Genomic DNA, 52,500 nt, shown 5'->3' with positions numbered 1-52,500 from the left:
CCCTTGGTATTTCTCGATTTTCTCATGTTCCTTCTTTCTGATGTTTCCATCACTCGGGACCGCTACATCCACGACAACGGCTTTCTTTTTCCCCTTTATCTATGACCACGATATCTGGTTGGTTGGCCATTACCATCTGTCTGTATCTGGAAGTCCCACAAGATCTTTCCTCGGTCATTCTCCACCACCTTGGGAGGTGTTTCCCATTTTGACCTTGGGGTTTCCAGTCCATACTCCGCATAGATGTTTCGGTAGAATATATATATATATATATATATATATATATATATATATATATATATATATATATATATATATATATATATATATATAGTATATAGCTGCGCGATAGATACTGTGGCTAGCTCGATAGATACTGTGGATAGCTAGCTTGCTCGATAGATACTGTGGCTAGCTAGCTCGATAGATACTGTGGCTAGCTAGCACGCGCGATAGATAGATGGACAGATAGGAGTATAGACGGATAGATAGCTAATGGATGGGGTGGAGAACCACCAGCAGAAACATAAAAATACAAAGAAAAATCTTGGTAAACGCCGATCACAGTTTTCCCAATTAAAATAAAATGATTCATTTGGATTCAGCACAAGAATCATCACTCCACTTTTATGTAGCACTATAAAAATCCAGAAATGTACGACTGAGAAGCCGACTCCATTTAGCTAATTTGATATTAGCAGAAAGTGAGAGAGAGATAGAGAAAGAGTGATGTATAATGTATTGGATCATTTCTATCCAATGATTGTCGGGAAAATAAGGACACATTATATGTTATTTGCTCCAACAACTTCAATTGAACCCGCGTCATTCTTACTGTGACCCTCACGACCTTTCCGTTCAGGCGGCCATGCACCGGTACTCTTAATTACAGCGTATGTGTACATGTGTGAGGAGCCAAGAAGACAAATGACAGAGTCCAATGAAGACTTCCTTCCCTTACTCATTGTTTAAGACATCGTCACCCTGATTGTGTCTGCAGCCCCATTGATATTCATGAGCTGTCGGCTGGGGTGAGACGTTGCTTTATTGCTACTCTGCCATTCTGCCCGCAATGACTCGCTGATGAAGGCTGCGTATCCTGTAGTCAAGTTCAAAGAGTCATTTGCCACAGTGTTATTTCAATGCCGGCTAATGGCTTCCCGTCGTGGGTCCTCTCCCGCCCAATCAACCGGGCCGGCGAGTCAATCACGGGGCGCGTGCATACATACCTCAAAGACCCATAACGAACGTACATGGGGATGCACACCCGTACGGAAAATGAAGATCAGTGAATCTAAATGTGCATTGGTGGGTTGGTTGTTTCCTCACAGCGAGGCCTGTCAGTGTGTTTACAAGTCATTCATGTGGTACATGTCAGAATTCATGAATAGAACATTTCTGATTATTAATAAATCATCTGCTGATACGTATCGACCTTTATCATAATACTTGTAAAATAGCGAGTAATTTTTTTCCTTCAGTAGAAAAAGACGCTATAGGCGCAGCAGCAAAATATTGTTTTATAACACTGTTCTTTAAACAATTAAAAAAGAGGTTTTATTTTTTGATTCATTCTGAAGTTTGTACAGTTTTGGATTGTAAAATAAAATTTAAAAAAATCTGACTACATTGTACTTCACGGATTTCACCTATCGCGGGCTACTTTTGGAAAGTATGTGATAAATGAGGGTTCACTGTATACACATTATAAAAAAAAATCAATGTCCTTAAACTAACGAAAGAAAGAGAAAGAAAGAAAGAAAGAAAGAGAAAATAAATGCAAAGATAAATAAACAAATAAATAGAAAGACAATTCGGTAAATAAATAAATAAATACAAGTAGGTAAATAAAAAAATACATGAATAAATAAATAAAAAGATATGTAGGTCAGTAGGTAGGCAAATAAATAAATACATACATACATAAATAAATAAATACATAAATAAATACATCCATAAATGACCAGAAAAATAAGTAAATAAATAAATTGAAATAAACAACCACATAGAGTGAGACCTCAACTTACGAACACCTTATCTTACGAACGTCAAATTTATGAAAATTAAACCTTATAATACACTATTTCCATAATACACACCCACCACGGCTGGTGGAGTAATCTTCGGCGGAAGAATACCAAAGCACACGACCTTCGGATCTTGCGGAAGCACACGACCGAACAGCGCTCCAGCCGGCACTACTTTCCACACCCCCTCTCATTGAATGCACACGTTGATCACCTACTTGGAGCATTTTGATGATAATTTTACTATGATGGGACCGAAAAAAACCCACCACAGGCTCATGTTCAGCCAGAGAAGACATAAAATAAAATCACCGTAGCTGAGAAGAAGGAGATAATTGAAAAACAAGAACGAGGTGTGCGTTTGTGTGATTTAGTGCCCGAGCACGGCTATGCTAAGTCAACCATTGCTACCATTTTCCGGAACAGAGAAGCCATCAAAGGTGCGTCTGTTGCAAAAGGTGTTTCCGTGCTCTCAAAGCGACGGTCTCGGGCAATCGAAGAAGTTGAAAAACTTCTGTTAATTTGGATTAATGAAAAGCAGCTATCCGGCGACAGCGTGAGTAAAGCTATTTCATGTGAGAAAGCACGGCTAATTCACGCCGATATCGTCATGCGCCAACCTGGAAGTTCTGCGCTTATTGAGGATTTTAAAGCCAGCAACGGATGGTTCGAGAACATCTGAGGGCGAGGAGGAGGAGATGGCTGCAGCTTCAAGTGAGCTCATAAAGGCAATGTTGGCAAAGTGGAATGATGTGCAGGCTTTTACCGAACAGTCAACCCAGAAAAGACTGGCTATGATAATCATCAACATGATGAACGATAATCTGATGCCTCAGCTTCGTAGGACCTTATAAGTCAGAAAGCAACAGGTGTCAATTAAGAGGTTTTTAATCAGCAAAAATGATGAGTCTCCAAAGAAAAAAGAAGAGAAGCCACACCAGAGGTTAAGTTATCAACAGTCCTTATGGAAGGTGACTCTCATATTATAAGCCATCAACGACCATCAAAAAGGTAAATAAAACTTTAATTTCTAGCACAGTTTATTTCTTTAATTACAGTCCTCATGTAATGTGCCTCTCTTTCCAAACAGCAATGCCCTTTGACCTTCAAACTCCAACGCCATTCCATCAATCCATCAATGATCATCACAAATGTAAATAAAGTGACTTTATGATACAATGCAGTGTATTTCTTTCATTACAATACAATAGCACATTTATTATACATAGAATAAGGTATATTATGTGTAGTTTTAAGGCTTATTTAGTTGAAAAGTATATTTTATGGAAACCTGTGAACGGATTATTCCCATTCCTATGGGATTTTTTTTTTTTTTTTTTTAGATACACACTTTTCGCCTAACACACTCTGTCTGGTAACCAATTAAGTTCATAATTTGAGGTCTCACTGTACATAGAAATAAATAAAAAAAATAGATAAATGAACGAATACAAAAATACAAAGTCGGTAAGTAGGTAGGTGAATAAATAAATAAACAAACAACAAACAACAAACAAAAGATCAAATAAATAAATAAAAATCAACAAATAAACTAATTCAGCAATACATAAATACATGAATAAATAATAATAATAATACATGTCATCTATAAGCGCCTTTCAAAACTCTCAAGGACATAATATCTGCACATTGCAAAATATTTGTACATTACTCCATTGACATCTCTTAAACGCCTCTTTGTGTCTCCCTATGGATTGCATTTGATATCCATACCACCCTATCCCTATTATTTTTTTGCGTTCATCTTTTGCGTCACAGTTGATCTGGCGGAGTAGAAGTGGAACTGTTGACCCTTTCGGCCAGCCACTCTGCCGAATGTCTAATCGTGTCTGACAGTGTCCAAATGGGCTCCCACTCCACTCCAATGAAGGTCATTTTCACCATTTAACGTTTCTTAATGAGATGAATCATGAATGAATTAGTGCCCTGGTGGGATTGGAGAAGACGTGTTGACTGCGCTGCTACCTTCAGAAATAAGAGCAAGTCAGCAGTTGCTGTGGAGCATTTCTCCAGCTGGAACGTTTTCCTGACATCCTCTAGTGTGTAGCTAATTTCATTACCCGGCATCCAAACTACACGCTTGACCGGTGAAGGGGTTGGGGGGGCGAAAAGAAATCAATGGTTGCCATTACCTCCGCTGAAGTGCATGTGCGTGTCAGTAGTGTGTACTTGCAACTGTGTGTGAAACACATATGGCTCGGGTCCACAGCCAGTTTCTTGCAATCCACCCGTAGCCCGCGGACAGGTCCCGAGTCGATTGTGGAAGGGAAATGGAAAGAAATTGGGGGTCAATTCTTTGGGAATTGAAAAGCATGACGTGGAGTGCCATTTCCAAATTTGTTCGGGTTTGGGATGTTCTTGTGGGGGTGCCAATAAAGCACTGGTAGACCTCTGGTAATCTTTTTCCCTTCCACGACGGGGCAGCATTTGCCTTTTGTCCATGTTAGTGCTTTCTTACAGCATCAGCTGTTGTTAAAAATCAATATGTATGTATTGTGTTGTATTTTGTCCAGCTGCCGCCATTTCAAGTTCAGATAACTCCAGACCCATATAACTTAGGAATTAACTATTTTTTTTTCTGATGAAATAGGACAATTTAAGGTTTCTAACGCTGATTTGGATGTTTATGTCGTCCTAAAACTCAATAATCTGTGGGTCCTGCAATTTGAGTGACAATGACAAAAACCCTGGCACTGAAGTGGACACATTTTTGCACATCATCTGCCAGTCAATGAGTTAAGATGATACTTTATCGACATAGAAGACCTTGAGAAGCTCAAAGAGCTTTGATGTTGACCAATGAATTGAAATCTTGTATCTCAGCAATGTGTGTGTGTTTGTATGTGTGTATTCTTGTTTCTGTATGGTTGTGAGGACACAAACTTGTTTACACAGTCTCGTCATGGGGACCATTTGTGCTGAGCATGACTTGACCATCACAAACACCATCTTCCAACTGAAAAACAAGCACAAAGCATCCTGGATGCACCCATGCTCTAAACAATGGCACCTGATCGATTGCACCATTGAGAGACGCTCAGACATAAAAGACGTCTTGCTCACTCGTGCAATGAGAGGAGCTGAGTGCTGGACTGACCACCGACTCGTGATGACCAGGCTTCGAGTGCAAGTACGCCCTGCTATTCGTCTCCAGAGGTCAGGGAAGTGTCACGGCACTCGAGGCTTGAAGGCAGGACTCGAGTGACAAAGGAAGGTGGTTCGGTTAGGATCCGAAATACACGGTGAGACAGATTTACAGCAAAAGGTCTTTACTGAGACACGCATAGAAAATAACAAACAGTGAAATAGATAATGGTAACTACTAACTGGACAGACCTGACGGCGAGGTAGTAGCGAGGGTAACTTCCGGGAATACTCAGACAGAGATGGTAAGGTGAGAGTGGCTTTTATAGTGAGAAGGCACAATCAAGGGGATAGGACACAGGTGCAGGAGCCCGGGTGAGTGAGGAAGGGAGGGGCCGTCTCCAGGAGCAGCGGAGGAGGTGACAGGAGGGGAGGGGCGCGCTGAGGTCGGCGACGACGATGTGACAGGAAGAAGAGGCTGGACTGCACCCGGCTAACAGAGCCTATGGCTCGGGACAAACTCTGTTTCTCTCTTGCTGAAAACCTGGAAGATATTGAGCCTATCCTGCTGGAAGAGGACTCCATTGATGGAAAATTGTCCACTATCAGCTCCAGGCTCCATGAGGCGGCATCCAAATCCACCGGATAGAAGCGCACAAAGCACCAGGACTGGTTTGATGACAACACAGGCACAATAACCTCGATGCTCAAAAACATACACACAGCACACAGTGCTGTACTCAACAACCCCACATCAACTGCGCTCCGGCGGCAATGGCAGAACCTCAGGCGGAGGTGCAGTCAAAACTACGTGCCCTGCATAATCAGTGGTGGACATCGAAGGCGGCTGAAATACAATCCCATGCCAATAAAAACAATATGCACAACTTTTACGATGCAGTAAAATTCATATATGGCCCAAGAAACTGCGCTGTCTCCCCTCTGAAGTCTAGTGACGGTACAACCCTCATAAAAGACCAGAAGCTCATCATCAAAAGATGGGCAGAACACTTTGAATGTTTACTCAAACAGCCTTCCCCAACAGACCCTTTAGTTCTAGAGGAGCTCCCTGATCACCCGACCATCCAAGACCTTGACCTTCCACCAACCTTTGGAGAGGTTAAGAGTGCTTTAAAATCTCTGAAAAGCAACAAGGGCCCTGGTCCTGGCAGTATCCCGGCCGAGATCCTCAAGCAAGGAAGCAACCTTTGTACCCGTGCTCTCTTCATCTTCATCAGCGATGTGTGGAAGCATGAAACTGTGCCTCAGCAGTGAAAGGATGCAAATATTGTCACCATCTACAAAGGCAATGGGGACAAATCCCTCTGTGGTAACAGCCGTGGCATCTCACTTCTGGCAGTTGCTGGTAAAGTCCTGACTAAAGTGATGCTACATAGATTGATAAACTGCATCACAGAAGACCTGCTGCCAGAATCGCAGTGTTGTTTCTGGAAGAACAGGAGCACCGTAGACATGGTCTTCACGGCTCGGTAGCTTCAGCAGTAGTGTAGGGAACAGCACCAGAACCTCTTTGCTGCTTTTATTGATCTGTCAAAGGCCTTTGACACGGTCAACAGGGACCTTTTTTGGAATATTCTCCTGAAGTTTGGATGCCCACAGAAATTTGTCAACATCCTTCGCCAATTTCACAAGGGAATGACACCACGTGTGACTATCGGTGGCCATGAATCACAACCCTTCAAGGTGCAGACTGGTGTACGCCAGGGATGTGTCCTCGCACCAGTCCTGTTCAACATCTTCCTCCTGTGTGTGACACTGTTGCTCCATGAGAGGATCGAGAAGAACAGCGGGGTTACCATAGATTTCCGGCTTGATGGGAATCTATTCAACATCAGGAGGCTCCAGGCAGTCACGAAAGTAAGATCAGAGCAAGTCGTCGAACTCCAATATGCAGATGACTGTGCAGTTGTGGCCCACTCACCAGAAGCACTACAAGCTAGTCTCTCAGCTCCTGCAGATGTCTATGGTAGACTGGGCCTCTTTGTCAATGTGGAATAGACTGAGGTAATCTGTCAGTGGGCATCTATTCCTCCAGTTCATCCACCAACACATTAACCAACCAACATTCACCATCTCCAATAAGCCAATAGCAATAGTGGACTCTTTCAAATACCTGGGCAGCTTTCTCTCTGACGACTGCAGCATCGACAGAGAGATACAAAACCGGATCAAACAAACATCACCAACTTTTGGCAGACTTAGAAGGAGAGTCTTTCAAAACCAAGATGTCAAACAACACACCAAGACTGCAGTTTATCGGGCTGTTGTTGTGTCAACTCTCCTCTACAGCTGCGAAGCATGGACCCTGTACAGTCGCCACCTCAGGATGCTTGAGGCCTTCCACATCAAGGCTATCCTGGAGAGACAGAGTCCCACACACTGAAATACTCTGCAAAACCAACTACACCAGTGTGGAAGCTATAGTCACCCAGCACCAACTTTGCTGGCTAGGCCATGTGATCAGAATGCCAGAAGAGCGCTTGCCACGTAAGGCACTTTATGGCCAGCTCCATCTCGGCCGTCGCCTGGCAGGAGGCCCCAAAAAAAAAACGCTATAAAGACCAGGTGAAGACTGCCATGAAAAAAATGCGGCCTGAACCCGACCGACCCAGCTGGAGGACATTGCAGATCAACGCTCCATCTGGCGTCAGCTCCTCCAACAAGGCATATAAAAACTTGAGGAAGACCGAGGTGACCGACGGACCAGGAAACGTCAAAGGAGACATCATGCCAGTGCCATACCCACAACCCCAGTCAATGCCTTCACGTGCTCTGCCTGTGGCAAGCAGTGTGGATCATGGATTGGGCTATACCAGGGGTGGGCAAACTTTTTGACTCACGGGCCGCAATGGGTTCTAAAATTTGACAGAGGGGCCGGGCCAGGAGCATTTGGAGGGAGTGTTTGGGCCAGAAATACTAAACCTAAAGAATTAAAGGACAACCGATGCCTCCGAACAAGTTATGTTCATAATTTATAAAATCACTTCAAATGACTTCGACTGGGCGTATTTTACAAATATTCCACAGCATATAGCTATAGTTTACGTTTTAACACTCGCGCTGAACATTCATGAAGTCTTGTTTTCCAGTTGATGACGATCCCCATGTGACGTCACATTTGGACCGCCCCTGACAGAGAAAGCGACACACATGCAATTTGCGGTACTTTGTTTGGTCTGAAAACTTCATGTTGGTCCGTGTTGATGGCAAAATTAGAAGGAAAACACAATGTGATGGTGAATCGTTGTGTGTTGCACCAAGACTACTATTTGATACTAGTTGACACAAATTCCCAGCAGACAAATCAGCCCATTTCCAACGGAGCTTGGGCGCCATCTTCTGCATTTTCTGGATGCTACATTGCTGTCATTGACGGCTCGAATTGACATGGGAGGACTCCTTGAATCAATCCGAATCTGAAGCCATTGTTTTGATTGTCGAGCAAGGCAAGACATCTTGGTGTGACGTCACGAACAAAGGGGACGGGACCTTCTGAAACTGGCCATTTCCGGATTCATTTTGGAGTCATTTTTATTGGTGTTTTTCATTTGACTAAAAATATCAGCCTGCGTGTTTTGGGTATTTTAGATGCTATAAAACGTTTTTCTGATGTCAGTAGGAAACAAAAAAAATGGTGCCGGTTGTCCTTTAAACGTAGTGTGTACAAACCTCATAGCACAGTAAGAACACTACAACCTAATTTATTAACTGTCTTTCAAATTAGAAACATATCCCTGATCAATTAATAAATTTGTCTCAAGGAATATGCAAGATATGGCATTTACAGACTATTTCGCAGATACTGGGAGGAAGAAATGGAAATAGATTACAATAACATATGCACTGTGATTTATCAAGATTGCGTCTGTTTTTAATAAGTTTCAATCGACGGTGCAAAGTTAAGAAATCAACATTTATTGAAAAATTGAATCACTTTCAACGTTCAAAACATATTATTCCACAATGAAATATTCAAGCTCAATAATACCTACTTGTGTTAAACTCCGCTAAATCATGGATGGATTGTTCTGACCGCACGCTCTACAAACTCGCCACGGACGCCCTCGCCTTCACGCGCAAACAGTGGACGTGTACCGTCTCCAAGCACACAAACATAGGCAGTTGAAATTTGCATACTCGGCACGGCAGCCAATCAGAAGTCTGCTTCTTTCTTCCGGACTTTCGCAAGCGTTATAAGGTTGTGCATTTGCATATCATTTTCCAAAATAGATGCACAGAACCTCAGCCCAGAAGAAAGATTCAAAAGAAGCTAACAACATGTGTGACGCTAAAAAAACATACATTTATATCAAACCGTGACTGTAAAGTGTACGTGAGAGTTATGAAAGGGGCTTAGTGGCTTGTAGCTATCAATGCAAACATTGCATTGTGCACCATGGTGACAAATGACTACTGCAGCGCAATCTGCAGCCTTGGACATTTGCCATAAATTAAGCAAGGTAACATTTGTGGTAGGTACAGCCTTAGTTAATATAAAAAAACGTAATACTTTGTGACGATGTTTTTTTGTGATTGCTGGTTTTATCGTGTTTCAAGTTGTGAAAAACTGGGCAGGCAACTTTTCAGAGTTGTCTGCCGTTTTGTCCGCTACCTTTTTGTCACGAGTTTCAGACACTGTTTTTACTATAATTTGGACAAGTTCGGCGGGCTGGATTAAAAAGCCTTACAGGCCGTATGTGGCCCATGGGCCGTAGTTTGCCCATCCCTGTCCTAGGCCATGATATCAGAGTCCACCGTCAATATTATCGGCTGCCGGAGGGGACATTGCAGCTTGCTAAAATGAGCAATGTACTCATCGCTCTGGAAACGGGAAGTTTGTCCCAGTTTAAGGGCAAGAATTTTGATGAAATCAACATTGATCCGTATGGTAAGAACACATCTGCATATTTTAGGAAATAATTGCACTCATGTTTTCCTCTGCCAGCTGAAGTTTTATCTGTGTTTCCTCTGTTCCTCAGAAAAACTGTGTTGACACTGATATGGCAGGCACTGATGATGAGGACGATAAAGATATGACAAAATGTACTCCAACATCAACATCATCGCCACAATCATCTGGTATGTTCATGACTTTAAAATTTTTAGGTCAAAATATGTTTTCTTCAATGCCTTCCCGAAAATATAGACCATTTGTGTCATACATGTCAGTATGTATTCATGTTGACATTTAGAACTTGTGAATTTCTCCACTGTGAGTCAAATAAAGGGCAATGTAATGTAATGTGATCTAATCTAATCTTGCACAAGGAGAGTGGGAGGAGGGTCAAGCAGTCACTGATGCTGAGACAGCAACGTACCCACCCGAAATCCAGTTATGTGTTTGCTGTCGGGTATATTACAGACGATACACATATGTTGTAATAATAATATGTAATAATAATAATGATAATGATGATAATAATAATACATTACATTTTAAGCGCCTTTCAATGCTCGTGAGGACAATTTACAGTCACAGACAAGCATAGGTACTATAATAAATAAAATACAATCATAAATAGAATGCAATAAATAAAATACAATTATAAATAGAAACAAGAGACCTGTTTTTTGTGCAGGTAGCTCAGATGGGAAGATGCTGCTCGTCAAGAAGGTGCCTGTTCCAACACAGCAAACAAAAGGTATTGTTATCCTACAAATGCTCTATATCTCTTCCTCCTCATAACATTCTATGGGATATTTAGCATTAAACAACTTCAAGTTAACGTCGAGGGTGTATAGGAATTGGAATGGAATCTTTAAAATCATGTTTTTTAAATAGATAAGCAATTCTTCATGTAATGTGAACCCTTACAAAATAAATTGATCCCACCAAAAAAAAATCTGAATTGCATTCAGACCTGCACCGTGAACATAGCACTGAAGTACATATTCCTGATTTTGTAGAACTCAATATATTTATTCTGTGTTTACTACTAATAGGTAAATTGGATGGTATTGCGGAGCTGGTGAAGATCTCTGAAGGTAAACTGTTATCTAGTGGCTTGTGAATGTGTTATCATTTGATGTATAAAAACGACAAAACTGTTACAAAACAGACCAAGCACTGGCCTGTGTCTTAACTTTTGGAGGAATATTAATTTACTGTCCCATTTTATATCGGGAAGGAAGAAGTAAAAATGAAAGTAAAGTAAAGTGGACAAAAGAAGAAATCCACGCTGTGGAGAAAACCTTGATGGACTCCATCAGGTCTCTCAAGGTTTCAGACAAAGACGAATGCATGAACTGCATTAAGGCTTCACCAGAAGAATTGAAAGGGAGAACTTGGAAGGGAGTGAAATATTTCGTGAAAAAACGCATTGATACAATTAATGAGAATGTCTGCAAAACGCAGTTAAGATTAGGTCCGAAACTAAGGAAAGGTTAGGTTTGGCAACTGGAACAATGCATTGTTTTTATGTATGTTATATGTGGCATGTGCACTTGTTTCTGGCACATTTCAATACAACACAGAGACAATAGCTTTTATTTCAACATATGGAGTGTTTTTTTTCTTGAATATTTGTCGATTTAACTTCTGGACACACCAATTTTGAACGTTTTACACACAGTTGTTAATATGAAAGCAATTTGTATTTATTTTCTTACCACAATGTCTTGAATCTTGGAAATTTCAGGTTGATGTATTTCAATTATTAAAAAGATCGGAGGATGCCATTGAAATTGGTACGTGAGCAGTGTTAATTTACTTGATTCTCTTCAATCTATTCTATAAGATGGCGTCCCGAGTAGGCAACCGTCAGCAAGTGCTCTCATGAGCCTTATTTTTCTTGTTGTTTCTGTCTTGTTTTTGTGTTTTCTTTTGTCACTTTGTGTTGTTGTGCGTCGTGTGGAACGGATGCGGATTGTTTTGTTGCGCCTTTTCGGCAACATGAATATGCCAGTACTGTTTTTGATTGTGAGGAAAGTCGGTGCCATTTGACTGTCATCGCTGGACAGCTCTTGGGCGATTGTGCCTTTTTGAGCCTATAATGGTCAGCATCTTCACAGCCCCGCTTTGTTCAGCGGAAAGGTCAGTGCTGTTGGACAGTCTGCGGCTGAATAGATACATGGCTTGAGGAGCCCGCGATAACAAGAAAGGAGCGTGAAAGGATGCGTATGTAGAACTGTTGCGGCTTGGAATTGAAGCAGATTTATGTGGGACAGGAGATGTGAGACAATCTCTTTTCGTCAATGGATGCTACAGCTGCGTGTTTGAATTTACATTTAGCTTGTCGTGGACGTGCACATTCCACCATGATGTCACTGATCCACTGGTGAAGAGACACTTTGATCCTCTTCTCTTTCATCTGGAACTGCTTTATGTAACAAAGAAGGTACAGAAAGTGCTTAAGAATGAATGTCTCTCTGTGTTGTCATGTTATTTGTTATTTAGTTTTTTTGTTCTTTTGACTTCAAGACGGCGCCACGAGAGTGGCTGCCTTTCCAGCAGCTTCTGTATTTTGCTTTTCTACTTTCATTTCTTTCATAACTTTGCTGCTGTGAAATGTAAATTTCTCAACTGCGAGACTAATAAAGGCAAATCCAATCCAATAAATATGCAAGAAAAAGTGTTTGTTCTAGCAACTTAGAATGAAAATTGAGAAAATTAAAACATTATCATTTAGGTCCGATCTGCACAGGTTGTTCGTCAATATGTAATTAAAAGACAAGAGATATTTTCCATAGGTTAAACATACAAATCTAAAAACTACACAAAGAGCACACCAAGTGTTGGAACTCAGCACATTTATGAAACAAAAATTTGCTGGCAGCACCAATGGGAAGTAATTCCCAGATAAATAATAAAGAATAGCACATTACAAAGTCCAATACTGCATGAGGTCAAACTTTTGGTTGTGACAGAACCTGGCAGACCTACATCTGGTGCTTGATTAGGATACCGTGTCAGAAAATGGGAGGGGGCTTGGACCCAGTTGTTCATGTGAACAAAATATTTCACAATTTATGTGTTCAAAATTTAGAATTGTCAAAAAATATCCCATCATGGCTCCTGCAAAACACAATTGCTGACCTTACAGGCTCTAAATATTGTCCCTTGAAAAAAATAAGCGCCACCTGCTCGTAGTTTTGGTTTGACATGATTCGTCCCCACGGAGTTGCGAAAAACCTGGAAAAATTAAATCAATAATTTTGCCTTTTTAAAGTGATTTCTGAGTGAGCACAGGCTAAAAAAAATTGGGTCCTAAAATCAATTTTTTATGAGTTTCATAAATATGTTTTTTTCATGTTTGAAATTGGGTTCCCACAGGTCAAAACTTTCGCACACCATGTCCGCACCATGTAGGAAAAACGTGTGTGTGTGTGTGTGTGTGTGTGTGTGTGTGTGTGTGTGTGTGTGTGCGTGTGCGTGTGCGTGTGCGTGTGCGTGTGTGTGTGTGTGTGTGTGTGTGTGTGTGTGTGTGTGTGTGTGTGTGTGTGTGTGTGTGTGTGTGTGTGTAAAATAAACCCCATTTACTGTTGACTAATGAAGATTTAAGGACCTACTGTTTGTCTTTTTCGGGGAATCTGTCATGGCTCGATTCCATCTTCTCATCTGGGAAGAGTCATGGCTTAAGTGTAACGATGGCGTCTTAAAACGTTTTGCACAGGTCAGTCCCGAGCGGGGCCCCGTGACCCCGATGATTGATAGGGGGTATATCCTTATCGTTGGAGGAGGGGGTGGAGAGGGTGAAGAAGATGGAAATGGCGGTATGATGGGGGAAATGCAGCAACCCATCTGCCGAAGCCACTGCGCCGATCTCTTTGACGATTAAAATTAATTACCGCAAATTTGGTTGTGTCGCAGTCCGCATTTGCTGTGTCAAGAAAATCAATGAAATCAGCAAATTAGCATAAATTGGATTTTTTTTCCTATTGGATGATATCATATTACTCCAAAATATTTGTGATGTTTTGGACATCACATCACCCCCCCCCCCCCCCCCCCCCCCCCCCCCCCCCCCCCCCCGTTCAATCAGCCAGTTTCCACTGAGCTTTGTCGCCATCTTTGTCTGCCTCTTTTTGGTGCTACACCCCCCCCCCCAGAAACCTCAAAATGACACAGAATAAATTATTTAATCGATTGCAAACATGTACGCTTTCATCTTCAGAACTATTTGAATCATATTCATAACTGGATGAGTAACAAGAAAGCATCTTCTCTGAATCTGAAGCCATTGTTTTGATTCTCGAGCAAGGCAAGGCGTCGGCGTGACACCACGAACAAGGGGGCGGGACCTTCTGAAACTGGCCACTTCCGGGTTCAATTTGAAGTAGTTTTTGGACACTTTAAGTCATTTTTATTGGTGTTTTGCATTTCACTAAAAATATCATATTGCGTGTTTTGGGTATTTTAGGTGCTATAAAACGTTTTTCTAATGTCAGTTAGGAAACAAAAAAGTGATGTCGGTTGTCCTTTCAGCATTTAAAAAAAAGACATTAGGTGTGATAGACAAGCACAATATGCACGTTGTGAAAATTACACTGAAGATTTATTTTCATTCTGTCATCATTTGTAATTAACAGGTCACAGTGATTAAAATTCACATTGAAATTGGCAAGATGCGCCGCATGTAAAAAAATTAGTATTACACATTTTCTGTACCTTCAAAATAAAGTGCTCTTTCTTATTTATAATCATTTGCTTTTGGACATCAGACATCAACCAGTTTATTGTCTCCAAAATTACATGTGCAGATCTTTCACTAATTGGGCACTGTGATTGTGTTTATAAGAGTTGATTTTATATTTGTTGGCCACAATCTGAAAGATATTTTAAACGTATGTCAGCTATATCAGGCGATGTGATAAAATGTTTTGCTCAAACTGCTGTTTTATCTCAAATTCATCTTTCATTAGTTCATTAATTAATAGTTAGTTAATTAGTGTGATTAGGATTGTCCAAAAATACGTTATTCTACATTTACTATCCAATTTCATCCAGTTACGTTCCTCCATTTTGTTTGTTTGGGCCATATACCATTCTTTGGCTGCGTCGTCATCTGCAAATAAGAACATTTGGAAGGGGCTCAATTCAAAGGTCTGTTGTCATGTCATATTTCACGAATTTATGATTTTTTTTCCAAGAGTGTGGATATTGCTGCTCTGTCTTAGTCTCCGTTGGCTCCATTTCAAGCTCTCGTTTTGATCTTCCCATGAAATGTCTCTCAATTTTCAGGAAAGGAGGCAAAGCATTCCAACTCTGACCTTTAGCTGTCAGTCAATAAAATTAATCTCCTTCCATGTGTGTGTGTTGAGGGAAGGCCAAAGGGGGTGGATGATAAATTAAAGCATCATTTGCTCCAGCAAATTCTCTCAAAATAACTCAGTGTTGAGAGCTCAATGTCCATCTATCAGGCTTTTCTATGCTGCTTCTGATTTAGGATGAGAGAGCGACTTCCCATCATCAGTCACCCGCAGTCACTGGGAGTTGTCAGGATAACTACAGCATGGGTGATCAACTCTGATCCTTGAGGGCCTCTGTTAAATGTCTCTCTCCTCCAACATACCTGATTAAAGTGATCAGCTCATCAATAAAGGCTACAAAAGCCTGAAAATGAGATGAAAATGCAGATAGAGTACAGCTGTATCCTTTCAAGTCAAGGATTTCAAGTTTATATCTGGCACCATTTAGTGGCAGAAATACAGTACAGCTGTATCCTCAGGGGGAGGATTTCAAGTTTGTATCGGACACCATCAAGTGGCAGAAATTGGAACATGCGCACAACACAATTAAAAACTGTCATAAAATAATAATAATAATTATTATTATTATTGTTATTATTATCATACCCGGGAGAGGCCACCCCATGTATCTATGGCTTGCCAAAAATACATAAATAAGGGTTCCCCCTCAGACCCATTGTTTGGAGCATTGACTCCTCTACATACAATGTAGCCAAATATTTAAAAACTATCTTAGCTCCGTTGGTTGGTAACACAGAATATCACCAAAAATTCTGAAGACCCAAAAAGGAAAGGAGTAGCCGTACCTTACATTGCAGTAGTTTCTGAAAAACTACAAAGAGTCCTTTGGCAACACAAAATTCCTACTTATTTCAAACCGATAAACACTTTAAGGCAAAAATTAGTGCATCCAAAATATAGGTTGCCAAATGAAAAACAATCGAATGTAGTTTATTCAATACATTGTAAGAATGAAAATTGTAAAGAGCAGTACATTGGGGAGACTCAACAAATTCTCAAAAAAAGACGTTATCAACATCGCAGGGATAATACTAGTGGGCCTCAATCGGCAGTACATTTGCACCTAAAAGCTAGCAACCACTCATTTGACGACAATGAGGTTAAAATCTTAGCGAAAGAACATAGATGGAAGAAGCGATTTTCATAAAACAGCTAAATCCTTCATTAAACCGATATGGTGGGGTGAGGTTCAATTTGGATCGTTTGTTCAACAGCCTACTTAGGCAAATAGGATTCGTAATACTGATGAGGTGATACCGGTGGAAGTGGGGCAATCAGGCCAGTCGTTAGTCAGAAAAATAGGAACATTCAGTGGAGCTGAAGGGAGTAGTCCTCTGCTCCCCCCAACCTGAGAGCAGGGACCTATCATAGTAGAGTACCGCCGGCACCGCCATGTCTGGACAGTAGGGATATATATATAGGGCCTAAACTACCAGTAAGACTTTAGTTTGCTGACGAAGTTTCTTGGACAAGAAGCGAAACGTCCGACACCTTCAAAGAAGTACAGATGACGACTGAAGAAACCTTTTCATTAATTGTTTATTGTTTATCGATTATTATTATGCTCATAATAATGATATAATGATGTAATAATATAACATAACAATATAATAATAATAATAATAAGAAGAAGAAGAAGAAGAATATATTTGCTTAACATTTTGAATTAATAGTGTGCTGCAACATTTTTCCTATGTAAAAAATGTGCCCTGGCTCAAAAAAGGTTGAAAAACACTGCTCTGTTTGGGGTTACAGTTCCACTTCACGACAGTAGAGGTCAGTAGATCCTTATGAATCTTCTTCGCTTGCGACAACAAGACAAAACAGCACCTGGGCCTTCCGGAAAAAAAAACAGGCAAGGAAAATTACGTCATGACACATGCGAATCTAACAGCTAAAACCTCCACATCGCTCATTTTGTTGCAATAATGTTGGATGTTGATTTGAAACTTGGCACAAGTGAGAGGCCGTTTGGTGTCTGGAAAATAAACCTTATCAGTACATAGTTTACATTTGCATGGGTGCAAGAATTCATCAGATGATGTACTGGCTTCAACTTTTATGCGTCTTGCTCACAATGACAGATTGTAACTCTCTTCTGAAAAATAGAACATGGAAATGACTATAAAAATACTCATGTCATTTTTCTTTCTTGTCAACTGTTTTCGCCACGTGTCTGTTTGGCTGACCCAAATAATTAAAATGGAAACCAAAACTATGCAGGCGTACAGGAAATCACGGCAGGTAAATTACTGGCCTACATTTTGGTACAGTCAGACATAAACAACCCTCCCTTGACAAAATAATCATAATAACACATTTCATTTACAAGCGCCTTTCAAATCTCTCAAGGTCACTTTACAATCACAGGATCAGTTTTTCTGTGAGTGAGCAGCGGCAGCCACACGCGCTAGCGTTCACTCAACTCGGAAGCAACTCAGGTAGAAAGCTATCTAGCTAGCCAATAGATAGCCAATAGTTAGCTAGCTAGATAGGTAGCCAGCCAGATAGTGATATAGCTAATGATAGCTAGCTCGATAGCCGGCCAGGGAGCTCGATTGCAAATAGCTAGGTAGATATAATAAATAGCTAGCTAGATGCCGGCCAGGGAACCAGACGGCAAATAGCTAGCTAGCGAGATAGCTAGCTAGATAGCTCATAATACATTTGGATTTCACAGGGGTTTTGATCCATTTTTTGGGGGGTTGTTTTGTTGATTGTTGACAAAAAAAAAATTGTGGTGGACGTCGAATCAATGTAATTTTGCAGGTTATTCTGTTGTTGTCTTGTTGTTCTATGTAATTCAGCGTCATACCAGCTGCAACATACTAAATTCAATCTCTTCTGTTACCCTCATCGGCCATGTCTTTTCGTTTGGAGCTCATGAGAGTGTGCGTGTACGTCGAGGCCAGGCTAACTGGGAGCTATTGGATAAATTCCTCACAACAATCCATCTCAAACATTTTTCAATTTACCAAATCTCTCAGCGTGTCACTCAGCACCATCATCACTCCCAGGGTGTAACAAATAAAGAATTTAGCCAGTGAAGCAAACTGCTGCAGCCCGCTAACAACTTCGCCCGATAAGAAGCGTACATGTACATCCCACCTCGATACTTTCGTCTGTCCCAGTCGTTTTGTATGTTCCTCCCTTTTAGATTCACACGAGCTCCTTTATCTCATTTAATGGTGCATTTAATGGAACTCACTTCCTCCCAACATTCGTAACATTGATTCTCTTCCCACATTCAAGTCCCTCCTCAAAACCTACCTATTTAAAATTGCATTTTCTGTGTGGCTCTCTCTCTTGTTTCTATTTATAATTGTATTTTATTTATTGCACTCTATTTGTGATTCGTCTGTGTCTGTGACTATAGTGTCCTTGTGAGCTTTGAAAGGCGCTTAAAATGTTATGTGTTATTATTATTATTATTATTATTATTATTATTATTATTATTATTATTATTATTATTATTATTATTATTATTATTATTATTATATATCACAACGAGCAGTGACGTGCGGTGAGGTTCATGGCTGGTGAGGCACTGACGTCATCACAGTCAGATTTACAAACATATGAACTCCACAGTAGTAGCTTATTCACCATTTGATTGGCAACAGTTAACGTGTTTTGTTTAAAATGTCATGTCAGCATCCTTTATATACTGTATACAAACTGTAGCATAAAAAAGAAATTAGATTAATTAATTAACAATTAATAGAAATTTAGTTCAAATACTAAAAGCTTTTGAACACTTTAATAGCGATATGCAGAGGGACAGCAATGTGGTCTCACTGCAGAGCAAGCCGGCGCGTTAAGTTAAGTGGAAAAGAACGTTAAAGTACAAATCACTTAATAAATATAACTGTTTAATTTATTTTGTCATTTGATCTTTCCATGATGACAGGTGAGGCACAGCCTCACCTGACTGCACGTCACTCACAACGAGTGAGCAAGGAGGCCTGTTTAGATTAGATTAAATTAGATCAGATGAAATAAAATTATATTATATTAATAATCATAATCATAATAACAAATAATAATAATACATTTTATTTGTATGCGCCTTTCAAAACTCTCAAGGTCACTTTATAACAGGGGTGTCAAAGTCATTTTTTGCCACGGGCCACATAGTAGTTATGGTTTCCTCTCGAGGGCCGTTATGAATTTGAGGAACCCATTAGAATGTTTAAATCCCTTCAAATATTACTTATAGAGCACACAGCAAATTAATGAATAACTCGTTTTCAAATCTGAAGTCAAGAATAATGACTTTTATTGTGGTTGACATCCAAAAATATGAAATTTTGGCTCAGGTTTTAGCTATCATCATGGAATTTAACAAGTTTGATTTGCTTTCGCGGGCCGAAAAAAATGATGTGGCGGGCCGGATTTGGCCCGCGGGCCTTGACTTTGACACCTGTGCTTTACAACTTAACCTGTGACTGGATAAGTTGTTCTGTGGGTGAACAGCGACAGCCACACGCACCAGTGTTCACTCAATATTATTATTATTATTATTATTATTATTATTATTATTATTATTATTATTATTATTATTAAGGAAAGAGATGCCCATTTCACGGTAAGATCAGAGCATTGTCATCAAATGGTGAGTATAGTTTTTGGTTTTTTGAATGTTGCTTTGCCGATTACCATTTTGTGTTTGGGAGACTTTTCCTGAGCGAGTTGCTTGTTCTGTAGCCACAAAGGGACATAAGTCTTCTTGTGCCAGTCCCAAGCCCGGATAAATACAGAGGGTTGTGTCAGGAAGGGCATCCGACGTAAAAGCTTGGCCAAAACAAACATGCGGATCAAACCTCTAATAATGGAGGACACTGATTTGCTGTGGTGACCCCCTGAAGAGAAAAGCCGAAATGAAAAGATTATTATTATTATTATTATTATTATTATTATTATTATTATTATTATTATTATTATTATATTGGTCATGCAATGTGATCACATCAATGTATTATTGTTTGATATGCCAATCCAGTACCAATTCAGTATATTAATGCAAACTGAACTGAAACTTATGTCATGATCTGGTTGGCGACCAATGGGGGGCGCTGTCGGCCCCGCCTGCACCTGCACAGGTGCTGGTCGTCCCGATCAGATTGGCGACCAACGGGTATCGACGTCAGCCCTGCCGGCAGCCTCGCAGGTGCTGGTCGTTATAATCACTGTCACTTAAAATGACACCCGGCACGACCATCCGGTGTCGGTTCATTGTTTGCTGCTTGTTTGTTGCTTGTTTGTTGCTTGTTTGTTGCTTGTTTGTTGCTTGTTTGCTGCTTGTTTGCTGCATGCTGTGCATGTGTTTGTTTTTCTACCACGGATTTTAACCAATCACGGGCGGCTTTATGGCTCATATAAGCGTCTTCATATACTGGACAGAAACGCTGCTTGTGCGCCATCTTCTGCATTTTCTGGGCGCTACATCGGAGTTCAGATATTCACCGGTTTCATCGCTTGCAGACGGCTCGAATTGCTACGGAAGGACTTCTTTAATCGATTGGAAACATTTATGCTTTCCTCTTCAGAACTATTTGAATCATATTCTTAACTGGATGAGTAACAAGAAAGCATCTTCTCCGAATCTGAACTCGCTGAAGGCATTGGTTTGATTCTGGAGCAAGGCAGTTTGTGAAGGAGTACCCTGACGAGTAGTGACAAACTGGGGGCGGGACTTTCTGAATCTCTCCAGTTTTGAGCTCAGTAGTGGCAATTTTGGACAACTTTAAGTCATTTTTATTGGTGTTTTGCATTTGACTAAAAATATCAGCCTGCGTGTTTTGGGTATATTCGATGCTATAAAACACAGTCGTCAAAGTCAAGGCCCGGGGGCCAAATCCGGCCCGCCACATCATTTTTTTTCGGCCTGCGATAGCAAATCAAACTTCCATGATGCTTACTAAAATCCTAACCAAAATTTCATATTTTTGGACGTAAACCACAATCAGTCATTATTCTTGACTTCAGATTTGAAAACCAGTTATTCATTCATTTGTTGTGCACCCTATATGTAATATGTGGAGGGGATGAAACATTCTAATGGCTTGCCCAAATTCATAATGGCCCTCGAGAGGAAACCATAACTACAATGTGGCCCGCGGCAAAAAATGACTTTGACACCCCTGCTATAAAACCTTTTTCTGATGTCAGTTAGGAAACAAAAAAATGGTGTAGGTTGTCCTTTAATTGTGTGTTTAGATTCATCTGTGTGTGTGTGTGTGTGTCAGATTCCTCCCACATTCCAAAGGAACATGTTTGTTGGGCTCATTAAAGACTAATTGCTTGTACGAGGGAAGGTGAGTTGGATCGCGGCTCTGTCCCGGCGCGCCGAATCCAAATGGCGCTCCGCCGAAGAAGGATGGAAAAGCAAAACGAGGAGCTTGAGAGAAAGCCGTGATATCTCCGCGCTTTTTCTGACACCTCTTCCGGCCCATCAAGTGCAAAGTACAACAGGTACAGTAGGTGGTGAAAGACAAAAGAGAGAGAGAGAGAAAGAAGGAAGTCATGAGAAAGTTTCTGCTGCACTTTGTCTTGTCGCCAAAAAGGGCCTACCGCAGTTTCCTGGTCTTACCTGCAACTGACTTTCTTTGTGAAACTGTGCCTCTGGAGGTAAGCCAGCATTCAGAAGCGCTTTTAAATTCATGACAACAGCGACGAGGCGTTTTTAACTTAAAGGACAACCGACGTCTCCGGACAAGTTGTGTCCATAATTGGTAAAATGGCTTCAAATGACTTCTACTGAGCAAATTTTACAAAGATTCCACCACATATAGCTATATTTTACGTTTTAAGACTCACGCTGAATATTCCGGAAGTCTTGTTTTTTAATTGGTGACGAGTCCTCACCCTACCTCACTGAAAGAATGCCCCTGACCGAAAAAAGGACACATTGTAGCAGTCCTTCCATCACGCCAGTCCTTTCATCACTTTGCTGCTTGGAAATGTAAATTTCTCCATTGTGAGACTAGTAAATCCAATCCAATTCAAACAATATTTTGGGCTGTTAGCCACAGGAAAGATAATTTGACAGTTGTGAGGAAATAAACGACCGACATCACAATGTTATCGTCGTTGCAAAACTTGTCAAGCAAAACATTGACTAACGTCAGTGTATGAAATAACATCTGCCAGGACGCCCGGGGCGCGCAACTTTTACGCCGGGTGTACAATTTACAGCACGTCTCCGCCCGGGTGGGCGACGACTTAAAAAAAAAAAAAAGATTTTTTTTTTTCAAATCAAACATTTGCTTTATTCTTTCTTTCTTTTTTCTGTTTTATTATTATCAAACATCTGCTTTATTTCAAAATCTTTGTTCCATTTGGAAATTTCGGAATTTAAGTTCGTTTGGCAATGTGCATACTCAGCAGCCAATCAGAAGCCTGCAATGAATAACTTCATGCTTCCGGGTGCATTTGCTTATCATTTTCCAAACACCAAGTAAAATGGATATGTGGTTCGGAATCGAGCCAAAACCTCAACCCCAGAAGAAGCTAACAAAATTTAGGACGCTACAAATCACCTGGCTTGTAGCAGACGAGCAACGCAAACATTGCATTGCTCAACATGCTGAACAGTGTATGGACAAACCACAATGAGAGCAAAATCATCAGCAAGGGATATTTACCATAAAGTAAGCTAGGGAGCATTTGTGGTAGGTACATCAATTACAGTAAAGTCTCGTTATATCGGTTATATCGATAGTACTGCTTATTGCAATACTATTTCTATGAACGCCAGGAGAAAATTTACATGCCGCAGGATCGGATATATCGATAGGCCGGTTATATTCATATTTTTTCCGACTCCCGGGAATATTGATATAACGAGACTTTACTGTACTTAATTTTAAAGTGTCGTTCTGTTGGATATTCTGATTATCAAAATTACTTTGCAACAATGTTTGTGTTTTTTTTTTTTTTTTTTTTTTGCGATTAGTCGTCTCGTTGTGTTTCAAGTTGTGAAAAAATGGGACAGGGCCGGCAACCTTTCAGAGATGTCTGCCCTGGTGTCCGCTAACTTTTTGTCATGAGTTTCAGACACTGCTAAAGTACATGAAATAGTGCGTATGCATGTTTATGTATTTCTGGAATTGGAAATTTGTCCATTGTGTGACAAATAGTTTTTTTTTTTTTTTGCTTACTTAAAATTACTTAAATGGAGTCGGTGGCTGCAGGCAGTCGTTGAATAAGAATCAGAAAACCTTTATTCGTTGAGAGACATGTTGTGACTTCACATATAAGGCGCAGGGTCAAATCAAGGCTTTTTTGGTGCGCCTTATACACCGGAAAATAAATAATACATTGTATTCTTTGCTTGATTATTGGGACAGGATCGTGAGTGTTTACATGGGGCAATTTGAAATTTTGCTTCGGACTTTAGCAAGCATAGCATTTGATTTGCTATAGCGGCCCGAATAATATGATGTGGTAGGCCAGATTTGGCCTGCGGGCCTTGATTTTGGCGCCTGTGATGTAAGGGAATAGCTAACTATCTGAATAGAAAGAGCGCTAGCTAGCTCAATCAACTAGATAGCTCGATCGCTGGCTAGCTCGATTTCCAGCTAGCTTGATAGATGAGCATGGAATTTCACAAGTTTGATTTGCTCATGTCGGACGAATAAAATGATGTGACAGGCCAGATTTGGCCCCCGGGCCTTGACTTTGGCAACTGTGATGCAAGGGATTAGCCAGCTATCTGAATAGAGAGCTGGATAGCTAGATTGCAAGCTAGTAATGGGTTTATTTTGATCGTTCGTCCCTGGTTCATTGCTTCTATGGGTGTTGATGGCAGAGGATGGTTCAATCATCAAGAAGCCAAGTGTTGGACAGAAAGTTGGTTTAATCTTGAAGATAGCGAAGACATCGTGGTGTCGGCTGAGAGGAAGCATGAAGGGAGAGAGAGAGATAGACGGAATGGGAGGGCATTTATACGGCGCACAGTGTGCGACGCAATAGGATGTGACGTAATGGTGTGCGACATCATGTAAAGGAAGGTAGGATATGACGTATCAGGAAGTCCAAAACGTAAACAAAGATTAGAAAGCGATGTTTAAATATGTTCGTATAGCAAATTACCCCAACACTAGCTCCATCACTAACTATCTCGATCGCTGGCTAGCTCAATCGCAGGCTAGCTCGATCACTAGCTTGCTCGATCGCCAGATAGCTCGATTTCACGCTTGCTCAATTGCTAGCTAGCTCGATAGATGAGCATGGAATTTCACAAGTTTGATTTGCTTTCGCGGGCTGAATAAAATGATGTGACAGGCCAGATTTGGCCTCCGGGCCTTGACTTTTGTGGCTGTGATGTAAGGGATTAGCCAGCTATCTGAAGAGAAAGAGAGCTAACTAGCTCAATCGCTGGCTAACTCGATCCCTGGCTATCTCGATTGCAAGCTAGCTCGAGCGCTAGCTTGCTCAATTGCTAGCTAACTCGATTGCCCACTTGCTCCATCGCTAGCTAACTCGATTGCCTGCTTGCTCGATCGCTAGCTTGCTCGATAGATAAGCATGGAATTTCATAAATTTGATTTCGAGGGCCGAAGAAAATTATGTGACGGGCCAGATTTGGCCCCCGGGCCTTGACTGTTGGAATATGACCAAAAAAAGTGATACAATTAAAACGCGTTGTGGTTTGTGGGTTCGGGTGGGGCATCGAAAATAAAAACATCCGTTATGCTCACTCCAGGGCGTCACTATTTGGAGGAATTTTTGCTCTGAATCGTTTGAATTTGAAATCCATGTTTGGAAACAGTGAGCAACTGGAAACAAACCTTGTTAGCGCACGTGTGCAATTTTGTAACCTCCCCGGCGCATTCCTTTCACTGATCCGATTAAAGTCAGACCTGTACTGTAAACCTCCCAGCCACGTTTTTTGAGTGGGGAGGGGGGGACGTTGTTTGAAAACACCCGTTGTTATGTCACTCAATGACAACGTTTTCCAAGAAGAAACCTAAAAAGAATTGTCACAGGACATTGGGATTATTTGTGCTAATCTGCACAAACACTGTTATAACACCCCGCCATTGGCCCACCCAGGTGAAAAAAAATCTCTTGTGTGAGCCCAGTGAAAACTTTTTTTTTCTTCCTTATTTAAAGCACATCGGTGAAAGAAAAGTTCCCACCTTCATGTGTGTATGTGTGTGTTTTTTGTTTCTGTCTTTCATAACATCTTGTTTTTGTTCACTTCTCGTTCACAACTTGCGTGTTCGAGAGCTCAAATATTTGCTATCTAGCTGGCTATGTATTAGCTATGTAGTTCTGCTGGCTTTCCAGCTAGCTATCTGTTAGCAATCTGGCTGGCTGGCTAGCTATGTAGCTGGCTGGTTATCTAGCTGGCTGGTTATCTAGCTAGCTATTTATAATAATGATAATAACAATGATAATGATAATGATAATGATATTGATAATGACAATAATAATAATGATACATTTAATTTGTAGACACCTTTCGAAACTCTCAAGGTCACTTTACAGTCACAGGATAAGTTTTTCTGTGGGTGAGCAGCGGCAGCCGCACGTGCTGGCGTTGACCCAGAAGTGACTCAAATAGATAGAAAGCTAGCTAGTTAATGGGTAGTGAATAGAGCGATTATATAGCTAATAGATAACTCGATAGGTAGCTATATACTTAATAGCTAGCTAGCTGGCGATCTATTAGCTATCTATTAGCTAGCTAGCTCGCTTTCTATCTCTTCGATTCGATATGCCTTTCTTAGTCTCACAGTGGAGAAATTTACATTCCACAGCAGCAAAGTGATGAGAGGAATGAAAGTAGAAAAACAAAATACATGAGCTGCTGGAAAGGCAGCCACTCTCGGGGCGCCGTCTTGAAGTCAAACGAACAAAAAAAAACTAAATAACAAATAATATGACAGCATAGAGACAATATGACAAAACAAAGACACAGAGAGACATTCATTCTTCAGGACTTGCTGTACCCTCTTTGTGATGACATGAAGCAGTTCTAGATGAAAGAGGAGAGGATCAAAGCGTCTTTCCAACAGTGGATCAGGGACATCATGGTGGAATGTGCACGTCGACTACAAGCTAAATGTTGAAAGCAAACACGCAGCTGTAGCATCCATTGACGAAAAGAGATTGTCTCACATCTCCTGTCCCACATAAATCTGCTTCCATTCCAAGCCGCAACAGTTCCACATACGCATCGGCGCTCTGCGCTGACGCTCCTTCCTTCTTATCGCGGGTACCCCAAGCCATGCATCCATCTAGCCGCAGACTGTCCAACAGCACTGACCTTTCCGCTAAACAAAGCGGGGCTGTGAAGATGCTGCCCATTACAGGCGCAAAAAAGCACAATGGCCCCTTTGGTGTCCAGCGATGATAGTCAAATGGCTCCGACATTCCTCCCATTCAAAAACAGTACTGGCATATTCATGCTGCCGAAAAGGTGCAACCGCTCAGCACAGTCTCCTCCTTGATGAATGTCGTGGTCAAAAATGCTGAAAAACAATCTGTATGCATTCCACACGATGCACAACAACACAAAGTGACAAAAGAAAACACAAAACAAGACAAAAACAACCAAAAAAAAGCAAGGGTCATGAGAGCACTTGCTGAGGCTGCCTACTCAGGCGCCATCTTGGACTCTTTGGGTTACTTGCGGGTTGAGTGAACGCTGGCGCGTGTTGCTGCCGCGGCTCACCCGCAGAAAAAAATATCCTATGACTGTAAAGTGACGTTGAGAGTTTTGAAAGGCGCTTATAAATGTATTATTATTATTATAAATAATAAACGAGTTCATCCGCCGCCACCATTTCCTTTTTATCCTTTAAGCTTCAAACATAATTGTGGCAACAATATTTGGTCCAAATTTGGATGACAATGTTTTCAGATGATTATCATTTGAATACATTTTTCTTGTTTTCTGATTGGGTGAATTCTTTAAAAGGGTGAAAAAAAACATTAATTACTACAAAATACATGTGACTTTATGCACCGTATTTTCCGCACTATAAGCCGCACCTAAAAGCTTTCTTTCATACCCGTCAACCTTGGCTAATATGTACAGTGTGTAACACTGTAGTCGCTACGGCACTGGTGTCAAAGTCGAGGCCCAGGGGCCAGATCTGGCCTTCCTCATCATTTTATTCAGCCCGTGAAAACAAATCAAGCATGTCAACTTTCACATACCTGTCAACCTTGGCTAATAGTTGCCCTTATAAGTGATTACATTTCCCGTATAAAAATATTGTAGTACGCCGTGCATTATTTGAAATGATTATAAAAATATACATGGATTTTTTTTCTAAATCTGACCATGCGCCTTATGGATGGGAACATTTTTAGGGAAATATGTCATAGGTTGAAGGTGCGCCTTATAATCCGGAAAATACAGTAATATTTTTCTTAGGGCTATGTTGTGTCCACATTTGCGCCATTTTTTTCTGTAGAGATAAAAGGAAATTGTTGAAGCTGTAAATTGTAACCAAGTCAAATCTTCTGAAGCCTCAATGTCTCCTTCATTCGGCCATTTTATCCAAATCTGTGTTTGTCGTTCTCACGAGGATGCATGAATATATTACCTCTATTCTCAAACATGGTGATTGGGTAAGCATTTTTTTGGCCAATCCTTCTTAACTGGGATCAAGGGTTTTCATGATGGATTTGTCTGCTGAAACACACTCAAACACCGAAGCAGCGTCACAAAGCTGGAGGCTGAACTAAGAGCTCCGGCGCAAATTTATAAGCCATATACGGTACTTTTCAGAGACTATTTGACATCACGTAACTCTCTGGTTTCTCTACAGGAGGGCTTGAGGTGGGAAATGCAGTGCCGGTAATTTGTATTCGAGGTGCGATTGATGGTAAAAGGGGAAACGGCTGCGCCTCTTCCTTCCTTCTGCCTTGTCAAGTTGCGTCTATGTGAAAGATGTCAGCCAGCAGCAGCATTGTTTCGGGGAGAGGAAGCCATGCATCCAAGGTGTCCAAAGATCACAAAAAGGTGAGTGAGTGAGTGAGTGAGTGAGTGAGTGAGTGAGTGAGTGAGTGCATCACGTTGACATTTATTCTGCAGGGTTTTGCGGGGAGTACGTATAGGAAGTTCATTTTTCATCTCATCAAGCTCAATTTGGGAACAAATGAATAGCGGATGTTGTGAGGCGTGGTGAATGCTGTGATGCAAATAAATTAAACCAAGTTTTTTTTTTGTTTAATTCCCAGAAAAAACACACGCACACAAAAAACACAAAAAAAGATTCAATGCCATACAGTGAGACCTCAACTTACAAACTTTTTGTCTTACAAACGTCAAATTTATGAAAATTAAACCTTATAATAAGCACTATTTTCATAATACACACCCACCACGGCTGGCGGAGTGATCTTCGGCGGAAGCACACGACAGAACAGCACCAGAGCTTAAGTTACCAACAGTCCTTATGGAAGGTGACTCTCCTTCCATAAGCCATCAACGCCCATCAAAAAGGTCAATAAAACTTTATTTTACAGCACAGTTTATTTCTTTAATTACAGTCCTCATGTAATGCGCCTCTCTTTCCAAACAGCAATTCCCTTTGACCTTCGACCTCTAATGCCATTCCATCAAGCCATAAATGACCATCACAAATGTAAATAAAGTGACTTTATGATACAATTCAGTGTATTTCTTTCATTACAATACAATAGCACATTTATTATACATAGAATAAGGTATATTGTGTGTAGTTTTTTAGGCTTATTTAGTTGAAAAGTATATTTTATGGAAACCCGGGAACGGATTATTCCCATTTTAATCGTTTCCTATGGGAATTCTTTTTTTTTGAGATACACACTTTTCGCCTTACACACTCTGTCTGGGAACCAATTAAGTTCGTAAGTTGAGGTCTCACTGTATTTTGTTCGGTAAGAAAAATTGGAAATGCTCCTTTTTATTTTTGTTGTATTTTTTTTTTTTTTGAATTTTGTTAGATTATTTTTTTTTAATTTATATATATTTTTGTTGTATTTTGTTTTTGTTTGGATTTGTTGGATTTTTTTTTGTTTTTGTTTTTTTTGTTTTGTTGTTTGTTTTGTTCTTCTTCTTTTCCTTTGGGCTTTTCCCTTCAAGGGGTCCCGACAGCAAATCAGTGTGCTCCATCTTTCAAGGTTTGATCCGCATGTTTGTTTTGGCCAAGCTTTTACGTCTGATGCCCTTCCTGACACAACCCTCTTTGTTATTTTTATTTTGTTTTATTTTTGTTGTATTTATTTTTGTTGGATTTTATTTTTGTTGGATTTATTTATGTTGTATTTATATTTATTTTTAGTTGATTATTTTTCTTTGATTTATTTTTGTTGGATTTATTTTTGTTGAATTGTATTTGTGAGAAAAACAACAGAAATACAAACTCAACCAAATTGGAGTTTTAATATCACTTGATGTCGCGAATTGATATTAATAATTGTAAATTGTAATAGGCTAAAAATAATTTGGACATTCTAATGCGGGAATGCTAACTTTAGTGTGAGATCCAAAACAATACAAATACTTGTGAATGTTTTTTTTTTTTTTTTCTTTCAAATGACAAAATACAGTCATTTAAATGTAAACTAAAATATATCATCCAAGCATGAATGGTTTATTGGATTGGATCTGCCTTTATTAGTTTTGCAGTGGAAAAATTTACATTTCACAGCAGCAAAGTTATGAAAGGAATGAAAGAAGGAAAAAAAATACATGAGCTGCTGGAAAGGCAGCCACTGTCTTGAAGTCAAAAGAACAAAAAAAACTAAATAACATGACAACACAAAGCACTTGCTATACCTTCTTTGTTCCACAAAGCAGTTCCACATGAAAGTGGAGAGGATCAAAGCGTCTCTTCACCAGTGGATCAGGGACATCATGGTGGAATGTGCACGTCGACTACAAGCTAAATGTTGAAAGCAAACACGCAGCTGTAGCATCCATTGACTAAGAAATTGTCTCACATCTCCTGTCCCACATATGACTTTATGATTTTGATGGATTATGATGATGATTATTATTTATTTTAGCCTACAGCAGATACACTGAAAGGAGCCATCCAGCTGGCCATCGGTTACGCTGTGGGCAACCTGAGCTCCAAACCCGACAGAGATGTTCTCATGCAAGATTTCTCCGTGGTGGAGAGCGTTTTCTTGCCAAGGTACTTTTTATTTCAACTACTGCACTCAAACAAGGTATAATTCATCATAATGTGTATATATATATATAATGTAATTTATTTGTTGATTATGTATTGTTTACATTTATTTATTTATCTGTTTGGTTATTAGTATTTATTTATTTATTCATTCATTTGATTTATTTGTGTATTTATGTATTTATTTGAAAATTTATTCGATTTTTTTTTTATTGATTTGATTGTTTATATGTATTTGTTGAGGTATGTATTTGTTTTTTTAATTTGATTATTTATGTATTTGGGTTTTTATTAGTTTATTTATTTAAAATCTTTCATTTATCTATTTTTGTTTGTTTATTTGTTTGATAATTTATTTAGGTATTAGCATTTGTTTATTCATTTCATGTATTCATTTGATTTACTTGTGTATTTATGTATAGATTTGAATTTTTATTTGATTGTTTTATTTATTTTGATTATATATTTGTTTATATATTTATTTGTTTTTTTATTTATTTGATTATTCATGTATTTGAGTTTTTATTAGGTTTATTAAAAAGCTTGATTGATTGATTGGATTTGCCTTTGTTAGTCTCACAGTGGAGAAATTGACATTTCACAGCAGCAAAGTGATGAAAGGAATGAAAGTAAAAAAACAAAATACATGAGCTGCTGGAAAGGCAGCCACCGTCTTGAAGTCAAAAGAACAAAATAAACTAAATAACTGATTGATTGATTGATTTTTATGCAGCGTGGGCAGCAACTTGACTCCGGCACATCATTTTCCCGACTTCCGTCTGAAAACATATGCCCCCTTGGCATTCCGCTACTTTCGGGAACTCTTTGGCATCAAAGCAGATGACTACCTCGTAAGTGACCACATTCATTTTGCTCCATTTTCCCTTTGTTGTTGTTGTTGTTGCAAAATGAAAACATTGAGTCGGCCCAAAGCCTGCTTATCGTTATTCACTAAGTGTTGAGCTCAGTCTCCATTGTGATTGTTTTGCATTTCAGTACTCCATCTGCAACGAGCCTCTCATCGAGCTGTCCAACCCCGGCGCCAGCAGTTCTTGGTTCTACCTTACCAGTGATGATGAGTTCATCATCAAAACTGTGCAACTGAAAGAGGCAGAGTTTCTGCAAAAACTACTTCCTGGTTACTACATGGTCAATCCCATTCCATGACTGTCATTTGATGTTTCTATCCTTCCTCAGATCTGCGACGGATGGAGACTTTTTTTCTTCAGTCCTAATTGAAAATGTTTGTTTGTACATGTGCAGAACCTGAACCAAAACCCCAGGACGTTGCTACCCAAGTTCTACGGGCTTTACTGCATCCGGTGCGGCGGCGTGACTCTCCGCGTGGTGGTGATGAACAACGTGCTGCCCCGCGCCATGAAGATGAACTACAAATACGACTTGAAGGGCTCCTCGTATAAACGCCGGGCTTCACGCAAGGAGCGCACAAAGTCTTTGCCGACGTTCAAAGACTTGGATTTCCAGGAGATGCACAGAGGCTTGTGCTTTGATGCCGAGACCCACGGCGCCCTGATGAGGACTCTGCAGAGAGACTGCCGGGTACGTGTAATGCGATACGATTTATTTTTTCTTTTTTCTTTTTAACCAAAAATAATTGCCAGTCAATTTGCCATTTTTTGGTATAATGTATATTGAACATTAAATAATAATTATTATTGTATATAATATGTTGTATGTATTGTATATAATATTATAAATTATCCCATAATACTAAGAATCATTGTCATCAAATGGTGAGTATAGTTTTTGCTTTTTTTGAATGTTGCTGTGTCAATGACCGTTTTGTGTTTGGGAGCCTTTTACTGAGCGAGTTGCTTGTTCTGTAGCCACAAAGGGACATAAGTCTTCTTGTGCCGGTCCCAAGCCCAGATAAATGCAGAGGGCTGTGTCAGGAAGGGCATCCGACGTAAAAGCTTGGCTAAAACAAACGTGGATCAAACGTCTAAAGATGGAGGACACTGATTTGCTGTGGTGACCCCTCGAAGGGAAAAGCCCAAAGGAAAAGAATTACTATTATTATTAGTAGTAGTAGTAGTATTGTCATTATCATTATTATTATTATTATTATTCTAAGTTTGGATAGAGCTCAAGTACTGCTGTGTCAGATGAGCAGCCTGGACTGCGCAGTGAAAAGTGTCTTATCCGACCTCAACGTACGTATGAGGTAACGTAAGGCTTCTGGACTCAAAGAAGTCTTTGTTTTCTAGCTTGTGACATGAATTAGGAGGTGCCCCGACGGATGGAGGCTTGTTGTCCAAATGGTTGCATCATAAGTTTCATTCATGTGGACCTGTTCTTGGAGCAGAACAGTTTAAGGATTAGCTTCAAGGTCTGCTAGTCATGCATTTTATTCTGACTAAGAATTGGATTAAAACAAAAAAATACAATGATGTCATCTCATCAGCAGATTGATCCCATGATTTTCTTATTGGAATCTATTCTGGGTGACTTTGGACGAGATTCAGGGTACACACTGAGCTGCTTGCCCGTCAAATGCCTGACACTTGACGCAATTTTATCTTCACTGAGAGACAAATGGATGTGAAAAAAAAAACTATTCAATGTTCTTTTTAGGTTCTGGAGAGCTTCAAGATCATGGACTACAGCCTCCTGCTCGGAATCCATGTTTTAGACCACAAAGTGTCAAGAACTGAGAGCAGACGCGACAGCAGGAGGCAGAAAGTTCTCTACTCCACCGCCCTGGAATCCATCCGGGGGACCGTGAAGGACCCAGAACCCGTCGCAGATGACGACACGTGAGGCAAACTAGTCACATTCCGTTTTTAAATCGAGGTCATGAAAAGTTGATTCATTCAATTAATTAGTTATTGATTAATGATTAACTCATTCACTGCCATTTTTTAAAATTTCAAGTTTATTCAGGAATTGAACGCATTTTTTCATTTTTTTAACTTTATTTTTTTCATTTTTATTTTTTTACTTTATTTTTTAAATGTTACTTCCGGATTGAGTGAACGCTGGCGCGTGTGGCTGCCGCTGCTCACCCGCAGAAAAAAATATCCTGTGACTGGAAAGTGTCCTTGAGAGTTTTGAAAGGCGCTTATAAATCAAATGTATTATTATTATTATTATTATTACATCATTGAATATATATATGTAGTCCTAAAAGTCAATATTCTGTGTGTAACTGGCGGGTATCTTGTCATTGGTTGCTACGACAACAAATTATAAATTATATTTTTGTTGTCGTGGCAACCAATGACAAGATACCCGCCAGTTACACTGTGAGTCCTGCAATTTGAGTGAAAATGAGGAAAAAAAAAAAACCTGGCACTGGAGTCAACCAACACCTTTTTGCACATTGTCTGGCAGTGAATGAGTTAATATGACATGATTCATTTTCTCTCGTATTTTATTTTTACAACTGTTTTCATTTCAGGTTGGGGGGAATTCCAGCCAAGCACAAAGATGATAACCTGCTCATCTTTTTGGGAATTATTGACATCCTTCAGTCCTACAGGTTCACAGTCGCTTTCTTGAACACGCTGTCAAAATGGCGTCGGGTGTGTATTCTATGATGTCATACACGTACGTTTACATTTCATTTTCAGGTTCATTAAGAAGGTGGAACATTCGTGGAAATCACTTTTGCATGACGGGGTAGGTGCCCTTTCGTATTTTATATTTTGTTTGTGTGGAGGAGTTGCGGAATGTTGGGGGGGGGGAGGGGTATTAATCGCCAAACAGTAGTGATGGGAATTCCGGCTTCTTTCAGAGAGCCGGTTCTTTTGGCTCGTCTCATTAAAAAGATCCTCCTCTTTTGGCTCCCAAATGGCTCCTCTTTTTTTTTTTTTTTTGTCGCTTAAATTAACTCCCAAAAATCATGTAAAATTATGTGAAAAACTAATTACTCATGTAAAAGAAATACACTATATCAAATATTTTGATTTGTATGGCTTTATTTATATGTGCACAGAGAACATCCACTAACTTTCACTTTCCCTGTGGTTACTCTGGTCTGATGATCAGAATCAGAATCATCTTTATTGCCAAGTATGGAGAACACACAAGGAATTTGTTTCCGGTCGTCAAAAAAACTGCTAAGTGGCACTATACAGTTCCATTTTGGCTACTGTTGAAAGAGTTCAAAGAGTTAATGGCTTGAGGGAATAAGCTGTTTAAATGTCTGCTGGATTTGGTGCGCTGTCACAGCTGTCACTAATTTGCTTTTCATATTAATAATGCTATAATACCAACTAGTAAAATTGATAATAATTGAATAATAACAGCATAATGTGGTTACACTGATCTCCGGTGACCTGCTCAAATGGCTCCAAAACAGTGCGTGCGTCCTGCAGTACCTCCACAGCTCCTCTGCTCAGTTCTCAGAAATGTGTCTTTCATTGAACTCAAAACAATCCAGCAGACATGTCCTCACTTTGAAATTTTCAATAAAGTGGCATGTAACTGACACTTAGGATGTCATGATTCGGGATGTCCAGCAATCAGTTGTTAGACAAACATCTATGGCTTTTTTGACCCGTTGTTGGACTGCAGCACGTTATTTGTCATACATGATTCTGGTATGATTCTTTGAGACTGCTGCGGGTCTGTAATTCTCCCCTCCCTCCTCTACCACGGATCTTGACCAATCACGTGTGGCTTTAACCGAAGACTGGGGGCGGGGAATAGAGGGGAAAAAAGTCGGCTCCCATTTCCAGCTCCTTGTTAGGAGCCGGTGCTCTTCGTTCACTTCAGAGATCCGGCTCTAAGAGCTCGTTTGCGAACGGACGACACATCACTACTAAACAGGCTGACCTGCTTTATTTGCTTTTCAGGACACTGTGTCAGTTCACAGGCCCAATTTCTATGCGGACCGATTTCTGGGCTTCATGGGCTCGGTTGTATTCAGGCGCATCCATCGTAAGTTGTTTCCCACCCGTGTTCCATGTGCAGTCTGGAGAAAGACAGATTTGCTTTTATGAAACAAAATGGCGCTGTTTTTCTGTTGTTGTTTTTTCGCAGCTTTGAGAAAAGCATCTTCCAAGAGGAAGAAGAATTCCTTCAATGCAGTGAAGTCAGCCTCCCAGGAGTTACTTTCTACCCAGAAGAAGAATGGCCAGAAGAAGAAAGCGCAGAGCATGGACAACCTGGATGGTAACGATAAAAATTATTGTAAAAAACATCGATGTCATTTCCGTCATTCGAACTGGAAAAACAGTGGAATGTGAAAATGGCCGCTCTTTACAATAATAATAATAATACATTTTATTTCTAAGCGCCTTTCAAAACTCTCAAGGTCACTTTACAGTCACAGGTTAAGGTTAAGTTTTTTCTGTGGGTGAGCAGCGGCAGCCACACGCACCATCGTTTACTCAACACGGAATAACTCAAATAGATGGAAAGCTAGCTAGCTTGCCAACTAATAGATAGCTAGTTAGAGCACCGAAGACAAAGTCCAGGGTAATACACAGTACAAATGAATTGACAAAAAAACTGACAGTGTCCCGTTTTCGTACCCGCTGCCCTGAAGAAGGAAGCGGGGAGGACTGCCCTCGCCCCCAGCTGTCAATCCAAATGTGACAATATTGAGCAAGTAGGATGTTTGTACTAAGTTCATCCTGTCTACTTGATATCTAATTTTAAACAGATTTGGAAGTAGTCGCCGAAACATGTCAGCTATTTGAAACACCTACACTGTCTGTAAGTAAAGAATCTGCTTAAAATTAAGTAGGATGTTTATTTGCCGGAGCAGCACGGCACAAAACGACGATACAAAATAACTGTTTCGTAACAAATGCTATGACCATTTTCTCCAGCATGACAGCACAGCAATCGGGTGGGATCGCCGCGAACGCCGCGTCGGGCTCACGGTCGGCGCCGCCGCCTCTTTGAGACAAGTGACCTCTTCTAGCTTCTCTGTTAGCAGGGAGAGCCATTTTTGGACAGCTGCTTTTTTGGACAGCTCGCATGCGTGGGAAGCCGTGCGTATATTGGTCAGCAGAAAGCGTGTGCGCCGACACAATCATAAAGATCGATAATATGAAATATAAAATGATTAAAATGACACTAAAAATCATAAGATTTATAAATGAACTGTCAACATTTTGGTATATAATAGTATTCAATAGAAAACGTTGCTTAAAAACAACAGATTGACATCGTATACTATCCTGTCGTATAGGAGATGCCAGCTTGTTGTCGTTTGTTATGATCACGTGATCCTCGCGTCCTTCGATTTACAGCCGTTTGACTTAGGACGGTTTTGTCGGAACGGAACCCAGTCGTAACTCGGATGTTACCTGTATATCTATATATCTTAAAATACGTAACTGAAGATTTGAGAGGGAAAAAATGAAATAAAAACACAGCTGTGTGGTGCAAAATACAAAAAGATGAGAAACACAATTAACTCATTCGGTCTCTTGCTTATCGCCGCCACGTTTGAGTGACATGTTGGCTTCTCCCGTCAGTTTGCAGTTCATCCGAGAAACCGGACCTTCTACCGAAATCCGTTGTTACTTTCAAGTCTACTGAAGAAGAACTCCTTGATGGCAGGTACGTCCCCGCTTCGTTTTTGTAGACTATAAAAGACCAAATGGACATAGTTCTTCTTTGTTTTACAATAATAATAATACATTTCATTTCTAAGCGCCTTTTAAAACTCTCAAGGTCACTTGACAGTCACAGGAAAAGTTTTTCTGTGGGTGAGCAATGACAGCCACATGCACCAGCGTTCACTCAACCCGGAATAACTAGCTAGCTAATGGATAACTAAGAGATAGCTAGTTAGCTAGAGGATAGCAAATAGATAGCTAGCTAGGTAGACAGCTAGCTAGTTAGATAGCAAATAGATAGAAATCGATAGCTATCTAGGTAACCAGCTACATAGCTAGCTAGATAGCAAATAGATAGCCGATAGATAGCTAGGTAGCCAGTTAGCTAGCTAGATAGCGAATAGCTAGCTAGCTAGGTAGCCAGCTAGCTACTAATCTCGCCATCAACACGGATCAACACGAAGTTTTCTGACCAAACAAAGTACCGCAAAATGCATTGTGTGTCCTTTCTCGGTCAGGGGCGTTTCTTCCGTGACATCAGGACTCGTCACCAACTCAAAAACAAGACTTCCTGAATATTCATCGCAAGTCTTAAAACGTAAAGTATAGCAATATGCAGTGTAATCTTTGTAAAAAACACTCAGTAGAAGTCATTTGAAGCTATTTTACAAAGGATGGACACAACTTGTCCAGGGGCGGCGGTTGTCCTTTAAACATACTTATATATATCTTAAACATATAGAGAAAATAGATAGCTAGCTAGGTAGCCAGCTAGATAACTAGTTAGCAAATAGATAGCTGGCAAGGTAGCTGGCTAGATAGCTAATAGATATCCAACTAGGTTATGTAGAATAAAAAACGTTGCAAACATAGTAGACATACTTGATACCTGCTTTAATGTGTATTTCTCGATGCTGCAGTGAGCAAAGATGCGGCTCCAGTTCAACACTTGCGCTGGATGATCCCCTGCCATCCCACAGCGGATTGCTGTCAGACTCGGAACTGGATGTCTACTTGGTATGAACCACCTGCCAACACGGTAACTGCATGCGTGACACTCCAGTGATTTCACGTTATTATTTCACTGGACAACACGCCAGATATCGACCGCCAATGATCTTATTGATAATTCCAGTCACAGCATGGCATTACAGTGAACTAAACTTATCACCCGAAAGTAAATATGAACAAAAAGGCTAATAATAATAATAATAATAATTTATTATTATTCTTTCTTCTTTTCCTTTGGGCTTTTCCCTTCAGGGGTCGCCACAGCGAATCAGTGTCCTCCATCTAACCCGGTTTTGTGCATCCTCTTCTCTCACACCAGCTACCTTCATGTCCTCTTTGACAAAATCCATAAACCTCCTCTTCGGTCTTCCTCTCGGTCTCCTGCCTGACAGTTCACGGCTCAGCATCCTTCTCCCGATATAGTCACTCTCTCTCCTCTGGACATGTCCAAACCATCTCAGTCTGACTTTCTCCCCAAAGCCTCTAATATGAGTTGTCCCTCTAATGTACTCATTCCTGATCCTATCTAACCTGGTCAGTCCCAAAGAAAACCTCCTCTTCATCTCTTCTACAAGCAGCTCTGTGTTCTGTCTTTTCTTCAGTGGCACTGTCTCCAGTCCAAACATCATGGCTGGTCTCACCACTGTTTTATACACTTTTCCTTTCACCCTTTTCCTTTCATCCTAGCTGAAACCCTTCTATCACACATCACACCTGACATTTTTCTCCAGCCTGCCTGGACACGCTTCTTCACCTCTTTCCACACTCTCCATTGCTCTGGACAGTTGACCCCAAGTACTTAAAATATTCCACCTTCTTTATTTATTATTTACACCTTCTTTATTATTATTATTATTATTATAGGCGGCCCAGTAGTTGAGTGGTTAGCACGCCGGCTTCACAGTGCAGAGGTCGCCGGTTCGCGTCCCGCTGTGGCCTCCCTGTGTGGAGTTTGCATGTTCTCCCTGGGTCTGCGTGGGTTTTCTCCGGGTCCTCCGGTTTCTTCCCACATTTAAAAAATATGCATGGTAGGCTGATTGAACACTCCAAATTGTTCCTAGGTATGAGTGTGAGTGTCTTTTTGTGCCCTACGATTGGCTGGCAACCAATTCAGGGTGTCCCCCACCTCGTGCCCGAAGACAGCTGAGGTAGGCTTCAGCACCCCCGTGACCCTGATGAGGAATAAGCGGTACGGATGATAGATGGATAATAATAACAACAATAATAATAATAATAATAATAATAATAATAAATATTATTTACAATCATAATCCATTTCATTTCTAAGCGCCTTTCAAAACTCTCAAGGTCACTTTACAGTCCTGGATCAGTTTTTCTGTGGGTGAGCAGCGGCAGCCACATGCGCCAGCGTTCACTCAACCCGGAATGACTCAAATAAATAAAAAGCTAGCTATCTAGCCATTAGGTAGCTAATACATAGCCAGCGAGCCAACCAATAGATAACCAGCTAACTAGCCAGCTAGCTATTAGATAGCAAAAGGTGCTTATAGCTATCTATTCGCTAGCTATTAGCTATCTATTTGCTATCTACTAGCTATCTATTAGCAAGCTAATAACTAGCTATTTGCTAACTATTAGCTATCTATTCACTAGCTATTAGCTATATAGTCGCAAGCTAGGTAGCTTTGAGTTACTTCTGGTTTAAGTGAAAGCTGCCGCATGTTAAAGTGACCTTGAGAGTTTTGAAAGGCGCTTAGAAATGAAATGTATTATTATTAATAGACAGCCGGCCAGCTAGCTAGCCAGCTAATAGATGGCCAATAGATAGCCTAGCTCGCTGACTGGCTATCTGTTGGCTAACACGAAAAGATATGAACAATATTCCCCTTGTAGCAAGAGTACCCAAGTCAAGGCCTGGGGGCCAAATCTGTGTCCCCACATCATTTTATTTGGCCCGCCAAAGCAAATCAAATGAGTGAAATTCCAGGATGCTTGCTAAAGTCCCAACCAAAATTTCAAATTGTCGTATGTCAACCACAATAGCAGTCACGATTCTTGACTTCAGATTTGAAAACGAGTGATTCATTCATTTGTTTTACGTTCTCTATGTAATATGTGGAGGGGATGAAACATTCTAATGGTTTCCCCAAATTCGTAAGGGCCCCCGAGAGGAAACCATTAATACAATGTGGCCCCCGGCGGCCATAAACTGACTTTGACACCCCTGCCCTAAACACTTCGAGATCTACTTGGGACCACTCTGCGATCGACTCATTGGGAAAAACTCAGCTAAAGGATCTCCAAGAAAATTGTAATCCCTAACTTTGACTCAGTGAATCAGAAAACCTTTATTCGTCCCACAATGGGGACATTTGCAACCAAGTCTGATGTGGTTTTTGGGAACGTCCCTGTTTTCCCTGCGTGTTTTCCATCCTCTTAAATCTCGGCGGATTAACTCCGCTAAACCTGAAACGTCTACCCTGCCTATTTTGAGCGTATGTCAGCTCAACTACCAAGTTGCCCGAATTGAGGTTTTTTTCCTGCCCTCCTCCTCTTACGTAACCACTAAATCCTCATTCAAGCTTATATGAAGCTATCTGTCAGGACGCTTTAACTACCGGTATATAACATGGAAAGCCTGGAGACGTTGGGAGTAATCCGCTCTCAAATACTGAAAATGGTGACATTCAAAGGAAATTAATTAACTTCATTTAGAAACGCTATTTATTGAGAGTAGATGCAAATGTAGGTGAACCATTAGTCAAACACAGTCTTCTTGATTTGAATACCACGGCCCCGACATCCCATGTTCCAAGCACCAACATCCAAACCAAACCTGTCACCCCCCGCACCCCATCCCCCTTTCAATTTGCTGCCGTGTACTGCAAATGTCCCCATTGTGGGACGAATAAAGGTTTTCTCATTCTGATTCTGAGATTAGGCCCCCGGGCCGTGACTTTAACACCTGTGGTTTCGAGCAACAGTACCTTTGCAACCATTTTACACTTGACATGGATGCATTTCTTCTAAAAGGTTCGGGACTGAGTTTGCTTCTCTTTCAAGTCACATCTGAGCCGCCCCCCAAAAAAGTGCAAAAAAAATCTGAACAAAGGTTGTCAGACTCACTGAATAACATCAGAAGGGCACAGACAAAAGCGGCAGGCATTAAATTGCTTGCATGCTTTGATTTTTTTTTTGCCATCCCCAGCCCGTACCTCCCTTATCCCTCCACCTCCACATGATGCCCATAAAACACATGGCAATGTAAGAGACGTGCAGATGACTGCAAGCGTTAGATGGAGGAAAGGGGACATTTTTGGGGGGGTTCAGATGAGCTTACCAAAGCTCTTGGGTGAACTTGCCCTTTTTTGTCATCTTCACCTGTGTCTAGTTTGGCTTGCATTCGTGTTTGAATTCTTTTCCAAATCTCTTTTGCAAGCAGAAATTAATCTTTATTTTTGCCAGTGGGAAAAACACAAAACGGGCATTTTTTTGTGTCGATTGCCAGTGTCTGAAACTCGTGACAAAAAGTTAGCGGACACCAGGGCAGATAGCCCTGAAAAGTTGCCTGCCCAGCCATAAACTTGCCTGCCGCATTTTTCACAACTTAAAACACAATAAGACGATTAATCAAAGAAAAAACATTGTTGTAAAGTATTAAGGATTTTTTTTAATTACGGATGTACTTACCACAAATATTGCCTTGCTTCATTGATGGTAAAGATCCCTTGCTGATGATTTTGCTCCAATTGTCGTTTGTCCATACACTGTTCGTCATGTTGCACAATGCAATGTTTGCGTTGCGTCGTCTGCTACAACCCACTTGAACACCTCCTTCCACAATGCTTTTAATAATGATACATCAATTTCTAAGCGCCTTTTAAAACTCTCAAGGACACTTTACATTCACGGGATAATGTACGTTTACGTTTTGTAGCGTCAGAAATTTTGTTAGCTTCTTTTGAATCTTTCAAATGCAAATGCACGACCTTATAACATTCTGGAAGGTCCGGAACACGAAGCAGGCTTATGATATGCTGCCGTGCCGAGTATGCAAATTGCCAAACGGACCGAAATTCCGAAATTTCGAAACCAAACAAAGAGTTCGAAATCTGAATAATTTATTCCGATTTCACAATATTCGTTCAAACGTTTGCTTTATTAAACAAAGCAAACGTTTGATTTGAAGAAAATATTTCTTTTTTGATTTTTTTTGTTTTTCTTGAAGAAGCCACCCGGGCGCAGAAGTTTTGTAAGTTGTACGCCTGACGTAAAAGTTGCACGCCCCGGACAGATGTTATTTTAGACACTGCTATTGCACAAAATACTGTTGCAATTTTAGATGCATCTTGTGTATTTCCACGTTATTATTCGATGGGAGATTTTTGACAAATCAAAACTTGCTAACTCATTCTCTGCCATTCCCCAATTTTTTGGGGAATTGAAAAGCATGATGTGGAGTGCCATTCCCCAATTTGTGAACACATTTTTGCACGTAGTGTCATAGTCAATGAGTTAAAATCTGAAACTGCAGTGGAGGAAAGATGGAATAATTTTGAACCCAATCAAAATCAGAATCATCTTTATTGCCAAGTATGTAGAACACACAAGGATTGCTTTTGAGAACTGAAAAGGAATGTTGTTTTTGTCAAGAAAATGATCGGTGGTCTTATTTTGTAGTGAGGAGACATAGCTGGCGGATGCTCTCCAGGAAGCCGTCTTGAGAAGACGCCACTGACCTTGCCCACTGTTAATACTGGAAGACCTCACATGGCACGTGTGATGTGAAATGCTGGTATCGGCGTGATCAACACTGTGTATTTCCTGGAGACGTGGCATTCTGGAGGACTTTCGCCACAGCTTTGTTCCTCTGCAATACATCATGTGATGCTGCTCATTTTACAATTACTTTTATTTAAAGCCTCAATGTTTAAATTCTCTCAGCGGCTGGATCCCTGGGCATATATTTTCTCAATATATAATCACCTCTCTCATATCTTAATTTATTTTGCAAATGTTTCAATCCTATTTGCTTACCATTAGATTGTATCCAAACAGAACAGTTTGAGGCAATATTCAAAGCTCTTGATTTTCATTTCAGCTGTTTTTTGCATGTGCCTTCAAATATGTTCAAATTAGAAGTGATTTGTCAGTGTCTGTCTTTGTTGTAGGAATGCTGCTGCTGGCTTTCTTTCTGTGAAATGATGTAAAATGTAAAAAAATGTACAGATTTAGATTTAAAGCGATATTTAATGTGTTGACCTTTTGGATCAGTCCAACAAATAAAAAAATACTAGTTTTGGAGTATTTGCACTGAATCATAAAGTATGGAAGTGTCACGTCCGCTCGAGGAGTGGTGACAGGACTCGAGGGAGGTAGTAAAGGTTGGATCCAAAATACACGGTGCAGACAGAATTCAATAAGAGTCTTTACTGAGACACATGAGGTAAACAAAACAGCAAATCAGGCAATGGAGGAGAGGGCGGGTGTCTGAGCCAGGGGGCTGTTCTCCACAGGCTTGAGGAGGGAGACTTGGAAAACCGGGTGGATCCTCAACGTGGGTGGCAGCCGGAGCTTCACCGAGACCGGGCTGAGGATGGCCTCGATGGGGAAGGGACCAGCGAACCGTGGACCCAGTTTGGCCGATGTCCCGGCCAACCGGAGGTCCCTCGTGGACAGCCACACCTCCTGCCCGACCTGGTAATTAGGTGCCTGGCGGCGACGACAATCCGCAACCCGTTGGTTCCGGGACGCCGTGCGCGACAGGGTGGCTCTGGTTTCCTTCCACACTCGATGGGCCCGTCTCAGGTGGTGTTCGATGGACGGGACCTCCACCTGGCCCTCCTGGGTGGGGAACCGAGGCGGCTGATAACCACAGGTGGACATGAAAGGGGACCGACCTGTGGCTGTGGAGACCAGGGTGTTGTGAGCGTACTCCCCCCATGGAAAGTGGAGGGCCCACGACGCGGGACTGTGGAGGCACACACACCGGAGAGGCGCCTCCAGGTCCTGGTTCTTGCGCTCCGTCTGGCCGTTGGTCTGGGGATGGTAGCCAGACGACAGGCTCGCCGACGCCCCTAGGGACCGACGTTTCCATCCCTTGGACACGAACTGCGGTCCCCGGTCCGACACGATGTCCGCCGGAAACCCGTGGAGACGGACGACGGGGTTAACCAGGAGTTTAGCCGTCTCGATGGCGGACGGCAACCTGGTTAACGGGACGAAGTGGGCTGACTTCGAGAAGCGGTCCACAACGGTCTCCCCCCGTCTTGGCACTGGACGGGGGGAGACCTGTAATGAAGTCGACAGAGATATGGGACCAGGGCCTTCACGAATTCCGTGACGTCCTTCCTGTACTCCGGCCACCAGAACCGCTGGGCGATTAGCTGTATCGTCCTGTTGATCCCCGGGTGACAGGCGGCCCTGGAGGTGTGTCCTCAGAGTAGCACCTCAGTGCGTAGAGTGAGGGCGACGAACAAACGATCCACCAGGCAACCCTTGGGGATAGGGTTACCCCCCCAGGGCCTCCTGAACTTTCCTCTCAACCTCCCACGGCAGGGCGCCCAGGATGTGTTGCGCCGGCAGGATGTTGGCGATGACCTCCTCCTTCTCTGCCGGCTCGTGGATGCGAGATAGGGCGTCAGGCTTGGTGTTCTGCGACCCTGGGCAGCAGGTGAGAGTGAAGTTGAATCCCGTGAGGAACAGTCCCCATCGGGCCTGCCGCGAGTTGAGTCTCTTGGCGGATCGAATCGCGGCCAGGTTCTTGTGGTCCGTGTATACAGTGAAGGGGTGTTTGGCCCACTCCAGCCAGTGTCACCATTCCTGCAGTGCCAGGATGACCGCAAGCAGTTCCCGGTTCCCCACGTCGTAGTTGGCTTCTGCAGGACTGAGCCGGCGGGTGAAGAAAGCGCATGGGTGGAGCTTCTGGTCGACCGGGGAGCGCTGGGATAGGACCGCCCCCACTGCGGACTCCGATGCGTCAACCTCGACCGCGAGGTCCGGCTCAGGGTGACGTAAGACCAGGGGGTTGGAGAAGACGTGACGGAGGCGGTTAAACGTCGCCTCTGCGTCGGGTGTCCACCTGAAGGGGACCTTGGTGGATGTGAGATTAGTAAGGGGGAGTGCCTTCTGACTATAACCGCGGATAAAGCGGCGGTAGAAGTTGGCAAACGCCAAAAATCGCTGGAGTTGTTTGCGCGTCTTCGGGGTTGGCCACTCTACCACCGCTTTGGTTTTGGCGGGATCAGCCCGGAGTATCCCCTGCTCCACGACGAACCCCAGGAGTGACTCTCAACCTCCTACAAGCGTTGAGCCAGAGTGGACATGGTTTGGCGAATCTCCGTGATCGCTTGAGCCAGATGGCTCGAACGCTCTGCCTGATGGGCTAGGGCGGCTAAGAGTTTGTCTCCACCGGCAATATCCATAGGTGGCCGGTGTATTATGTCACGTCCGCTCGAGGAGTGGTGACGGGAGTCGAGGGACGACGGGAGGTAGTAAAGGTTGGATCCAAAATACACGGTGGAGACAGAATTCAATAAGAGTCTTTACTGAGACACAGCAAATCAGGCAATGGAGGATAGCAACGAGAACAAGACCTGCGTGTGGCTGGGTGACGGGGAACTTCCGGGAATACACCGGCGCAGACCGAACTGTAAGTGTGGCTTTTATAGCCAGAAGGCACAATTAAGGAAATGAGGAACAGGTGAGAGAGTCGGGAGAGCAGGGAGGGGAGGGGCCCGCTCAGGAGCAGAGGAGGAAGAGACAGGAGGGGAGGGACACGCTCCTGGCGCTGACGAGGATGTGACAGGAAGAGCATTAGGGCCAGGTTGAAATATATATAATTTTTAGAGACGGGGTATTATTCTGAGAAAAAAAGTTTGAAACTCGCAAATTTGCTCGATTTAAAGTCAAATTTACTAGATTTAAATGACCATCCAATTTTATGCTCTATCATATATTGCAATTAGCTCTACATAGCTGTAGTCTCCAAAACACAGAGGTTAAAGCGCGTAGCACTAGTTCAGAGAGAACATGAACGCGGCCAAAATAATTGACATTTTGTACGTAGCTAGGCCATGAAAACCTTATAAAATAAATGAATTACGATACGTCGTGCAGCCATAACTGCAACTCCACAGGTCCCCACTTCTGTTCTGCAAATTATCTCGTCTCACAAGGCTGCTGACGCTAACCCACCGCACGACCGAATGATGTATCTCAAACTCTGAAAGTTTTTTTTTATGTTTAAATCTAGCAAATTTATGACTTTAAATCTAGCAAATTTGCGAGTTTGAATCTAGCATCTATGTGACTTTAAATGTAGCAAATTTGTGAGTTTGAATCTAGCATATGTGTGACTTTAAATATCGCAAATTTGTGACTTTAAATGTAGAAAATTTGTGACTTTAAATTAGCAAATTTGTGACTCTAAATCTAGCAAATGTGTGACTTTAAATCTAGCAAATTTGCGAGTTTGAAACTTGCAAATTTATGACTTTTTTTTCTCAGAATAATACCCCATCTCTAAAAAAAATATTTCAACCTGGCCCTAATGCTATTCCGTGGCTACCGCTAACCTACCGCACGACCGAATGATGTATCTCAAACTCTGAAAGTTTATTTTTAAACGTTTAAATCTAGCAAATTTATGACTTTAAACCTAGCAAATTTGCGAGTTTGAATCTAGCAAATTTGTGACTTTAAACCTAGCAAATGTGTGACTTTAAATCTAGCAAATTTGCGAGTTTGAAACTTGCAAATTTATGACTTTTTTTTCGCAAAATAATACACCATCTCTAAAAAAATATTTCAACCTGGCCCTAATGCTTTGCAAATTTGCGACTTTTTTTCTCAGAATAATACCCCACCTCAAAAAAAATATATATTTTAATGTTTATATTTAAATATAGCAAATTTGGGACCTCAAACCTAGCCAATTTGTGACTTTTTTTTTTCTCAGAATACTACCCCATCTCCAAAAAAATATTTCAACCTGGCCCTAATCCTCTTCCCTAATAAAGTGATTCAATTTATGGCTCTTTTTTAACGCGTGTGGTTTTGTTCATGACGCGTGGAATGACGTCATTCGAGCTCAACCGAAACTTCCGTAAACACACCTACCTGCCGCTAAGCCACGCCCACATACCTGTGAGGAACAGGAAATGGCGGATCTTTGCATCTGCTGAATTGAAACAACAGAGAAAACGTCTCGATTTACGATTACTCAAAGATCCAAGTCCCCTGTGTTTTTTAGCGTGTCGAAACCATCTCTGGTGACGGGAAAAAAGGAAAGTGACGGCATTTGAGCGGGTATGTACTCTTTGGCCCCTCGCACTCATTGTCGACATGGCATCTGTGTGTCTTTGCTGACATGTTTGGACCTTGAACCGATCCTCCCGGATCACGCATTGCATCGATTAGTTCAGGTTATCATGTAAAAGTTGATTTGGGGAACTCTCGGCGTTTTTCTTTGCAATCAAAGTCTGCAGCCCCCCATTTTTAATCGTTACGTTCGATTGGTTGCTGTTACGCAATGTCGCACGAATCCACGGGCGTGACTATTGTGCGTCTTTTTGTCTTTGGTTCGTGGCTGATGCTTAGCACTTGAATGTGAAACCAATTTTCTTGTTTACATTTTTCTATGTTGATAGTATGAATATATTTCATGGTAGCGTTTTAGTTATTTTTCCCTTTTCGTTTACTCTTAGGCCAGTTACTTCAGCCGCTAATGATCTGCTTACAGTTTCTCTATTACCATAACGGGGGTAAGGGGGGTTATTAATATTAAAAAGTACAGAACTTAAACCCACTTCCAGGACAATTTGCTTAGAATTTCTGTAACTTGTACAGTATAAATATCATTACCATGGGAGACTTATTGCCGTGTGTTATGCAAGAGGATAAAAATAATTCTGCATCCTGTACAATTGCACAACATTCACAGACTTTGCTTTTGTAGACTAGATCCTCTCTAAAAATAGCGCATATTTTGGGTGTAAGGGGGGCACGTCAGTTGGGATATGCTGAGAAGTACCAAAGCAATTGAGAAATAAATACAACAGTTTTTACTAAGTCAAAAAATGTCAGTGCAGTCCACAATGCTTCCTATATAATGTGCAACATTAGTCTAGACCAGGGGTGTCAAACTCATTTCATTCACATGGTGGGCCGCATATGTCCTCGGTAGATGTCAACTGGGCAGGACCATTAAAATGATACCATACATGCTATAAATAACCAAAATATCATGTCTTTCATTAGTTTTTGGTGTAAAGAATCACAAGAACATTAGGAATGATAAACAACATTTTGTTTCATGAACAAATGTGCAATTTACTTTTATGATTCACATATATGTACTGCAACTAATCCCAATGATTCTACAACTTTAACAATAAATTGGTATAAAAATATAGTCATACATTTTAATTTTAAATGACATTTATAAAAAGGGAAATTTTAAACCATTGTTTTTGTTCCTGATATCCTGATATTTGGCATCTTTTGGCCTGTACAAGTGCATCAATAACAGGTGTCATGTCCGGACTAGCTGACACAATGTCATTTAAAGGACAACCGACGCCTCCGGACAAGTTGTGTCCATACTTTGTAAAATCACTTCAAATGACTTCTACTGAGCGTATTTTACAAAGATTCCACAGCATATAGCTATATTTTACCTTTTAAGACTTGCGCTGAATATTCCGGAAGTCTTGTTTTTGAGTTGGTGACGATACCTACCGTGACGTCACGGGAGCTATTGTCACTGACCAAGAAAGCGACACACAATGCATTTTACAGTACAGTACTTTACTTTGTTTGGTCTGAAAACTTTGTGTTGATCCGTGTTGATTCTGATATTAGAAGGAAAACACATAAATAACGCGATGGTGAATCGTTGTGTGTTGCACCAATACTACTACTACTACGACTAGTATTTGAAACAAGCTGACAGAAATTCCCAGCAGACAAATCAGCCCATTTCCAACAGAGCTTCGGCGCCATCTTGTGCATTTTCTGGCACGCTACATTTCAGTCCAGATGCATCAAAATGACACGGAATTACTTTAATCGATAGCAAACATTTATGCTTTCCTTTTCAGAACTATTTGAATCATATTCATAACTGGATGAGTAACAAGAAAGCATCTTCTCCGAATCTGAAGCCATTGTTTTGATTCTCAAGCAAGCCAAGACGTCTTGGCATGACATCATGAACAAGGGGGCGGGACCTTCTGAAACTAGCCATTTCCGGTTTCATTATGAAGTAGTTTTTGGACACTTTCAGTCGTTTTTATTGGTGTTTTTCATTTGACTAAAAATATCGTGTTTTGAGTATTTTTGTGTTCTGCATGTTTTGGGTATTTTAGATGCTATAAAACATTTTTTCTGATGTGAGTTAGGAAACAGAAAATGGTGTTGGTTGTCCTTTGAGTGCTTGTTTGAGAGCTTTGAACGCATTTTTCTTTTATTGATATTCATTACTGACAAGATTTATTCACAAAGGTACGTTGCTCCAAACATGCGCAGAACTTTCACAGCCAGCGCTGTTAATTTGGGGTACCCTAGTAGTAGGTACAGATAAAATTTGTCCAGACCTACGGAGGCAAATTTTCTCTCCAAATCTGCATCACATTGCAAATCCATTATTTCTATCTCATCTCATCTCATCGCTCATCTCATTTTCCGTACCGCTTATTCCTCATTAGGGTCGCGGGCGTTGCTGGAGCCTATCTCAGCTGTCTTCGGGCACGAGGCGGGGGACACCCTGAATTGGTTGCCAGCCGATCGCAGGGCACACAAAGACGTACAACAGTCACTCTCACACTCACACCTAGGGGCAATTTGGAGTGGTCAATCTGCCTGCCATGCATGTTTTTTGGAGTGTGGGCGATTTAGATAATGAAATTTCTGCTAATGATGATAATGTTATCTTCTACGTTAATCGAAACAGCACCACTCTAGTGGACAATCTTTGTGCGTGTTTTTCCCACTTTTAAATTATGCTGCGGGCCTCATCAAATATCTTTGGGGCAGGTTCCGGCCCACAGGCCGTATGTTTGACACCACTGGTCTAGACCTTGATGATAATGGCACTTTGGTATGATAGAGAGGCAGCGCTTTCTACTTTTCTCTTTGTTGTCTGTTTGGGTCTGCATCCAGTGGTGAGGGACGCACCAGCTGGCGTCCATTGTTAAGGCCTTGATGTCCTTGCAGTCATCATCTGACCCGTTTTGCTTTTGATTTTTCTTTCTTTCTTTTTTTTTTTGTCCATAGCCATGATAGCATACCTTCCCCGCAAATGGTTCCTGTAACTTGTACCACCATTTTAGATGTGGTCAATATTTCTCAATGATACATGTTCCACTTAGGTTTGGATCGTACAAGTAATAACAATGGCTGCCTTGTTTTCTGACCAAAACATATTTATCAGTGATTTGAGTGGCATTTGTGACCCCATCTGGACCGCACATGCATTCCATACGGGCGTTGCATAATGTCCGTATGGAATGTAATAGCTTAGTCATAACCTAGCGGGACAGAGAAACAAGATATTATGTAAAGGCATTAAAGATGAGCAAAAAGCCCAGCTGCATTGTTGCTCTGAGCGAATGGCAATGCGGGAAAAAGGAGTTCCGTTTCACTCATTCACTGCCATTCAACAATTAATTTGGGAATTGAAAATTTGACGTAGAGCGCCGTTCCCCAATTTGTTCGGTTTTTGTTGTATTCATGCTTGGGTGCCGATAAAGCGCTGGCCATTGCCTCTGGCAATGTTTTTTGATATTTTCCACAAGGGGTCAGCATTTCCTTTTTTATAATAATAATAATAATACATTTCATTTATAAGCGCCTTTCAAAACTCTCAATGTCACTTTACAGTCACAGGATAAGTTTTTCCCCATGGGTGAGCAGCGGCAGCCACATGCGCCAGCGTTCACTCAACCCGGAAGTAACTCAAATAGATAGCATGCCAGCTAGCTAGCAAATAGATAGCTAATAGCTTGCGAATTGATAGCTAATAGCTAGCGAATAGATAGCTAATGGCTAACGAATAGATAGCTAATACCTAGCGAATAGATAGCTAATACCTAGCGAATAGATAGTTAATACCTCGCGAATTGATATCTTATAGCTAGCTTTATAGCTAGCTTTATAGCTAGCTATATAGCTAATAATAATAATACATTTAATTTATAAGCGCCTTTCAAAACTCTCAAGGTCACTTTCCAGTCACTGGATAAGTCTTTCTGTGGGTGAGCAGTGGCAGCCACGTGCGCTAGCGTTCACTCAACCCAGAAGTAACTCAAATAGATAGAAAGCTAGCCAGCCAGCTAATAGATCGTCAATGGATAGCTTATACTATAGCTTCCATGTTAGCGCTTTTTTCCAGCTTCAGTTGTTGTTAAAGCGCTATATAAATCTATATATCGCACTGTATTACATTGTATTTTGGACAGCTGCCCTCATTTCAACTTCATATTACTCCAGACCCTTATAACTTAGGAATTAACTATTTTGTGGCCAAATCCGGCCCGCCACATCATTTTTTTTTCGGCCCGCGAAAGCAAATCAAACTTGTTAAATTCCATGATGATTGCTAAATCTGAGCCAAAATTGATTGCTAAATCTGAGCCAAAATTGATTGCTAAACCTGAGCCAAAATTTCATATTTTTGGATGTCAACCACAATAAAAGTCATTATTCTTGACTTCAGATTTGAAAACGAGTTATTCATTAATTTGCTGTGTGCTCTATATGTAATATTTGAAGGGATTTAAACATTCTAATGGGTTCCCCAAATTCATAACGGCCCTCGAGAGGTAACCATAACTACAATGTGGCCCGCGGCAAAAAATGACTTTGACAACCCTGGTCTAAGGTTTCTGTAATGCTGTATTGAATGTTGATGTCGTCCTAAAAGTCAATCTGGTGTGGGTCCTGGAATTCAAGTGACAATGACAAAAACCCTGGCACTGGAGCGGACACATTTTTGCACTTGTCTGGCAGTGAATGAGTTCAAACGTTGCAACTTTATGTCACGTTTGTAGCTTCCTGCACGTCACAAACTGATGTGTGATTATGCCTGGTGGCCGTGCGTTCCTTCACGTGGCATTTGTAGGTCAACCCAACTGCATACCCAAGCTAGCAAATGTTGCACTGGATCTCTTTTTTTTTTTCCTGTCTCCGTTTGTGTTCTTGTTACCCAATCATTTTTTAAAAATAGCTCCTTGTTATTTTCCCTGCCCTCACCCCCCTGCTGGGCTCCTCGTACGGGAATGCGCACGGATTTCTGAACGCTGCAGTCGCTTCCGTGGCACTGGCAGTCCCAGTAAAACGACAACTTCCTGCCTAACCTCAACTCGCCCCAGGCGGAATGGTCATGTGATCCATTGAAAGATAATCATTGTTGGCTTTGGATGTGTTTCAGCAATAAAAAGTAATCATGATGGGCCTTGTGATTGACAAGTACGTGGACGCGTT

At 41.2% G+C, this 52,500-nt stretch overlaps 1 protein-coding gene and 1 long non-coding RNA gene across 3 annotated transcripts; both read left to right on the top strand.

Moving 5' to 3' along the window:
* Positions 1 to 8,939: 8,939 nt before the first annotated feature.
* Positions 8,940 to 10,798, top strand: LOC148884171 (uncharacterized). The gene is made up of 3 exons (XR_016118328.1): positions 8,940 to 10,041; positions 10,133 to 10,232; positions 10,733 to 10,798. It is a non-coding gene; the product is annotated as an uncharacterized LOC148884171 (long non-coding RNA).
* A 10,886-nt stretch (positions 10,799 to 21,684) lies between these two features.
* Positions 21,685 to 43,320, top strand: pip5k1ba (phosphatidylinositol-4-phosphate 5-kinase, type I, beta a). 2 transcript variants are annotated; one of them, XM_089020843.1, is made up of 15 exons: positions 21,685 to 21,836; positions 21,929 to 21,992; positions 28,154 to 28,347; positions 30,378 to 30,508; positions 31,239 to 31,356; positions 31,502 to 31,654; positions 31,769 to 32,065; positions 33,101 to 33,282; positions 33,927 to 34,007; positions 34,099 to 34,147; positions 35,326 to 35,410; positions 35,513 to 35,644; positions 36,961 to 37,045; positions 37,965 to 38,061; positions 42,697 to 43,320. In XM_089020843.1, exons 3-15 carry the CDS (start codon positions 28,276 to 28,278, stop codon positions 42,697 to 42,699), a joined length of 1,485 nt encoding a protein of 494 aa, XP_088876969.1. In that variant the 5' UTR covers positions 21,685 to 21,836; positions 21,929 to 21,992; positions 28,154 to 28,275; the 3' UTR covers positions 42,700 to 43,320. The 2 variants fall into 2 exon arrangements, with proteins under 2 accessions (XP_088876969.1, XP_088876968.1); XM_089020842.1 differs by having other exon boundaries at positions 37,965 to 38,083.
* Positions 43,321 to 52,500: the final 9,180 nt, after the last annotated feature.

The sequence above is a fragment of the Hippocampus bargibanti genome, linkage group LG18 (genome assembly GCF_051943395.1).
Source record: "Hippocampus bargibanti isolate YZ-2025 linkage group LG18, ASM5194339v1, whole genome shotgun sequence".
NCBI lineage: Eukaryota > Metazoa > Chordata > Actinopteri > Syngnathiformes > Syngnathidae > Hippocampus > Hippocampus bargibanti.
Note: the sequence above shows the minus strand (reverse complement) of the source record. Positions and strands in the feature narration are given on the sequence as shown.

Excerpts from the sequence above, each read along its gene's own strand:
- pip5k1ba (XM_089020842.1), top strand. The coding sequence starts at position 28,276 with ATGTCAGCCAGCAGCAGCATTGTTTCGGGGAGAGGAAGCCATGCATCC. Across the intron at positions 31,655-31,768 it reads TACTTCCTGGTTACTACATG|AACCTGAACCAAAACCCCAG; the intron begins GTCAATCCCATT and ends GTACATGTGCAG. Across the intron at positions 37,046-37,964 it reads GAAGAACTCCTTGATGGCAG|TGAGCAAAGATGCGGCTCCA; the intron begins GTACGTCCCCGC and ends TCGATGCTGCAG.